This window comes from Lemur catta, chromosome 14 (genome assembly GCF_020740605.2).
Source record: "Lemur catta isolate mLemCat1 chromosome 14, mLemCat1.pri, whole genome shotgun sequence".
Classification (NCBI taxonomy): Eukaryota; Metazoa; Chordata; class Mammalia; order Primates; family Lemuridae; genus Lemur; species Lemur catta.
Genome location: NC_059141.1, coordinates 29,409,133 through 29,470,080, shown reverse-complemented (window position 1 = coordinate 29,470,080; position 60,948 = coordinate 29,409,133). Strand labels below are relative to the sequence as shown.

The 60,948-nt window shown below is 37.3% G+C and overlaps 1 protein-coding gene across 2 annotated transcripts; it reads left to right on the top strand.

Annotated features, from left to right (window-relative positions):
* Positions 1-1,593: 1,593 nt before the first annotated feature.
* On the top strand, positions 1,594-42,047 carry KIF11 (kinesin family member 11). 2 transcript variants are annotated; one of them, XM_045567806.1, is made up of 22 exons: positions 1,594-1,976; positions 8,647-8,779; positions 8,999-9,096; positions 9,185-9,263; positions 10,558-10,743; positions 10,861-10,985; positions 12,627-12,717; positions 13,307-13,549; positions 14,970-15,065; positions 17,477-17,565; positions 22,072-22,159; positions 22,794-22,982; positions 23,648-23,855; positions 24,786-24,958; positions 26,574-26,699; positions 26,780-26,938; positions 29,077-29,183; positions 34,190-34,469; positions 36,646-36,868; positions 38,146-38,297; positions 38,714-38,830; positions 40,996-42,047. In XM_045567806.1, the coding sequence occupies exons 1-22, from the start codon at positions 1,900-1,902 to the stop codon at positions 41,125-41,127; spliced, it is 3,171 nt and encodes a 1,056-aa protein (XP_045423762.1). In that variant the 5' UTR covers positions 1,594-1,899; the 3' UTR covers positions 41,128-42,047. The 2 variants fall into 2 exon arrangements, with proteins under 2 accessions (XP_045423762.1, XP_045423763.1); XM_045567807.1 differs by having other exon boundaries at positions 1,890-1,965.
* Positions 42,048-60,948: the final 18,901 nt, after the last annotated feature.

Sequence of the window (60,948 nt, the reverse complement as noted above, 5' to 3'; positions counted from 1 at the left end):
GTCTGGCTCGGTGGCTCACGCCTGTAACCCCAGCACTTTGGTGCGTATGGGGTGAGGGGGACAGGGGATAGCTTGAGGCCAGTCTGGGCAACATAGACAGTTTTTACACACACATAAAAGATAACTTTCCCTGCTGAGTAAATGCAGTGGGGGGAGTGGGCGGCGGTGGCGGAGAAAAGAGAAGTAGGGAAACTTGTTGAGGTAGAGGACAAGTTGTTCAAGGAAGACAGAAAAGCCTTGGCCTAGGATGGTCGCAGATGAGATAAAACCAACAGGACTGCACTAGACGTGGAGGAATCAAAGGTTCTAGTTAGCACCGAGTGTCCAGATGGGAAAGGTTAGCGGGGAGGTAAGGGGATAAAGAGTTCCGTTTTGGATAGGTCCATTTGAGATGCCAATGAGCCATCTAAGAAGATATGTCAATAGACAGCTGACTACACAGAATAGAAATGACCAGCGATGTGGGCTGTAGATGTCGATATTTCCCTCCACCGCCTGTTACTTAAGAGTCTAAAACGACATTTAGGTTCCCATGGATTAATCGTGGCCCAGAAGCGCAGTTTCAGGAACCGACCAGAGCACAGGAACCTGATTCAGTATTTCCTGGGCCAACGACCCACACCTTAAGGGGCCGAGTCCCCCCAAGCACTGCCAGGACGCCCACGGCACCTACGGAAAGCCGGAGGTCACGGAGGGCCGGCAGGACCCAGCCAGCGCTGCACGCTGGGATTTGTAGGCCGGGGCAGCGGTGCTCGCCAGACCTCCCGGAGGCGCCGCTGGCTGCTGGGCCGCGTAGGTACTGCCAGCACCCCCGAGCCTGCGTGGGTCATTGCAGCGCGGTCGTTCTAAAACGCAGGCCTGACCTTGCTTTCTTTCTTTAAAAAAAAAAAAAAAACTATTTATTTTTATTTGAGACGCAGTCTCACTCTCTTGCCCAGGCTGGTCTGGAACTCCTGGCCTCAAGTGATCCTCTGCCTCCGCCTCCGGCGTAGCTAGGGCTACAGGTGTGAGCCACAGCGCCGGGCTCTGGCCTTGCTCTCTTGCTTGGAGTCATTTAGTGATCGTGACTTCTCATCAGTTAAAGGATAAATTCAGAGTCCTTCAAGTGGCATTCAATGCACATTTCATCACGATTTGGAGCCCGTGGTAGCCTTATCTCCTTACACTTCCTAATTATTTTTCAAGACTATTCTGGACTCTGCCTCCGGGAAGGCGGCTCGTTTTGGACCTTTCGCTTCAGTGCTTCCATAGCACTTTCTTATAATTCTCTAATAATTATAATCATGGCCAGCCTTTCCTGAGCTTACTGTACGTTCTAATCTACTTACCCGCACAAGCTCATTAACTTTCACCACAACCCTCTGAGACGGTTACAATTATTCCCATTGTGCAGATGAGGGAATTTTGGTCCAGAAACGTTATGTAACTTGAGCCAAGCCAAGCTGAAGTGTCACACTCCATTTCCGCGTCTCTGCCGCGGGACTCCGAGTTTCTAGCGGACGCGGACCGACCAGCTGTTTACTTTCCCGCGGGCCACGCCCCGAGGGCGGGGCTCCGGTGACGACACCGAGTCCCATGCTGCCTTGCGCGCCCGCGCTGCCATTGGTCCGGACACTCGGCTCCTTTTTTTCAAATTGAGGCGCCGAGTCGTTGCTCGGTTTCTAGTTTGGGCGGAAACGAGAGCGATTTGGCGGCCCGGACTGTTGCACCACGGCGCCTACCGCCATAGTCCCGGGTGGAGACCGGCCGCGACGCCGACCTGCGGGCGTGGGTGCTCCTGACCGCGCCAGCACCCAGAAGGGGACGTGGGCACCCACGCCATTGTCGGCAGCCGAGTCACTGCGCGCTCCCCAGTGCCCGTGTCAGCGTCCAGGCTTTGGTTTTTTGGTGGGGACAGTCATGGCGTCCCAGCCAAATTCCTCTGCGAAGAAGAAAGACGAGAAGGGGAAGAACATCCAGGTGGTGGTAAGATGCAGGTAGGGACCGGCTGGCAGGATTCTGAACGCCGGGGCTTTGCGACTGGGCTCCCTCCTGCGCGCTCCAGAGAGAGGGATTTTGTTTGCGTTTCCTATTTCTTGATTTCCCGTGTTCTGTTCGATAAAAAAATGACACCAGGTTGCTGTGAGGAGTAAATTAGCGTCTGTTTTTCAGGAGAAAAAGACGTTTGCATTAGAGGTTATAGTTAAACTGCTGTTCAGAAGAATTTGATCGTTGTTCTTACTGAGAAATGCGTTCTTATTTTTTAACCACTGTCGATAAAGATTTAGGTGTCATGTTTATATGCCACTTCATGTAGTTTGTCAGTCTGGAAATAAGGCTGAATACCTACTTTGCAGGTGGTTTAGTAGTAACTTGGGACCATCATCGTCTCCATTACTTCTAAAAAAGTAATCAATCACCTGGCCTCTTTATTCTAGATACAATATTTTCTTCATCCATACTAAAAAGTAAACATCTCTGTATTTAAAGACTAAAAATTAAGTTATAAAGTGAGTTTATGTTTTTAAAAGATCAAGACAACTTAAGCTAGTGTAGGTATCTGGTGGTGCCGCAACTTGGTTTTCCGTTTCATCTGCCTATTTGTTCATAGAACAAAAGAGAACTATTTGGGGGGATGAGGCGGGTGGAGGAGTGTTCAGTTCTCCCTATTTTCCAGATAACTTCTCAATTTTAAAATGAGCTAGTGGAGGAAGATCATACTTGTAGAAATTGTTGCTTAATTAAGAGATTGATTTGTTTGACTTTTTAGAGGCTCTTCACAGTTGACTGATGTATGTGTATTTTGTGTTTGTTTATGTTGGTGCTGTTAAAAATTGCTGTTGCAACTTTTCTGTAAATCCGAAAGTATTTTAATATTAAAAGGTTATTTTTAAAAGACCTGTACCAACAAACTTTTTTAGGTTATAGTTTACTCAGCTTTGGTCACTTTGAATTATAGATATCAAAGAGGATGACTAGGTTTCTAAACTAGGTGGCAGAGAGGAAATTTGGTGGTAACCTTGAGTCTAGCCAATGACACTTACCAGTTGCACTCTGGGGCTTTTGTTAATAGTTATTTGTTTTGAAGATTTAAAAAACAATCTGTGCATATAACAAATACAAAAATTTTAAATTACTTTGGTTGTTTAATAAAGCCAGACAACATTACCTTTTCTGTGTGCTTTTACTTCCTTTTTTTATAGTTAGTTATAAGATATTCAGACTTACAAAAAGTTATAAAGAACAATGTAACAAACAGTTGTGTATCCAGCACCCAGATTAAGAAACAAAACAATCATTATAGATGGAGCCTCCTATGTACCCCTTTTTTAAAATTTCAGGATATTTTGGGAGTACAAACATTTTGGTTACATGTTATGACTTTGCCACACCCAAACCATGATTTGAGGTGTGCCCTTTCCCCCCTACAATGCTTACCGCATCCATTAGTTGTGAGTTTACCCATCCCCATCCGCCCAACCCCCAGAGAATATTACTACTGTGTGAGCACCTTAGTGTTGATCAGTTAGTGCCAATTTGATGGTGAGTACATGTGGTGCCTATTCTTCCATTCAGAGGATGGGCTTAAGCTCTATCCAGGAAAATATAAGAGGTCCTAGCCCTATATACCTCTTCCAATCCCTTTTCCTCCATCCACAGTTAACCATTATCTTGAACCTGGTGTTTATTATTCTCATAGGTTTCAAGCCTTGCCTTAAAAGATATATATTTTTTTTTACTTTATCTCCAATGAAAAGTGCTTGGGTTATGTCTAATATTTCCAAATAACTTTAGTATAAAGAGATATTTTTTTTCTTTTCAGGTTAGCCTTTTCTCTTTCAAGTAGCCTTCCTGGTACAAGTCTGTCATTAAGCTTTATTAAATAAGCAACTTATGAGTCCCTCAGGTTGGCAAACCTTTTCTTCTATAAAGGGCCCAAATAAATAAATATTTATTTTATTTAAAAACTTTAGGCTTTGCAGGCCACATGTGGTTTCTGTCACTTTTTTTTTTTTATTAACAGCTCTTTAAAATTATAAAAATCATTCTTAAATCTTTGTCCTGGCAAGGGCCAGATTTGACCCACAGGTTGAAGTTTACAGACCCCTACATGATCTAGCTACTGATCATCTTTCTGATCCCCTTCCGTAGTCCCCCATTATTTCCCCCCAATTTAATTCTATTTAGTTTTTGAGACTGAGTCTTGCTCTGTCACCCAGGGTAGAGTGCAGTGGCATCATCATAGGTCACTTCAACCTCAAGCTCCTGGGCTCAAGTGATCCTCTTGCCTCAGCCTTCCCAGTAGCTGGGTCTATAGGCATGCGCCATCAGGCCAGGCTAATTTTTTCTATTTTTTGTAAAGACAGGTTGTCACTCTTGCTCAGGCTGCTTCTCAGACTCCTGGCTTCAAGTGATTCTCCCACCTTGGCCTCCCAAAGTGCTAGGCTTAAGGTGTGAGCCACCATGCCTGACCTATTTTTCCCTGATTTTAAAAATTGTGTTCAAATAGATATAAAATGTACCATCTTAGCCATTTTTAAGTGTGTAGTTCAGTGGTATTAAATACATTAGTAATATTCTGTAGCCATCATCACCATCCATCTCCATAACTTTTCATCATGAAAAACTAAAACTCTATACCCATGAAATAATAACTTCCCATTTCCCTCACCCCCCCAACGCCTGACAAGTGCCATTCTACCATCTATGATTGTGACTACTTTAAATACCTCATATTAAGTGGAATTGATAATACAGTTATTTATCATCTTGTGACTAGCTTAAGATCCTCACAGTTCATTCATGTTGTAGCATATGTCAGGATTTCCTTCCTTTTTAATGTTTCCACTACAACATTTTCCACAGTAGCTCTACCACCAACAGTGCACAAGGGTTCCAATTTATCCACATCCTCACCAATATTTGTTATTTTATATTTTGATAGTAGCCATCCTAATGGATGTGCATTTCCCTAATAATAATGTTGAGCATTTTTTCATGTGATTGTTGACCATTTGTATCTCTTCTTTGGAGATATATCTATTTAGGTTCTTTGCCTGTTTTTCTCCCTTTTTATTATTTATTTAATTATTTTTCATTATGCCCTTTTTATAGATGAGGATACTGAAACAAATCATAGGTCTTGCACCAAGTCCCTTCCCAGTTTATTCTGTCAGCCATTCGCTCTCATTCTCCTTTGTCAGTGGTTCACAAACTTTATTGTGCATCAGAATCACCTGGGGAAAGAGGGGTCTTCTTAAAACACAGACTGCTGGACTCCACCCCCAGAGTTCCATTCAGCAGGTCTGGGACAGAGCATTAAAATCTGCATTTCTAATGCTCAAATGATGCTGATGCTGCTGGTCCTTGAACCATACTTACGAAAACCACTGCCCTATACCTACAGCAGCAGTTTAGTGGCAAAAAGGCACCACCTGGGTTCTTTCTTAGCCCTGCCACTAAACAGCTCTGTGACCTTGAGCAGCATATTATCCCAAAGGAAGACCAGAGCTTCAAGGGTCAATGATCTCATTGTTGACTTTCCATGCATTGCCATTTTCTTCTCTTGATTATCCCTCTTAGCTTATCATCACTCCAAACATAGTATCTGGAGGAAAAAAAAGCACAGGGTAGGGTATGCACCCAGATTTTGCAAACAGCAAAAGTCCTCCTATTAGGCTTAATACTCTCCTGGGTGACAATGCACATTTGAATGTGACTTCACAAAAGGCTCCAGAAATCCCTCAGAGTAAAATTAATGTATGGCATTTTCCTTCCTGATGTCCAGTTATAAATATAGCACACTTTCCTCTAAGGATAGAAATTAAAGATAGGGACAGTTAAAAAGACATTTAAATATATTTATTCCATAGGGGAAGATTATTAACCTTAAAACCCAAAACTTTCTCCAACATGTAATAGAAACCAGAGTCACTATCACCCATTTATGAACTTACTGAAGTAACCATTAGCACCGTGAATGGGGCTTTTTAGAGGGTTAGACTTGGTGTGAGGCCATGAGGAAGAACTTTTAACTCCCTACCAGGGATCAGAAAATTGCGCCATCAATGTTCTACCTTCAGGACTGCTACTTGCTCTGAAAACTATCCTGTTTCCCCTAACACATTTCCCTAAAGTTGAATTTATGCTTGCTGCTTGGCTTTTCTCTCACCTTATCATCTTTCTCTGTCCCTAACCTTCAAAGTCACTTATGATCTCATTGCCATTCTCCGATCTCCTCCTCAGTGGCAGTACAAGGATTTGTAGACTTGCCCCCGTTTTTTTCTGGAGACAGAGTCTCGCTCTGTTGCCCGGGCTAGAGTGCCATGGCATCAGCCTAGCTCACAACAACCTCAAACTCCTGGGCTTAAGCAATCCTACTGCCTCAGCCTCCCAAGTAGCTGGGACTACAGGCATGTGCCACCATGCCCGGCTAATGTTTTTTTCTAAATATTTTTAGTTGTCCAGCTAATTTCTTTCTATTTTTAGTAGAGATGAGGTCTCGCACTTGCTCAGGCTGGTCTTGAACTCCTGAACTCAAGCGATCCTCCCACCTCGGCTTCCCAGAGTGTTAGGATTACAGGCGTGAGCCACCACGTCCGGCCTTGTTTTGTTTTTTAAAGACAGGGTCTCACACTGTCACTCAGGCTGGGGTGCAGTGGCATGATCATGGCTCATTGCATCCTCAAACCCCTGGGCTCAAGTGATCCTCCTGCCTTGGCCTCCCAAAGTGCTGGGATTACAGGTGTGTGCCACTGCACTTGGCTTGAACTTTTTTTTTTTGAGACAATGTCTCTGTTGCCCAGGCTAGAGTGCCATGGCGTCAGCCTAGCTCTAACTCCTGGGCTCAAGCAATCCTTCTGCCTCGGCGTCCCAAGTAGCTGGGACTACAGGCATGTGCCACCATGCCCAGCTAATTTTTTCTATATATTTTTAGTTGTCAAGCTAATTTCTTTCTATTTTTTTAGTAGAGGCGAGGTCTTGCTCTTGCTAAGGCTGGTCTCAAACTCCTGAGCTCAAAAGATCCGCCTGCCTCCCAGAGTGATAGGATTACAGGCGTGAAGCCACCGCGCCCGGCCTGGCTTGAACTTTTAATAATACTGCATATTCATGTGAGTTGCGTGCATTGTGTAGGTTTTAGTCCCGCTGGCAAATGACAGCATTACCAGATATTACCTGGGAGTTGTTAAGTTTCCCAGGATCATAGATTTGGTCTTCAGACCACTCAAAAGTATTCTAGGAGGCCAGGCGTGGTGGCTCACACCTATAATCCTAGCACTCGTGGGAGGCTGAGGTGGGAGGATCGCTTGAGTTCAGGAGTTCGAGACCAGCCTGACCAAGAATGAGACCCCGTCTCTAGTAAAAATAGAAAAAATTAGCCATCTCTACTAAAAATAGAAAAAAATTAGCCAGGCATGGTGGTGTGCATCTGTATTTCCAGCTACTCAGAAGGCTGAGACAAGAGGATCACCTGAACTCAGGAGTTGGAAGTTGCTGTGAGCTAGGCTGACACCATGGCACCCTAGCCTGGCCAACACAGTGAGACTCTGGTTTAAAAAAAAATGTATGCTAGGGCATGAGGTATGCCAGGGGAAGTTGAGGTATCCTTCTTAAATAAATTGCAACTTGATTTGCCTAGTGATGAGGGGAAGAAAATTTCTTATTTGGCAGTTCCTTTCAAAGTATGTGATACTCAAAGGGAAAAATGAACCCAGGTCAAGAGTATATCTTCCCTTTGGCACAGATATGTATTAAGTATGTAAATATCTTACTGATGCTACTCTGTGGATTGTAGTTCTTTTTAGTTTCCCATCATTCCCCTTAGGATGACATTTATCAGGTAATGTAGTAACAAATGTTTGAATGCCTGCTGTGTGCTAAGCATGGTAGTGGGCACTGGGGAAACAAACTAAACAAGATTTTTTTCCCTAGTAATCTGAAGTCTAATGGGAAACAGTGACATAAAACAAATGGTTATAAGAGAAGTGATATTTAGAAAGGTGTGTAGGGGTGCTTTAGGAACATATAACAAGATTTTGGTAAAATGAGGTCTCTTGATCCAGTCTGCTTGATGTAGCCTTTTTGTGCCTGTTTCCTCTTTGAAAAATGGGGCTAATAATATTACTAACCCCAGGCTTGTGAGGTCAAAGTGAGTTAGCACATAAGCACTTGTAGCAATGAGTACCTGGCACATAGTAAGTGCTTAATATATTAGTCATTATTTTTATCTACTTTTTATTTTGTGCTAGGTATTCACTAGCAGGTTAGTGTTTTTAATATAAATTTGACATGTTCTTTCCACTATATCATAACCTAACTTGATCAGATTTTAAAAATAGTGGAAATAGAATTCTGAGAAATAAATTTGGTGTTTTTTGCAAGTTATTATAAATTCTGTTAGAATCTACTCTAAGAAGCTGTCAGAATTGTAATGTTTTACATATCTTTGAAGACTTAAAAAAGCCAAATTTTATTTCTGGGAATTGAGACCCTTATAATTCTACTATCTGCTTTAGCAGTATCATTTAGTCCCCATATAATCCCCATCACTGTGTAGTCAGAACTTCACACTTCACATTTTTCTTGACTAATATAGTTAATGAAAATATTATTGATAACCTGATTAATTAAGAGTTTTTGAACAACTTTGTATATTTCTTTTTACAGACCATTTAATTTGACAGAACGGAAAGCTAACGCCCATTCAGTAGTAGAATGTGATCATGTACGAAAAGAAGTTAGTGTACGAACTGGAGGATTGGCTGACAAGAGCTCACGGAAAACATACACTTTTGATATGGTAACATGGGGTGCAACGTCTTAATTATCCACTAATGTAAAGTAATACTAATATCCACATTTCATCTGGAAAATGGTGTACACTTACAAATTTCAATTGTCTCTTCAATTTGTCAGATGATTTCTAGTAGGCTAAATGAGTTAATATTCTAAAAACAAAATCATTAAAATGAGTAGTTTTGAGTTTTCTTTCTGTAAGAAAAAACCCTTTTTTTGATAGGTTTTTGGAGCATCTACTAAACAAATTGATGTTTACCGAAGTGTTGTCTGTCCAATTCTGGATGAAGTTATTATGGGCTATAATTGCACTATCTTCGCGTAAGTGAAACACTTATTTTTCAAGTTGATGAAAAAGTTTAGATGGATGTATTTATTTTTGATTTAATACTTTTGTTAACCTTGGCAGATATGGCCAAACTGGCACTGGAAAAACCTTTACAATGGAAGGTGAAAGGTCACCTAATGAAGAGTATACATGGGAAGAGGTATTTATTGTTGATAACATACTTGGTTGAAATTTATCTCAGTAAAGTTTGGTTGAGGGCCAATGTCTTGAAATAGAGAAGATCAGAGTACCCATGTCAACCATGAGTTTAGGATAAACTACTGCTATAGTAAAATTAAAATGTATGGTATGACACTTGCTTAAGAAACACCATCTCACTGGGAGAGAGAGGACCAATACATATTCCACAGTTAAGTGATAAAATAGGGGTCTGTTTGGGATAGGACAGTTGGAGCAGAATTTTTTTTTTTTTTTTTTTTTTTTTTTGAGACAGAGTCTCGCTTTGCTGTCTGGGCTAGAGTGAGTGCCGTGGTGTCAGCCTAGCTCACAGCAACCTCAAACTTCTGGGCTTAAACGATCCTACTGCCTCAGCCTCCCGAGTAGCTGGGACTACAGGCATGCGCCACCATGCCCGGCTAATTTTTTCTATATATATATTTTAGTTGGCCAGATAATTTCTTTCTATTTTTAGTAGACATGGGGTCTCACTCTTCCTCAGGCTGGTCTCGAACTCCTGAGCTCAGACAATCCACCCGCCTCAGCCTCCCAGAGTGCTAGGATTACAGGCATGAGCCACCGTGCCCGGCCTGGACAGAATATTGTGAAAAAGTTGGAGTATGAGTAGGGCTTGAAGGGGAGGTCTTTGTAATGATAGAATGAGTCTCAAAAAGTTAGCATAGCAAGGGGCAATATGGAACTTTATTAATGATGACCGTGAGTGTTTAAAAAGTTAAGATTACTGTATTGTTTAATATTATAGAAAGCATATATTAATAGTACATTGCACAAAGATTATCATCAAATGAGTTTAAATTTAAATGAATTTAATAACTAAGTTAATTTTCCAAATTATTGATATTTAGGTAGCTCCTATTTTCTAGTGGTTACATAGTTGAGTGATTAACTTACTTTACATATGGATAATAAAATTATGGAATTATAACCATAGGAGATATGGAATAGGCTTTAAAGCATAGTTTGGTTGGGCAGGATCATTGAACTTGTCTTTTTAAGTAGCTTGCTTCAGTTGCTTTCTATGTAATGCTCAGGCATGAAGATGACTAGCAGGTATGTCAGGTTTGTGGAAGATACGAAGAATACTGTTGAACAGACTGTTGTAAGTGACTTCTCTAACATTAGGTTAGTGGTTTTTTTTGTTGTTAACTTGTTTGGGCATACTTACACTTAAACATAAAGGAGGCTCTTGTGTTTTAACTGCTACAGTAAATGGCATTCTTCCTTTACATTAACCCTCATTAATATTATAATTTCAGGATCCCTTGGCTGGTATAATTCCACGTACCCTTCATCAAATTTTTGAGAAACTTACTGATAATGGTACTGAATTTTCAGTCAAAGTGTCTCTGTTGGAAATCTATAATGAAGAACTTTTTGATCTGCTTAATCCTTCTTCTGATGTTTCTGAGAGGTTGCAGATGTTTGATGATCCTAGAAACAAGGTAACTCAGTTTTTGAGAATGAAATGTTTCCAAATTTTAATGTGTGAGGTTTTGAAAAGTCACTACATATATATTCTTTTACCAGTCTAATGGGTGTTCTTTTGATATTTTGGCCAGAGAGGAGTGATAATCAAAGGTTTAGAAGAAATTACAGTACACAACAAAGATGAAGTCTATCAAATTTTGGAAAAGGGGGCAGCAAAAAGGACAACTGCAGCCACCTTGATGAATGCATACTCTAGGTAAGAAAGCCATAGTCTCCTCCCTGGTTCCATTTTCTAAGAAGAATTAGGGACTTGGGGGAAGTCAAATTGGGGTGGGTCAGGATATATGCATTGTCACATACTTAGATTTTGTGTTATAAGGAGGAGGCCTTAGTAATTGACTTAAGATTTATAGAGAGGGCACCAAAATTGAAAGAATGTTAAAAGGAGAAGAAGACAAGTTGAACTAGAGCAGAAATATTAAACTTTTTTAAGCTGAATCCTTTCTTTCAAATGAAATTGTGTATTGAAGCCCAGATTAAAATGTAGCTGCTGTAGTTCATTTTGGGATGGGATACTCAGAGGCTTACCTCCTCAGCCTTACAAAGGTGGCCCTTGAGAGGCACTTTTGTGGAGCCCCTACTGATATTAGAGCATAATTTGAAAACCTCTGGTTTGAATAAGGATTAGAAGAAAGTCAAATCTTTATTTTAAAATAGTTTTTTTTTGAGACAGTCTCCCTCTGTCGCCCAGGCTAGAGTGCCGTGGCGTCAGGCTAGCTCACAGCAATCTCAAATTCCTGGGCTCAAGCAATCCTCCTGCCTTAGCCTCCCGAATAGCTGGGACTACAGGTGCTTGCCACTACACCCGGCTAATTTTTTGTTTCTATTTTTAGTTGCCTGGCTAAGTTTTTCTATTCTTTTTTTTTTTTAGTAGAGACGGGGTCTTGCTCTTGCTCAGGCTGGTCTCAAACTCCTGACCTCAAGCTATCCTCCTGCCTCAGCCTCCCAGAGTGCTGGGATTATAGGCACGATTCACCACGCCTGGCCCATGAATATCAGCTTCTTTAAGCTATAAAATAATTGTTAGGACTAGATGTCTTATTTCTTTGCTTTTTAGTTGAAAATTTCTACAAAATGCCATAACAATTATAGTCGCAACTAGAAAAAGGTATGCATTTGAAAAAAGAAAAATAACATAACATGAAAGTGATTATATGAGTGATTTTAAAATTTTAATTAAATTTTCCCTGTAATGGCTTTCCAATAAAATGGAAATTTTACTTGATAATTTTGTATAGAATTTGGAGAAATGAACTGCAGACTAGGTAACATTTCTTTTCTCTAAATACCTTTCACTGAAATATAAAATTTCTATTCTGTAAATTTGTATAATGTAGGAATTCCTTTTTTCACATATTTAGACTTGAGTAATGATCACTTTTTATGAATACATATGATAAAGAGAAGAAGTTAATTTAGTTTTCCCAAATCAGAATTGACTTCTATGCTTACTTGCATTCATTCTTACTTGTTCTTATGAATAGGAAGATTGATTGCAAGCAGCCTTCTCCTCTTGACACACCAGGCAACTGTCCCAACCCCACTCCACATCCAGCTTTCAGAGGTGCCTGAGGATTCTAGTTCCTAAATCTTTTGAGGTGTTTTGAGGTAGCTTTTTATTGAAGACTCCCCTGCAGGCATCAGATAGTGGAAAGCAAAAGCCTAATCATTGTTCTATCCACCTTCTATCTTCTAAAGTCTTACTGATATCTCCTCTCTGATATTATCTTTCTACACCCCTGTGGATTTAGATCTTCCTTTACTGTTTTCAGTATTTTAGAGGAAATAAATAATGTTTTATATTATAATGATTGAGCAATTTGATCTTGTTTTCTAGTCGTTCCCACTCAGTTTTCTCTGTTACAATACATATGAAAGAAACTACAAATGATGGAGAAGAGCTTGTTAAAATTGGAAAGTTGAACTTGGTAAGCATCAACCTTAATACTACTGTTTCATTCTTTTTTTTTTTTTTGAGACAGAGTCTCACTCGGTTGCCCAGGCTAGAGTGCCATGGCATCAGCCTAGCTCACAGCAACCTAACCTCAAACTCCTGGGCTCAAGCCATCCTTCTGCCTCAGCCTTCCGAGTAGCTGGGACTACAGGCATGCGCCACCATGCCTGGCTAATTTTTTCTATATATTTTTAGTTGTCCAGCCAATTTCCCTCTATTTTTAGTAGAGACGGGGTCTTGCTCTTGCTCAGGCGGTCTCGAACTCCTGAGCTCAAACGATCCTTCCGCCTCGGCCTCCCAGAGTGCTAGGATTACAGATGTTAGCCACCGCGCCCGGCCTACTGTTTCATTCTTGACCGCCTCATAGAGTAGCTTGAAATTTTGTACTTCTAGACAATATTTTTGTAAGTCACTGTTATTAGCTTTGTAGTGGGAGAATAAATTTCTTAATTATAGAAAAATTATTTTGCTGGCTATTTTGTATGTTATATGTATACTATGAGAATAAAAGTCTTTAAATCCAAAGATAGATTAATTTTTTATTTTTATTTTTAAAATGAAAGGTTGATCTTGCTGGAAGTGAAAACATTGGCCGTTCTGGAGCTGTTGACAAGAGAGCTCGGGAAGCTGGAAATATCAATCAATCTCTGTTGACTTTGGGAAGGGTTATTACTGCTCTTGTAGAAAGAACACCTCACGTTCCTTACCGAGAATCTAAACTAACTAGAATCCTCCAGGATTCTCTTGGGGGGCGTACAAAAACATCTATAATTGCAACAATCTCTCCTGCATCTCTCAATCTTGAGGTAAGCCCTTTGAAAGGAAGCTGCAAGTGTAGTCGCTATAATTCTTATTTAGGTATCACATATTTTAAAAGTTCATTTATTGGCTCCACTTACTCTATGCTATAGTGCAAAAGAATCTGGACATTGCACATGGATGTATACCAGAGGATACTACTGAAAAAGTTATCTTTTTCCTTCCTGGCAGAGGTTTTAATCTTAAAAAGTCAGTTACTTTCCACTCAGTCTTCAAAGAAAATTCCTATGGTCATTAGCAGTGAATGATGTATAGAGATCTAATTCAGGACTTAGAAGTGGGTGAAGTGAATGCTAGTTTATAGAGGCTGCTTAGAGAGCACTGAGAACGGTGTTGGATGTGTGGGAACAGAGGGGAAAAGCAAGAGAAGCAAGAGAAGCAACAGGGATGGTAAAATCTTTTTATTTCTATCATCTGCTGTAAATGGAGTTTAGAAAGTTTTTATAAGGTCTCTGACTTACTCTTCATTTAAAAACATATCTTTATTAAGATACAATTCACATACCATAAAATTTACCCATTTAAAGTATATCAATTCAATGATTTTAGTAATTCACAGATTTGTGTGCAACCGTCACCAAAATCTAAGTTTCATCACCCCAGCAAGAAACCTATCCCCATTGGCAATCATTTTCTATCCACCCCACTCCCAGCCCTAGGTTGCTGCTATTATTTGTATCTGCAGATTTGTCTATTCTGGACATTTCATATAAGTGGGATTCTATAACATGCAGTCTTCTGTGACTGGCTTCTTTTACTTGGTATAATGTTTTCTTTTTATTTTTTTAGAGACAGTCTTGCTCTTGTTGCCCATGCTGCACTATAGTGGGATGTAGAACTCACTGCAACCTGGAATGCCTAGGCTTGAGTAATCCTCCTGCATCAGCCTCCCAAGTAGCTGGGACTACAGGCACTTCCCACCATGCCTGGCTGTTTGGATTTTTTTATATATTTTGTAGAGATGCAGGTCTTGCTATGTTGCCAGGCTGGTCTTGAATTCCTGGCCTCAAGTGGTGGCTTAGCATAATGTGGTCAAGGTTCAGCCATGTTGTAGTATGCATCCTTTTTTAATGGGTGAATAATATTCTGTTGTATAGATATACGACGTTTTGTTTATTCATCAGTTGGTGGAATTTATTGAGTTTAAGACTAGTCTAAAGGAAAAAATTAGTGGGTCAAATTATAAGGCTAAAGACCCAGAAAATTGAAGAGAAAGAGAAAAAAAGATAAGGCTCTTTTGAACAACTTCCTTTTTAAAGGGTTGAGTACAGTAGTCTTACTGAGGAAATTTTTAGATTAGATAACCATAAATTATTACATGTCAATTATTATGTAGCACATTTTAGATAACAGAATTACATTATTCTTATAATATCTTCAGTAATTAACCTCTCCTTTCAATGACAGGAAACTCTGAGTACCCTGGAATATGCGCATAGAGCAAAGAACATAATGAATAAGCCTGAAGTTAATCAGAAACTCACCAAAAAAGCTCTTATTAAGGTAATTGTGAATTTTTGTGAAGTAATGTAATCTTGTTTGAGAAATGTGAAAATAAGGAACTGAAACATAAAATTGTAAAGCAAGATTTGTTAAATTGCCTGTGGAAAGCTTTTTATCTAGTGATTTAAACTAAATACCTTCTATGTTAAAATGTTTTTCCTACTGACAATTTGTTAACTTTACCAACTTTATCAAGTGAGTTGGTACCCTTAGCAAAATTTGCATTTATTTATATTTACAAAATGTATTTATTTATTTGCATCTCTAATTTACATACCGTAACATCTACCTATTGTAAGTATACGATTCAATGATTTTTAGTACATTTGCAGAGTTGTGCAACATCACCGCTATCTAGTTTTAGAAAATTTTTATCACTATTAAGTTTCCCTTTGCTTCTTTGCAATCAGGTGGTTACTGATCTGCTTTTTGTCTATAGATTTGCCGTTTCTGGATATTTCTTATAAATGAAATCATACAATATTTGGTCTTTTGCATCTGGCTTCTTTCACTTGGCATAACATTTGAGGTTCCATTTATGTTGTAACATGTATCAGTAGTTCATTTCTTTTTATCGTTGAATAGTATTCCATTATATGGATAATACAGTGGTTTGTACATTCACCAATTGACATTTGGGTCATATCCAGTAATGCCACTATGAACATCCCTGTACATGTCTTTGTATTGATGTATTTTCATTTCTCTTGGATAGATATTTAAGGATTTAATTTCTGGGTTGTATAATAAGTTTATGTTTAACTCTTTAAGAAACTTTTTCAAGTGCCTGTACCATGTTATTTCTACCAGCAATGTATGAGGGCTGTAGTTTCTCCATATCCTCTCTAACACTTCTTGTGGCCTGTCTCTTTAATTTTTGCCATTCTAAGTGTTAAGTAGTACCTCACTGTGGTTTTGGTTTTTGTTTTTGTTTTGTTTTTCTTTTCTTTGACAGAGTCTCACTCTGTCACCTGGGCTAAAGTACAGTGGCATCATCATAGCTCACTGCAACCTAAAACTCCTGAGCTCAAGTGATCCGCCTGCTTCAGCCTCCCCAACAAGTAGCTGGGACTACAGGTGCATGCTACCATGCCCAGCTGTTGTTTCTATTTTTTGTAGAGACGGGGTCTTACTCTTGTTCAGACTGATCTTGAACTCCCTGGCCTCAAGTGATCCTCCCACCTTGGCCTCTGAAAGTGCTGGGATTACAGGCTTGAGCCACTGCACTCAGCCTTCAGTGTGGTTTTAATGAGCATTTCCCTGTGATGTTGAGCATCTTTTCACATGGTCATTATCCGTGTGGTTTTTTTTTTTTTTTTTTGGTGAAATGTCTATTCAAATACTTTGCCCAATTTTTAATTGGCTTGTTTGTTTTCTTATTATTAAGTTGTAAGGTATTGTTTATATATTCTAGATACAAGCCCTTATGAGATATAATTTGCAAATATTAATAGTTCTCCTAATCTGGCTTATCTTTTGCTTTTCTTGGTGGTGATTTATTTATTTATTTATTTTTTGAGACAGAGTCCCGCCCTGTTGCCTGGGCTAGAGTGCCGTGATGTCAGCCTAGTTCACAGGAATCTCAAACTCCTGGGTTCAAGCAATCCTTCTGCCTCAGCCTCCCAAGTAGCTGGGACTACAGGCATGCGCCACCATGCCTGGATAATTTTTTTCTATATATTTTTAGTTGTCCAGCTAATTTCTTTCTATTTTTTTAGTAGAGACAGGGTCTCACTCTTGCTCAGGCTGGTCTCAAACTCCTGAGCTCAAACGATCCACCCGCCTCAGCCTCCCAGAGTATTAGGATTACAGGCATAAGCTACCGAGCCCGGCCTGCCAATTTTGAGAGTAATGAGTTGGTTTCCTAGCTTTTTAATTGTCATTATAACTTCATGGATTTAAAATATTTGTTTACTCCATTGTAGTTATTATCCACACTGATGTTCAAATTGTCTTATCTTTGACCAGTGGGTACCTCTTCAAGTGCGTTCTTGAGTCCCTTTCACTAGCCTGGTAGGGTTTGTTAGCTTCTTTCCTATTTTGTTTGATAAAATGTCCCAGGTTCATCTTGAATACTTCCTGCCCTAGTCATTAAATCAGACCCTTCTCTATGGAATCCTGGTTCCTTTTAGTGTAAAATGCTACCAACCTTGGTATGGTGGTTGTGATTTTTCTTGAGAAGCCCATATTTTCATAATGAGTGCATTTAAAGGAGTTTGAAAGCCACTGAAAGACTTTATTTCTAAATAAATTAATATTGATTTAAAAAGTATGGTTATAACTTTTTATTATACTTTTCTGAGTTTTAGAAAACATAAAAAGCTAACTTTATGTTTTATTTGTTGCATATCCTCCCCAAACTGAATGAAAAAAAGTACTAAATTGACACCTACAACATTCCTCTTGTGTAGGAGTATACGGAAGAGATAGAGCGCCTGAAACGAGATCTTGCTGCAGCCCGTGAGAAAAATGGAGTATATATTTCTGAAGAAAATTTTAGGTAAGTCCTTGCTATGGAGTTAATTTCCAAGAATAAGCTTTTTCTGATAATAAGCAGTTTGATGTAAAATTTACTTATGTAGCAGTTAAATAAGATTTTTTCTTTTTTTTTAATCTACCCAAGATAGTACTTCAAGTAAAATCTTTATATCTAGTGCCTATATTTGTTTTTGTTTTGTTTTGACATTAAGTCATTATCAAACACTTTTCAGAAAATCTTTTATTAACTTATAGTTACCTCTTATGTAACTATAGTACAGTATCAAAGCTGGAGAATTGACATTGGTACAATGTGAGTGTATAATTCTATGCTGTTTTATCACATGTGTAGATTTGTGTAAGCACCACTGCAATCAAGATGCAGAACTATCCTTTCATCACAAGGAGCTCTCTCAATAATCCTCAGTAGTCACACTCACCCCTCCTCCCCCAATGATTCCTACCCCCAGCAACCACTACTCGGTTCACTTTTTAAAGCCCTGGAGTAGTTTGTTAAAAGGAAAGCTTCTGTTGAAGCCCATTATGTAAAAACAACAACAACCGAGAAAACAAGGGGAAAAAGGCAAGTGGGATGCTAAGGATTATAACTTGAAAATTCCTGTTTGTATTTATCCTTGAAGATATCAGGGACGATGACTTTCACAGAACATTTTTTAAAAATTAATGATAAAAGATATTTAGATCTAATTAATAATCAGAAGGATTTTAGTGTAATCTTTCACTGAACTTTTTGATAGATGTTAACATTACATGATCACTCTAATAGTACATAAACCATTTAATAAACTCAGTTTTTTTCCATGTAATTTCCAGTTGTCATAGTGTACTATATTCTGTTTCATATGCTCACTTCCATATGCTCAAATCTATATTGTATGAGTATTACAGGTTATTAAATACTTATTCTTTCTATGTGACTTCAGTTTTGTTTGGTTCTTTCTTTGCCATATCTAGTTGGGCAAAAACTTTTTTACAAAAAATTATTTTGCAAATTTGCACTTAATTCTTAAACTTGATGTTTTTATTTTCTTTTTTTCTATTTGTGGTTCTCAGATATACTTCTTCATAGTATATCTACAGTGTTTCATTATATTTTTCAATTGTTTCATTTTACCAATGTCCTTATTTCTACCACTTTTATATTTTTTATACTTTTATTTTTATTTGATAAACACTTTTTGTATTTTAAATTTGAAAATTACAGCTAGATAGGAGGGATGAGTTTGGCAGTTCTGCAGCACGTTAAGGTGAATATGGTTAGCTATAACTTATTGTATATTTTTAAAAAGCTAGATGAGAGGATTTTGAATGTTCACAAACAAATGATAAATGTTTGAGGTGATGGATATGCTAATTACCCTGATTTGATTATTATACATTGTATACACATATGGAAATATTAACTCTTTATCCCCTAAATATGTACAACTATTACATGTCAACTAAAAATAAAAGGAAAAACCTTTTTCGGTTTGGTATCAGAATACTCTTGGTTTCTAGAAAACCCAACTTAAACCCAACTTATTGGTTCATAATTGTGGAAAGTCCAAAGACTAGTAATTCAAGTGTCCAGTTTCTGTCTCTTCCCACTGCTGTCCTGATTGGTGGCTTTTTCCTAGGGTTGCTTTTCATCAGGGATTGCAGCCAGCAGCATAGCAGCTACATGCTATCTTATTCATGTCCAGTGTGGATGAGAAGGTCAACATCACTAATTGATGAGGTTAGGTCTGAATTGTCCACATATGAACCAATAACTGCCAAGGGAGTTAAGATTTACTTGATTGTCTTTTTATTTTTTTTTTATTTTTTATTTATTTATTTATTTATTTTAAGACAGAGTCTTGCTCTGTTGCCTGGGAAAGAGTGAGTGCCGTGGTGTCAGCCTGGCTCACAGCAACTTCAAACTCCTGGGCTTAAGCAATCCTACTGCCTCAGCCTCCCGAGTAGCTGGGACTACAGGCATGTGCCACCATGCCCGGCTAATTTTTTCTATGTGTATTTTTAGTTGGCCAGATAATTTGTTTCTATTTTTTAGTAGAGACGGGGTCTCGCTCTTGCTCAGGCTGGTCTCGAACTCCTGACCTCAAGCGATCCACCCGCCTCGGCCTCCCAGAGTCCTAGGATTACAGGCGTGAGCCACCGCGCCCGGCCTAGATTTACCTGATTGTCTTGAGCCAGTCAGGCTTTGTCCCTGGATATGGGAATGGGATCAGGCCCACCTGAACAGCCTGGTCAGCACAGTCAAGGGGGAGACGGTCATTTCCCAAGGGAAATCTGGATGCTGGAAATGGGTGCTTAGTAGACAACCAATGAATGTCTTCTACAAGTAGTTCTGCTCCTTGATTTCCTGTTAGCAGTCAAATATTGACTTTGTGAACTGTCTGATTTTCTTATCTTGGCTGTCTATCTCTTTGAGGTGTTGTTTTGCTTTTTGGAAACAATTTTATGGGCTTTACAAAATACTCAAGGTTTATCTATGAATGCTTAAGATGCCCTAGAATAAGAAACAATATGAAATTGTAAGTTAGGTAACAGTTTACCATGACTGAAGGAGGTTTTGTTGGTGCTTTAAGAGTAAAAAATAGTTGACAAGGCACTCAGTCCTGGCTGTAATCTTTAGAAATGATAAAGTTTATTGGCTTTCATCTTTTTGATGTTTTTTAGCTTAACAAACAACTTTAGCTTTGTTTGTTAATCTCGTGATTGAAAAGACTGTGTGCTCTAATAGACATGAGGCATTATCTGAAACAAAGTTCTTTCTGAAAAACCTCTTGGAATTATCATACTCTTTAAGTTAGAGAAGGGCCACAAAGGCTACAGCCAACATTTAAAACAGGGTAATGCTTTATTTACCCCATGCTTAGTAGGTATTTTTAAACTATTAATAAATGAAAACCATCTCATCATCTCATCCAAACGTAGCATTCAATATAAGAAAAACATTTCAAATATCCCATTTTGCATAAAAGACTAGTTCTGATAAAAAGCTAAAATATTTAATTAAAAGACTGTTAAAGTGGGTCTAGAAGGCTTGTGAGCTTTGTGCTCGACAAAAGCATTGCTCTGACTTGATCCTACTTTTTACAACTTCTTTGTCTTTGACTTTATCTTCTAATATTCATGTTGTATTTTATTTCTGCTGTCAAATTTTTAGTTTTTAAAAATTCTTGCTCTCCATCCTACTTGCCCGTCCTTTTTTTAAACAATCTAGTATTCTATTCTTTTATAAATACAGTGTATTCCTTATCTCGGAAAAATTATTAATGTTATTTAAGTGGTTTTTTTTTCCTGTCTTTCCTTTGGGATCCCTTTTCTCCCCTTGTTCATTGTGATATCTGTTATTTGTGTTTATTTTCTTCAAATGTCTAGTGATTTTTGGCTGGCAATGAAAATAGGTGAGAAACTTTGTACGTGGGTAAGGCGTGGACCTGTGAGTTCACTATAGGGTGAAAAAATGGTGACCTCGGTGTTAAGTATGGACTTCCATCAAATGTCATTCTTTGTTGGATTTTTTCTTTTGGATAAGACCTTTCAGTCTTTCCAGAGAAAATTTGCCCAGTTTTCCACTCAGAGATTATTCTGGCTGCTGATGTTCTTGGATGAGAGTGGGCATGGGGGACTGAGTATCCCACCATTCAGTTATGTAGATTTATACTTAAAATGCCTGTTTGTAGCCCCTAAACCTTATTCCCACTCTCCACTGTGTCTAGTGAAAGTGAAGCTGGAAGTTCCACTGCAGTTCCTGTAGACTAGTGGCTCTCAATGGTGTTGGGAGGATTGGGGGTGGTGGTGGTGGTGGGTAGTTTTGTCCCTGAGAGGACATTTGGCAGTGTCAGAGACAATTTTTGATTGTCATGACTGGGATGCTACTAAACGTCCTGAAATGCACAGGACATCCCCACAACAAAGAAATTCTGGTTTAAAATGTCATTAGTGTTGAGGCTGAGAAACTCTGCTCTAGAGAATAATCCCTTGATCTTATGTGGTGCTATGATAGTGGTATATGTGTTTGTGTGTGTGTAGGGGTCGGGGGTATAATTACTCTGTATACATAGTTTAATTTAGCCCATTATCTTACCCCTTTCTCCTATGATACTTGATGCCTTCAAATCCCAAGTTTTTCCAGCATTCTTTGGGGCATACTTATATTCCATATCCCTGATTACAGACCCTTAGGTTGTATTCCCTCCATCTCTACTTTGAGTTATAGTCCTCTGTTAGCTAGCTTTCTAGCTTCTCAAATTTGATACACATATGCTTTTCCCCTCATATATAGGATTTCTTAATTTCAGAATGGAAGTCAAAAGAAAAATATAACACAAAGACAAGGAATACATTTGTTCTTTGCAATTTGTATTTATTGCTTATCAACACTTAGGCATCATTATTATGATGGTGATGAATGGTGGGAGATGAGTTTGGGTAACTGCTATAATTGTATTATTAATAGAATAGATTTTATGAGTTAGGAAAAAACTTAAACTTATATTGAACTTTATTTTTTTAGAGTCATGAGTGGAAAATTAACTGTTCAAGAAGAACAGATTGTAGAATTTACTGAAAAAATTGGTGCCCTTGAGGAGGAGCTAAGTAGGGTAAGTACTCAAGACAACATTCAATGTTATGCAAAAAGCAAACATTAAAAGAAACTTTTAGAATGTGAAGGACCTGGTATATTTTCCTTCTTTAAGATTTTTTTTGCTGATCCTTATACTGAAAGTAAGTTGTATCATAATTTTACTATCATCAATGATAATGAGAATGCCAATATCAATGCAACATTACAAGAAATTAACTGAATTATGTGATTTTGTTGTAAAGCTACAAAATGGCAAATGCTAAGGCATTTTTGTCGACATGGTTATCAGATGAAGGGATATAGATATTGGGAGAGACTGGATATTAAATAAAAGTAATAACTAAGTTAGACAAGAGACCTGGCCCTTTGATGCTTCCCTCACATTAACACCTTTATATTCAAATCCATTGACAGTGTTGGAGGGAACCTGAAGAATTGATATCACTACACCAGACCAGTTATTTATTCTCAAAATTTTGAAGGAAGAAGCCAGGTGCCATATAAAATGTGCTAACCTAGCTGGTAACTTGTTATAACTTTTATATGGAAGTAATTTGTTTTATTCTTCTAATATTATATTATGGGCTAGCCAGGTATCTCAACAACCAGATAGCATTTTTTAATTCTTAAGAAATGTTTAATATATTTAGGTTACAGAGTTGTTTATGGATAATAAAAGTGAACTTGACCATTGTAAATCTGACCTGCAAAATAAGACACAGGAACTTGAAACCACTCAAAAACATTTGCAAGAAACTAAATTACAACTTGTTAAAGAAGAATATTTCACATCAGCTTTGGAAACTACCGAAGAGAAACTTCATGATGCTGCTAGCAAGGTTTGTCCTTTGTTTTGATTTGTACTGGCATTAAAGAAACTAGAAAATGGGTAGAAATAACTTTCTGTGCTTAAGCATTAATTGTGAGATTCTATTTATTCACCCCAAATGATATTTCTGTCAATTTAAAAAACATTATTTTACTATTTCATCCATATTTTTCTTCCTGGAGATTCTGACTTAAGAAAAAACTACTCCTGGAGTTTTGAAAATAGAACATGACTTCATAATATATCTTGTGGATTTTTAAAATAATGATGTTAGGATGATTTTTCTTCGTGGTGATGATCGAACCTAATTAGTCATTAAAAATTCAGTATCTTCTAACGATGGGAGATGTTGAAAATCTTTGATTTCTTATTAGGTGTACTTTTGAGAAAGTAATAGAACACAATAGGAAACAAATTTTTGAGGAAGCATAAATATTGCAATAAATTGGCAAAATCACTTTTCCTTGCTTTCATAGATGGCTAGTGGAGGGGAAATAAACATTCATGGCATCTGGATAAATTAGCATGAGATTAAGCATGTCTTCTGATACAATGTCTAAAACTTACTAGTTCCTGTCAGGAGAAATCCTTAAGTATTATTAATAGCACAGATATTTTCATTAGATTGCTTTTGTCATATCTATCTTAACATTTATTTTTAAAAATGTCATATAGCTGCTTAGCACAGTTGAAGAAACTACAAAAGATGTATCTGGTCTCCATTCCAAACTGGATCGTAAGAAGGCAATTGACCAACACAATGCAGAAGCTCAGGATGTTTTTGGCAAAAACCTAAATAGTCTGTTTAGTAATATGGAAGAATTAATTAAGGATGGCACCTCAAAACAAAAGGCCATGCTAGAAGTTCACAAGACCTTGTTTGGTAAGTTAAAGCATTTATATTCTAGTGTTTATGTATTTAGTGTGAGGCTGATTTCAAAACTGATAATTTAATTTTGTAAACTCAGGTGATAGTGCCACTAATGCCCTCCCCAATGTACATGCTATATGTTTAGACTAGAAATTAATCTTACTCTCTTTGAATTACAACAAATCTTAGGGCTTTTCCCCCGTTTTCTATAAAATGTTATGTTTATTAAATAAGAATATATTTATGAAAGTCCTCTTTATCCCTGATCCTGGTTTATTCCCCATTGGTATTACTGTCAAATTTCCTGGGTCTCTTTTTAGATGTTTTCTGTGCATAAACATTCTATAACTTTTCTTTCTTTTGGGAATATATATCTTGAAGGTTTGTTATATTGTCAGAATATGTGTGTATATCATTATTTTTAACCATTCCATTTTTATCTCTGTATAGAAGAAAACTCTTCAGTATTAGTTTATTTATTATGAAATACTATCCTCACAAAATACTATCTTCCTTATAGAAAATTAGAGATCCTGAAATGTAAAATAAAAAAATTACCTAGGCTATAGTCATTAAGCCAACCACTATAAATTTTGGTATTGATTTCTAGTTATTCTTTTCTTCTGTGAACTTTTTTCCTACCATAATACTGTATATTATTTTTAGTTAGAGATTAATTTTAGAATATTCTAATTCTTGGTTTACTAGGAGTTATAGTTATGGGTCTGATACACTTACAGGTCAAGGTCTTACAGAACACTATAGAACATATATAATGTATATTTAAAATATTTCCTTTCTTATGTAGTGAACCAATTCTTTTAAGCTTATTTGTTATTACAAATTCCACAAGGATATAATTTTGCCAACCTCTTCAAAATGGTTCGAATTGTATTTAAATATATTTATGTCAAAGCTTACCTCTTTTTTTTGTTGTTATAGGTAATCTGCTGTCTTCCAGCGTCTCTGCATTAGACACCATTACTACAACAGCACTTGGCTCTCTCACATCTATTCCAGAAAATGTGTCTACTCTTGTTTCTCAGATTTTGAATATGATATTAAAAGAACAATCATTAGCAGCAGAAAGTAAAACTGTACTGCAGGAATTGATTGTTAGTACATCTCTTAAAATATTTTCAAAGAATTACATTTGATAAGTCTTCAAAAACAATGTTAACTGCAATTCTTTCATCTTAAGCTTTGCTAGACAATGATAGACATATCGCTATGAGAGAATATGTTTATATTTTTAAAGACAAATTTCTGTTTTTTTCCTCCCAGAAAGATTGATTTCCAAATGTATATAATTAACATTTGAAACTTTTTTCACTCATATCTTATAACATTAGAAGTAGGCGTTATTAGTGAGCCTTCTAATGACTAAAGGGCAGGTTTAGCACCACGTGATTTCAGGGGACCCATGACTTGTTAGGTGGGCTAGAAATTGATAAGTCATCCTTTTTCCAAGGGTCCTGGGCCCAACCAAAAGGGGATATTGGGTACTTAATTTTAAAACAACAGTAATGTATGATAGTAATATATAATGGTGATGCAAGAAAAATAACTTTTAGAATTCTAGGAACATAACAATCCTTGGGGTTAGACCTGTGTGGCCATGCCCTTCTGGGCCTTAACTGTAAAGCTTTTTTCCACAGTTGTATGGAATTCACTCATCTAATTACACTTAATATCACCTCCTTCATACCTGTTTTATATATATTCTTTATTTTGTAATTGTATGGTTTGTCTAGGCATACCACTTATTTTTATTTGTGCCGGCTTTCTGTCTCCTTTTTTGGGTTTAACAATATTTATTAAACATTTTCCAAGTAAATACTACAAATGTTAGCTGATCCCCTGCCTTGATTCAGTGCTTATATGACATTATTTGATAAGTTTTCTTAATCACCTAAATTTGACAAAGTTAAAAGATATTCTGTCAGTACTAACTTTTCAAAAATTGATTTCATCCACTAAACAGTGGTCTGTATAGACGGACTTTACCTTAAAGACGTTGCGGGTTCAGTTTCAGACCACCACAGTAAAGTAAAAATTGCAATAAAGTGAGCCACAAATTTTTTGGTTTCTCACTGCATATAAAAGTTTATACTATACTGTAATCTATTTAAGTGTATAATAGCATTATGTCTTAAACAATATATATACCTTAATTAAAAAATACATTATTAGTAAAAAATGCAAATGCGCATCTAAGCCGTTAGCAAGTCATAATCTTTTCGCTGGTGGAAGGTCTTGCCTCAGTGTTGATGGCTGCTGACTGATCAGGGTGGCTGTGGCAATTTCTTAAAAGGAGACAATGGACTTTGCTGCATTGACTGCTCTTTCTTTCATGAAAGAAAGTCTGTGATGCTGTTTGATAGCATTTTACCCAGAGTTTGGAATACTGAAATCTTATCAATTAACCATCATTTTTCACTCTTCTGAATTCTTCTGACTTCCATTTCATTAGACAGTTAAGAAATTATTGTACACTAAGTGACCATTTTCTTAATTCCTAGAGGCAGGACTAAGTGACTTATTCTGAATATAAACTCTAGATATACAGATTTATCTCTGTGGGCTATAAAGAATAGAGAATGGAAACTTAGAATTTTAATGTGCATGTGTAGTTACCAAAGTATTTAAGATATTACTATTATGTAACCAGCTAGGTTTATGGAAGTGAAAATATTCTTTTAATGATCTATTTTTTTTTTTTTAAACCAGAATGTACTTAAGACTGACCTTGTAAATTCACTGGAAATGATATTATCCCCCACTGTGGTGTCTATATTGAAAATCAATAGTCAACTAAAGCATATTTTCAAGACCTCATTGACTGTGGCTGATAAGGTAAAAAATGTGATGTTCTTAATATCTCAAAATTGATGTGTTGTTTAAGAAGGAAACTAATTCTCTTGTTTTCTTCCAAGATAGAAGATCAGAAAAAGGAATTAGATGGCTTTCTCAGTATACTTTGTAACAATCTACATGAACTACAAGAATATACAATTTCTTCCTTGGTGGAATCACAGAAACAATGCGGAAACTTAACTGAAGACCTGAAGACAATAAAGCAAACCCATTCACAGGTATCTTGTTTAGCTGACTTGGGGAGTATAAAAGAAAGTTTTATGATGACTTGATGACTTTAATAATCTATGTTACAATCTGAATGTTGTAAAACTAATTTAGAAACCTGAAAATACCATAACCACTATTGCTTATAACAGTTATTAATGTAAAATAATTGAGAATACTTCTTTTGATCAGTTAATATTTAAGGATTTGCTGAAGCACTGTATGATAAAACAGTCCTTTCCTCACATCAAGTGAAAGGTGAATCTGGAGAAAGATACCCTTAGAGGAAAATGGTTATAACATTTAAAGTGAACATGTAGCTACATTGTAACTTGATAAGTTGTTTCTTTCTAGGATGACATAGGTAGTTATTACCTTTCATAAACCAAGACCTGCTTTCTCTTATTATGTCTGTCTCATTGATGACATTTAAAGAGTAGTAAATTAACACAGTTTTAATTTTTATTGATTGGTTATAAATGTAATTCATGATTTATCTTCCTTAGTATATGAAGCTTTAAACCAAACTAAACCTCCAAACCATAATCTATAAATGTTAGGTATATGGAAAACAACTTATGGTATTCCTAAAATTTTAGTAATGAATATCTGAAGTTTTATTAAATGAGCCTATTATGATATGGCAGAACGTTTTGGTAAATAAAACTGTTGACATGACTTAGGAGTAGAGTTCTTTTTCTTTGGAAAATGATAGGGAAGGAATTCATATCCATGTCACTCAAAAGGAGAGAAGAAAACATATCCAAGACTTTTAGGTAAGAGTTAAAGCAACTTTAAGAGAAGATTGTTAATTTTCTAGTTGATAAGCATGAAACAGAGAGAATTAACATCAAAAAATAGTAAAAATAATAGTTAATATTTATTGAGCAACTTACTATGTGTTTATTCCTCCTGCCTATATATATATATATATATTCTATTACTAGCTCAGTTTTCTAGAGAGGAAACAGACCTTATGAGCATCTAATAGTATTTACATCATCCTGTAGATGGTGATGGTGATTATATTGCCTGAAAGGCATCCATTTTGAGTTGTTCTGTATGTTTCTTGGCAATTTGAAATTGCAGCAGTTTCTCATACCTATGCTTGGGGTATTTGCCTTAAACCTGTCAAGAACTTTTTAGGTATATATTCTAAGGCTGATCTGCTTTTTATAAATTAGCTGTTTTGAAATGCTTAAAATTGGTAGACAACTGATTAAGAAATCAAAACAAAAAACCTGATCTGAAAAGTATCTAATGACTTCCTGGCGATAAGGAAGCAAGTTCATTAAGTGAACTATTTCTTAGGTTTTCTAAAACTTGAAATGAACAGTAATAAAACAATTAATGTAAAACTTGAACGCATATTGACATGTAGATAAATCTGATAATACGTACATAACCCCCTACTTTGAGACTAGTAAAAATACTGACAGCCTTTATTCACAATCAGAATGTCAGACATTTATTGTCAGCTGATGTGTTATTCAACCAACAGACTGATGAGTGAACAAGAATGCTAGATACATTTTCAGCTCTTCCCTGGTCTTTAGTGCAGCTTCTTCATTTTGCAATGTAGCATGTTGTGTGCCTATAAGAGCTTGTTTTTAAAGATGTCATATATGAGCAAAGATAAGACTCTATTTACATTTTATTAATGTGATCCAACTAGGTTCTGTAAAATCATTCAGCTCCAGTAATCAATAATTCTTTTGGACTACTTGACCCATTAGGTTATCAGCATTAATTTTCCCTTCTAGTAGTGTTATTAGTCAAAAAATCAGCGTATCTGTTAAAGTTCTTAAACATAATATGAAATATGGGTTTGTTAAATTACTTTTGAGGTACACTGAAAATAATTTGTTACTAATAGTTAAAATAGAAATGTTGGCTAATTATTTACTTTTTAAAAAAATCCCTACATCCCTGCATCATGTATTGTTGTAAAAAAAAAATCCCTATATTATCCTTTTAATATCACTTCCACTACTTTTGTCTGTGGAAGAGAGATGGAATTAAAGATCTCTTGTCAAGAATTTGTATAATTTCACCTATAGAGAATACTTCTTATCATCAGTCATATATAGAAAAAATGTTCAAGTGTCATAATTTTAAGTCTCTTCTCCTTCCCACACCTTTCTTATAGGAACTTTGCCAGTTAATCAGTCTCTGGACAGAGAGATTCTGTGCTTTGGAGGAAAAGTGTGAAAACATCCAGAAACCACTTAGTGGTATCCAAGAAAATATACAGCAGTAAGCTATTTTTAAATTCTTTTAAACTTTTCTGTAAGTCTACAGTTATTTCAGAAGAAAAAGTTTTAAGTACTACAATTAACTCCTTTGTATACTTTCAACTGAATTTGTCATTTGTTGCTATTTTATTATGTATGTGTGTGTATATGTGTATGTATACATGCACATAAATTTCTTTTCGTTCCATTTGTGCTCCCTTTTCAGACAGATTCTGGCTCTCATCCCAAATCTATTTTCTTACTTCCTCAATCTCAGAGTACACATTAAGTAATTTCATAATTTCTAACCTGTATCACTGATAAAAAATATATTTACTAACCAGAGCAGGGTTTGGTAAACTATGGCTGGCAGGCTGGATGCCTGTTATTGTAAATAACTTTATTGGACACAGCATGGCCATTTATTTACACGTTCCCTTTGGTTGTCTTTGGCTGCCTTTACACCTCAATGGCAGAGTTAAGTCATTGCATCAAAGTCATTGTACCATAAACCTAAAATATCTGCTATCTGGCTTTTTAAAGAAAAAGTATGCTGATTCCCATACTAGAGTTTAATGTTGCTTTAGAGCCTCATTGCTTGCCAGTCCCATATACTTACCATACCTCCAGTCAAACCTATGTTTTCTTTTAGGAGTTTTATAATTTTATGTTTTACATTTAAATCCATGATCCATTTAAAATTTTTATGTAACATGATATTTGTCAAAGTTCAATTTTTTGCCTGTGGATATTCTAAACCCATGAGGAGAAAGCTATTCTATTATATTTACCTCTATTTTTGCCCATGTAATTGTTCCTTCCTGAAGTTCCAACCTTCCTTGGCTGTGGAGAACTTCTTTAAGTCTGTAAGTGTAGGTCTGCTAGCCACAGATTCTGTTTTCCTTTGTTTGAGAATGTCCTGGTTTCCCCTTCATTCCTTTTTTTTTTTTTTTGAGACAGAGTGTCACTCTGTTGACCGGGCTAGAGTGACTGCCATGGCGTCAGCCTGGCTCACAGCAACCTCAAACTCCTGGGCTTAAGCGATCCTACTGCCTCAGCCTCCCGAGTAGCTGGGACTACAGGCATGTGCCACCATGCCCGGCTAATTTTTTTTCTATATATATATTTTTAGCTGTCCATATAGTTTCTTTCTATTTTTTAGTAGAGACGGGGTCTCGCTCTTGCTCAGGCTGGTCTCGAACTCCTGAGCTCACACAATCCGCCCGCCTCGGCCTCCCAAGTGCTAGGATTACAGGCTTGAGCCACCGCGCCCGGCCTCCCCTTCATTCCTGAAAGGTATTTTCACTGGTTATAGAATTCAGGGTTGACATTTCTTGTTTTTGTTTTTTTTTCCAGTATTTGAAATATGTTTTTCCAGCTCCTTCTGGTCTCTACAAGATGAGAAATCCATTGTCACTGGAGTAATTTTTCCCCTATGGGCAATTTCTCTGCAGTTGCTTTCAGTATTTTTTTTCTGTCTTTAGTGTTTAGAAATATGATTATATTGTGTCTACTTATGTATTTCTTTGAGTTTATCTTGTTTGGGGTTTGTCCCACTTCTTAAATCTATAGGCTTATGCCTTTCACCAAACTTGGGAAATTTTCATCTATTAGTTTTTGAATATTTTTCAGCCCCATACTCTTTCCCCTCTACACCTATGACTTTGATGACACAACTGTGAGATCTTTTATTATGGTCCCTGAAGGGGCAGATACACACACACACATATATTTCTGAGATAAATATATATGTGTGTGTGTGTGTGTGTGTGTGTGTGTGTGTGTGTGTGTGTATATATATATATATAATTTTTTCCCTCTTTGTTGTTCAGATTGGGTAAATTCTATTGATCTGTCTTCATGTTCACTGAGTCTTCCTCTGTCATCTTTAACCTACTGTTGAGCCCATTCAATGAGGTCTTTTATTTTTCAGGAGTGTTTTCATTGCTTATTGAAACATTTTTATGATGGCTGCTTTAAAATCCTTGGCAAATAATTCCAACATCTGAGTTTTCTCATTGTTGGCATCTGTTGATTGTCTTTTTTCATTCAACATGTAATTTTCCTGGTTCTTGATATATGATGAGTGATTTTTGATTGTATCGTGAACATTTTGGGTATTATGTTTGGAGAGATTCAGGATCCCATTTAAGTCTTCTTTTTTAGCAGGCATTCTCCTTGCTTAGGTTTAGTGTACAGGTCCTGGCTCACTTTTGTGGGCTGCGGTTCCATTGACAATTTAATTTTCAGAGCCCTTGTGTGTTAACCTGGTATGCTTTGTGTGCTACCCGCATGAGAAAAATTTGTATTCTGTTTTGTTGGATGAAGTGTTCCAACTTGTCAGTTAAGTCAAGTTGATAGTGCTATTCCTCAATGTCCTTACTGAGTTTCTGCCTACTTGTTCTATCAATTACTAAGATAGAGGTGTTGAAATCTCCAACTATAATTGTAGATGTTTTTTATTTCTCTTGTTAGTTCTATTAGTTTTTGCCTCAGGTATTTTTGATACTCTGTTGTTGGGTACATATACAGTTAGGATTGTTGTGTCTCCTTGGAGAATTGACCCCTGTATTATTATGTAATATCCCTTTTTGTTCCTGACAATGTTTCTTGTTCTGAAGTCTACTTTGTCTGAAATTAATATAGGGCAGGTACTCCAGCTTTCCTTTGATTGCTATTTGCATGATACATCCTCCATCTCTACTTTTGGCCTAAGTCTTTATATTTAAAGTGGATTTTTTGTAGACAACATATAGTTGGGTCTTGCTTTTTCATCAAATTTAACAATCTGTACTTTCAACTGATTTGTTTAGACCATTCACATTTAAAGTGAGTGCTGATACAGTTGTATTAAAATCTGCCATTTTGCTATTTTCTATTTGTTAATTATTTGTTGTTTCTTTTTTCCTCTTTTTACCTTTCCTAGTTTAAATTGAGCATTTTTATGTTTTCATTTTATCTCTTCCATTAACTTGTTTATACTTTATTACCTTTTTTTGTGGTTTTTCTAGGATTTACAATATACTTTTTTTTTCTTTTTTTTTTGAGACAGGGGCTCACTCTGTTGCCTGGGCTAGAGTGCAGTGGCATCATCATAGCTCACTGTAAACTCCAACTCCTGGGCTTAAGCAATCCTCTTCCCTCAGCCTCCCGAATGGCTCGGACTACAGGCACATGCCACCACGCCTGGCTAATTTTTCTATTTTTTGTAGAGACAGGTCTTGCTCTTGCTCAGTCTGGTCTTGAACCTCTGAGCTTAAGCAAACCTCCTGCTTTGGCTTCCCAGAGTGCTAGGATTACAGGCATGAGCCACCATGCCCAGCCTATGTATGTGGCTCACGTTATATGTCTATTGAGCAGTGTTGCTCTAGAATTCTAGCCATCACTTATATATCACTACCTAATGTCTGTCAACTGTTTTTCAGCCCTGTTGTTGATCCTATTCAGTATAGCATATTCTATTGTGAACTCTTTTCTAGATTCTGAATCTAGAAAGTATTTCCTACTTTTTTTCCTAGTGTCCAGGCTGATGGATTTCTGGCCCATTCCATAGCTTTAGAGGGAATACTAGAGTAGGATTAAAGTGGGAAGGGAGCTATGTTATACTTTCTTAAGGCCTATGCAAGTCATTTTTCCTGTCTTCCTGACACTGATTGTCTACACCAGTGTTTATCAGTGTGGTAGTCTAGGAGCTCTGTTTAAAATCACCCATGAATCTGGGTGAAGTTTATGTATACTGAACCTAACTGCCTTTAGCATTGATTGTTATGGCTTGGGGCCACTGTTTTTTTTTTGAGACAGAGTCTCACTCTCTTGCCCGGGCTAGAGTGCCGTGGCGTCAGCCTAGCTCACAGCAACCTCAAACTCCTGTGCTTAAGCAATCCTACTGCCTCAGCCTCTCAAGTAGCTGGGACCACAGGCATGCTCCACCACCATGCCTGGATAATTTTTTCTATATATTTTTAGTTGTCCATATAATTTCTTTCTATTTTTTTAGTAGAGACGGAGTCTTGCTCTTGCTCAGGCTGGTCTCGAACTCTTGAGCTCAAACGATCCGCCCGCCTTGGCCTCCCAGAGTGCTAGGATTACAGGCGTGAGCCACTGTACCCGGCCTGTGGCCACTTTTGACTAAATCTCTTCTTCTCACTAGGTTGTAAGTTCTGTGTGGCGAGTGATTTATGTTGATAGTCTCCAAATTACCACTTAAATTTCTTTTCCTTTTTCAGTCACTTCCACTTAATTTGTAGGTTTGGTTTTGAACATCTTTGCTTACTTACTTAGTTGACCCACATGGTGTACCATCTAGTGGTAATAGAGGGTAACTTTCATTCTCTAAGGTTTAACTCTGTGGTCCTGTGAGGTGGCTTTGAACGCTACAGAGAAACATACTGAGAGGAGGAAATCATTAATGAATTTTAAGTGCATATTTTAACTGACATTAGTTTTATATCAAGTTCATGCCACATTGTTCTATATATGTAAAATTTGTCATACCCAGATATAATTTTCTTTTAATTATTAGAAAACTTTATAGTTAACTTTGTAAAATAACTTTTATAATGTTTATGATTTATTTTATGTACTAGGCAAAGGCAACTGCTTCATAACAGAATAACAGACTGATTGCCCAGTTTAGGGACTAGACCAGAGACTGTAGGAGATGCCCTGAAGTAACATAGTTTAGTAGGAGAAATAAAACAAGTACACAAATTTCATTTTAATAACTGTATAGTTAAATACTGTAAAAGGTACAAAGGAAAGCATCAAATCTGAAGGGCTGGGAAAGGTTTCATGAGGAAAGATGATCTTTTCAAAGTCATTTCATGGCAGATGTGATGTCAATCTGCTGTGAAAAGACACAGGCCAAAGCCTCCATCAGCAATGTAGAAGATTCCTTAAAAGCTTGGGCCCTCGAGCCAGACAGCCTGCATTCACATCTGCTACCTTAGGGCTGTATGATCTTTAGAAATTATATATCCTTTGAGTCTTAGTTTTCTGTTTCAACAATGTCATTGTCTTTTCTTGTAGGAAATCTAAGGATATAATCAACAAAACAACTTTTCACAGTAAAAAATTTTGTGCTGATTCTGATGGCTTGTCACAGGAACTCAGACATTTTAACCAAGAAGGTACAACATTGGTTGAAGAGTCTGTGAAGCACTGTGATAAACTCAGTAGCAACCTGGAAAAAATATCTCAAGAGACTGATCAGAGATGGGAGTCTCTGAATACAAGCACGGTTCATTTTTCTGAACAGTGGGTATCTTGCTTAAATAAAAGGGAACAGGAACTTCAGAATTTACTGGAGGTAATAACTTTGTAAGTGGAAGCTATTTTGGGGAGAATAGTACTAACTAGAAAATTAAATATTCCTAGCTAAGAACTGGCTTCAAAACAAATGATATTTTAAGACATAATGATTTAAAACTTCTAAGTATAATACTTTATGTGCTTATTACTTGATCTTGTTTCATGCTTGGTATAATGTCTTCTAAATCTTGATGTTAATTTAAGATTTGTCCAGTTTCTGTCCTGTATCTATCCTTGATTTTTGACTTGTTAGTTTCTTCAGGGAAGGGGGTACCCTGTCTTTTGATACATAATACCTTCCACTTATATATGATTTTTACTCTTCTCCAGGTACATTCAGACCTATTATTGCTTTAAGTATTTAGGATATTGTTCTGGTGGCTCAAGGGATACTTGATAGGTTTGTGGTTTTGCTTGAACCTTAACACTTGCATGAGCTCTTTGTGACTTAGTTTTTTCTTTCTGAGCAATAGAAGGATTTTACTAACATTCTCAGGAACTAGTATAAAGAATAAGTAAGTATTTTAAGCTGTATAAGCTATTTTCCCTAAAAGGAACCAGAGTTCGTGGAGAAATAACTGACTTCAAGTTTAAGGCAGAAAATGTATAAGAAATGAGCCTAGAGATCTTATCATACAAGAAAGTAAGGAAGCTATTAAAGATTACTGGGGTTGTCTCAAAAGGACTTAGTAGCCAACCTCCCTTTGTTCAAAGGTGGTATAATTTGAGCATCAAAAAGAATAATGGCTATAGTGGATTAAAACACATCAAATATATTAAAGCTCATGAATTCATATACATTTCATAGGCCTCTTTGGATCATGCTAGGGAAGCAATGCATTACTCTGAAAACTTGTGAATAAAGAAACAATATAGTTTCCATCTGTCTTTCCTGAAAGAACCATATCTTGGTTCTACAGGGTAATTAATGAAGAACAGTATTTTGTAGATTCTCAAATAATGAAGTGGAGAAGAAATGATAGAATTAATATATCACCATTTTGTAACCCCTAATGAAATAACCTCTATGGACATTAATGGCTGCTTAAACCATTTGATCTAAAGCTGAGGGCAAACTTTATAATTAATAGGGTAACCATACCTGAACCTACTGATTAATCTTAACATGAGAGACACAACTAGACATGTGCTTTCAGTACCACCTATGAAATATTCTTGCCAAAAAATTAAACCTGAATTAGATCAAGCCTTTAGATTTAATAACCAGTTTATAGAAAATACCAGGCTAGGTGCAGTGGCATGTACCTATAGTCCAAGCTACTCAGGAGGCTGAGGCAGGAGGACCACTTGAGCCCAGGAATTTGAGGCTGCAGTAAGCTATGATGGTGCCTTTGTATTCCAGCCTAAGCAACAGATTGAGACCCTGTCTCAGAAAGCACAAGAATAAGAAAATAAAGCATAGATCAACTGGCCAAATCCAGAATTTGAGATATTCAATAGAGATCTGGTTTCTTCAACAATAAAAATTTTTTTCAAGAGAAAAAAAATAAAAGGAAGGGTAACTGTAGATCAAAAGAGACTTAAGACTGTAGAGGGCCTTAAGTCCTAGTTTGCCTGAGACAGTCCTTGTGGTGTTGGGGTAACTAATCAGAATGGCCCCTTTCACTCTAAAAAGTGCCCCAGTTTGGACAATAAATTAAATTGTCAACTATTTAAGACCTAATAACCAAATCTAGTGATGAATTCTGGTTCAAACGAACCAATTTTGACACATATTTGAGACAATAGGTAAAATTTGAACACTGACTACACATTTTGATATGAAGGAATTAATTAATGTTAAACTTTTTATATGTGATAGTGGTCTTAAAATGCTTTTAACTCGAAGAGATATATGCTGAAGTAAGTGGATAAAATGATACAGGATTTGCTTCCAAATAATCCTGGGTCTGAGGAGGAAGTGGCCAATCTTGTTTCATTTGTATCCTATGTGTTGGTAAATGTGCTGAGTAACAGTTGCTCCACCGTCAAAAAAAAAAAAAATGTGCTGGGTAATCAATACAAGGAGTTAATTATACTGTTTTCTTTATTTTTGTATGTGTTTTTAGAACTTTTATTAAGGAAAATTTCAAGGTAAGGAAAAATGACATAGTGAATAAAGCACTGACAACTTTAATTTTAGTAATGAGAAAACTTATTTGTATCATTTACAGGTTGTAAACCAATGTTGTGAGGCTTCAAATTCAGAGATCACTGAAAAATTACGTGGATATAAAGCAACTAATGAGAACCAGCATAACATTTTTCTTGATCAGATAACTATTGATGAAGGAAAATTGGTAGCACAAAATGTAGAACTTAATGAAACTATAAAAGTTGGTTTGACTAAGCTTAATTGCTTTCTGCAACAGGATCTGAAACTGGATACCCCAACAGGTATTTTAAAAGGGAAATAGAATTGTTAAATTTTTTGAAGGTGAATTTAACCCTGTACAGTGTCAGATGTTCAGAAAAACTAGGTCCTGGCATTGCCTGATGGGAATTTGCTATCTCATGATAATCAACTCAAATATGAAAAAATTGGAACCCCAAAATTGTTTTAATCAAGCATTAGGTGTCATGATATTGGTGATAATGTACTCCTGGAAATTTGAACATTACAATTCAGTAAAATTTCAAAAACATTCAGAGAACTGACTTTGTTAAGAGAGAACATTTTCAAAACAAAAACCAACCATCTACCTAGCACTGTCTGTAAGAGGACGTTTTAGTGCCCAAAATATTGGAAGGATATAATCGACTAAATCTAAAGTTTAATGCAAAGTTCACCACATTGTGTATTTTGTTGTATCCCTTTCATTTTGTCATGGCATTTAGAAATCACCATTTTGAGAGATCAGACAGGGCAAAGATCAGTGTAGGCCATGATTCAGGGAGGCCTTCATGGAAGAGGTGTAACAAGCTGTTTTACACAGAATGAATAACTGGGTTCTTCACTGGATTGTGGTGATAGTTGCATACCCTACAAATTCACTAAAAATCATTGAATTGTACACTTAAAATAAGTGAATTTTATGGCATGTAAATTATACCTCAAATCTGGGTTTTTTTGTGTTTTTTTTGTTTTTTTTTTTAAAGCAATTATAAAAGGAGATTGTGCTACAGAATGTTGGTTTATTTTTTCCCCAAAAGAACTATAAGATTTAATTGTCCACTTTTCAATGAAATTGGGAATGTAAATATTGAGTGACAAGGCAAATGCCTTTGTAAGTTATGAAAGCATGAGCTCATTTTAAAGAAATGTAACTGGTTAATATTTAACCACCAAACCACATTTATAGTGAAATGATTACTCCTATCAAAGTAATCATGTTGGGAAATCTATACTCTTATTCCAATTATGCTGCCATTTCTCAGAACACCCTATAACTCCTTTTAGAGTCTACAACACATCTTTTGTACATCCTCAGAGATGGAAAGCTTCATATTTTGAGAGTAGGATGGATCTTGAAAATAGTCACTTGCCAAATTAGAAAATATTATTAGTTGCAAGCAATATGTGTCTGACAGGTAACAAGACTGATTCTCATATATGGCAATTGTTATATAATATTTTTGGAAGACAAGCCTCATTTAGAAGTTTTAGCATTTAAAAAAAAACCCTTATTTATATCCCAGAATAATTTTTCCTACTTACCTAATGTCCACTAAAGGTACAACACCACAGAGAAAAAATTACTTATACCCATCAACACTGGTGAGAACTGAACCACGTGAACATCTTCTTGATCAGTTGAAGAGGAAACAGCCTGAGCTGTTCATGATGCTCAACTGTTCAGGAAATAACAAAGAAGAAACCAGTCAGGTAAAATTTAAAGCAGCATAATTTTAGAATTCTCCTGTAAACTCTTGATGTGGTCAACGTCATGGGAAGAATTTTACTGTGTGCCCTTCAGTTTTACCCTGCCTTCTCATTAATAATAGTTGCTTGTCACTTAGGCTTGTTTCTTCCAATCTTACCAGTTTTTCCATTATTAGACTAGTAGATAATTGTAGTCATATTTATATTGTGTTTATTAACATTTTAGTATAGGAACCTCTACTTTATATAAGAGCATATAGAGTAGAGGGATGAATATTTGTAGACTTTCTGGTAATTTTGTTGAGGTTTAACTTTTATACAATGGGCACTGTGTTACATTTAAAGAAGAAAACTGCCTTTGCTTTCACGATGATTTTTAAGCCCTTGGACTTTGTCACTCATCCAGCTTCTTATTTTAGGACATGGATGTAGAAAAGGCAGTTCTGAGGCAATACGTTGCAGAAGCTCTAAGTCAAGAGCCATCTGTAGATGCTAGTGTGGATTGTTCGTCAATTGGCGGAGTTCCATTTTTCCAGGTACCTGATTATATCATATCAGATAACCCACATCTGATGTAAATTCACTTACTATTCAATATAAAGGCAATACTCTTCGTGAGTAGAACAACAAAACTTTACATTCATGCTTTTGGGATGGGTTGTTAACTTTTCCAATTTAAATTACTCACACAAATCTAGTATTAATAAGGGGTTTTCTATAGAATAAACAAAGGCAAAATTTTACTTAATCTATATCCTCAGCTAGTTATCTTCAGCTATTATAATTATCCCCCTTCTGCTGCCTATATACTCAGAATGGATACTGAGAGCAGTCATTTCTATCTTCCAGCTACATTTGACACAGAAGTCCTGGAGCCCATCTCTGCCCACAATCAGACTTTGAAGGCTACAAGGTTTAAAAGATTGAGAGACTGGAGGCCTCTTAGATTCTGTTAGTGATTTCTCCTGCCTGAGGCTCTTGTCTTGTTAACTATTCCCCCAAAGTTCCTGAGCTCCTTGCCTGCTCTGATCCTATGCAATTAAACCCTGTGAACTCTCCCACCCCCCTTTTAACACTGTTGGGAGCAGGGCACTATAAAAGGCACTATAAATTGCCTAGAGTGTTTGCCTCTAATTTGAAGATATAAGCCAAGGCAAAGTGTGTGAAGTAAGAATTTCCTTATGAAGGACACTGATATCTACATTTTACAGTTGAAGTGCCACTTCTGATATGCGTATGCTTGTACCTGTTTTTAATAGATTTACAGGTCTTTCCCCGAAAATCCTGAAGATTCTTTATCCCTGATTTCAACTCTTAAAAGTTCACTTTAGATTCTCTTATATTCCTCTATGTCTATCTCTGGGCAATTTTATCCCCAAATTCTTCCTACCTTTTGCTTTATTCTTTACTATTATAGAACAGTAAATATTTTTTTCAGTTTTTCATCCCTCTCTTCAATCTTATAAAGTTAGGAAAAGAGGGAAAGATAAAAGAACCTTAGTGACAACTTAATACCTGGTCAGAAATCCTTTCATTATAATCATTTGTGGCATTTTGAAGGTTGGCCTTAGTGATTCAGCTATAGCAAGGAAATCCCTACAGTGCCAGAAAAGATTTGGTATTGAGTTTTAGACCTTCAGCTGAAGTCCACAAATGATCTTTTCTCTGATAAGGGAATTTCTCTGGGTCTAAACCTTTAAAAGTTGGTTTATGGTTTGTCTCAGCATTGATAATTGAGTGTACAGTGAATGTCACCAGTATCAATGTTTTCTATAGGTAAGGAGGAGGATTCCAGCAAAATATAACTCCCAAATAAGGAATATGAATTAAGTTTTTAAAAAGATAAAATACTATTAAAAAATAAGATAAGCAAAAGTGACTTAAGGTAGCCCATATACCAGCATCTCTGCTTAAAGTAGAATTTGCTTTTTTGCATGATAGCAAATCTTTGTTTCCCTAGAGCAGGGTTCCTCAAGGACAACACTACTGATATTTTAAACTAGATAATTCTTTGTTGTTGTGGACTTTCACGTGGATCATACTATGTATAGCAGCATCCTTGGCTTCTACTTAGTAGCACTGCCTAGTTGTAACAACTAAAAATGTCTCTAAACATTACCAAATGTTCCCTGAGAGGCAAAATCACTCCCTGATAAGAACCACTAGATCTGTAATTATGTCTTAACAAATAAAGCAAAAAATTAATATTTCTTTCACCTTACTTCTTCCATTAGTGGTAGAATAAAGAAGGCATCTGGCTGGGTGTGGTGGCTTGTTCCTGTAACCCCAGCACTTTGGGAAGCTTAAAGTGGGAGGATCACTTGAGGCCAGGAATTCAGGACCAGCCTGGGCAACATAGTGAGACCCCATCTCTGTAAAAAAAATTAGCTGGTGTGGTGGCGTGCACCTGAGTAACTCAGGAGGCTAGGTCGGGGGATTATTTGAGCCCAGGAGTTTGAGGCTGCAGTGAGCTGTGATCACACCATTGCACTCTAGCCTGGGTGACAAAGAGTGAGACCCTGTCTCTAAACCAAAAAATAAATAAATAAATAAATAAAATAAAAGGGGGGGGCATGCACCTCTACTTGCCAAACAAATTGGTGGCTCAAACTTGTGCTAAAATTTTTCTGAAGTTAGAGTATAGCTAATGTGTATCAAATGTTACTTTATATTGACTTAATTTCTCCCCTTGTATCCACAGCATAAAAAATCACATGGAAAAGACAAAGAAAACAGAGGCATTAATCCACTGGAGAGGTCTAAAGTGGAAGAAACTACAGAGCACTCTGCTACAAAGAGCAGATTACCTCTACGAGCCCAGATAAATCTTTAGCTAACTTGAGGGTCAGAGATTTTATTTTAAAGAAACATTAAAAATAAAACCTGAAACCCCAGAACTTGAGCTTTGTACATAGATTTTAAAAGAATCGATTAAATCAAGATAGTACTGTAAACTTTATTGAATTAATATCTACCCAGTTTTCTGTCATCCTAAAGTTCACTGTGTATTAAGTTGGGTTTCATCTGGAATTTGCATTTAGTAAATATATATTTCTAGTTTTTCATATAATGTAGCTCTTTTATAAAAAATGAAAAAAATTTTGTACATTATTAAATGGGGAATATATAGGAATTATATTGGTCTTCTAGACTTGAACTTACATAGGTAAATATCATCAGCACCTGGCCTTAGAAAGGACCATCTCATTTCTTTTCTTGCTATGCCTTAATTAAGTCTATATTTGCTTGCGTACTCTCTAGACTTCCCTCTGCTCAATTTCTCCCTTTTTATTTTTCACCAAACCATTTGTACAGCTACAAAAGGTATCCTTATTATGAGAGATAGCCAGAATTTTACAAAGAAATCTTTAACACTTTTTAGTGGTTATCTCTAAAATCACTGTCAACAATAAACACAACCCTAGAAGTAAATATCCCTTCCTTCAATATTTTTAATTTGTTTCCCATAGATAAGAAAGCATTTCATTTTTTGTTATGAGGCCTAACAAATAAGCCCCGCAGAGTTCACAAAAATCCCACTTCTCCAGAATATATATTGCTGTTATAGGAGCACTACCTAGAGCTCTGATTAATGGTTATGCTGCCCCACTCTAAGGCCTGTGTCTTTTGGAGAAGGTCACAGTGATTTAAGGACTTTTTGAAACTATTATTTGTGTCCATAATTTATATTCTTTTGTTTACCTGATGAAACTTTCTGTTCCTTTTTCGTATATAATAAAATATGTATATGTATATTTCTCTCTTGAGATCTTAACTCTTAGAAGGGCCCTGGTAACCGTATTTCTGGAGCTTGAGGTGTTTCAGCATGAAGAACTAGAGCACTTGGAGGGAATATGTCCAAAGAATAAATTCAGTGCCCATACCAAGTTCAGTGTATAAATTTTAGAAACATTTGACTTTGATAACTAAGTAAAACCAAACCTTAGTGGAGAATTAAAAAATATGTACTTACAGGAACTAAATTTACCTTATAGAAGTATTAATTATCTTAGTAAACATAATGGACATAATTTCTCTGCAAAATCAGATGTCAATATAAGCTATGGATAATATCTAATAAACTGCCTCCCTTGGTAAATCCATTAATACATTTAGTTTCAGCAATTCTACCTTTTTGCGCCATAATTTTGTATCTGGCAGTGAGTTATGCAAGCTGCACTAACTTTCCTCAAATAAACTTCTACACAGGTACCACCAAGGAAGAAGGGCCCTGGTAAACACTGCAAGGTTTTAGTCACACTCCAAGGGGCTACACCTTGGGTGGAAGATTAATCAGAAATACATTGGTCCTCACATGGCCTGAAGTCCAACTTTAAGTCATCTCATTCCATGACTGTTTTAAAGAGAATGCTAATGCAACTAATTGAACTGCCTGACAAAGCAAAAGAATTTTAACATCCCAAGCCATAAATTAGCTCTACAAATTTTCATATACAACATCAGGCCCTCAATAAATGAGTGGCATCAGCAAAAATGGCAAAGTAGATAGTTTCAAGGACCTGTTCCTCCACAGAAACATTGAAAAATCAAGCAAAAACATTCAGAAACAACTTTGACAGAACTCTGAAATACAGTCAAAGGTTTATAGCCACGAAGCATATGCAGAATCAAGAAAAAGACAATCTAAAAACAGAAGACAAGCTTCTCTGTGATTTACTCTCCCTCTCCCCATTCTCTTCTTCAGTTCTGCAGCAGTCTTGAAGACAGCAGCCCACATTTTCAGCATGGGATCTAGTTCCTGGTTCCTAGGAAGAAGAGAGAGCTTATTCTTGGAAGATTATATTTGTTTTAAACTGGCTGGGGCAACTTGAAGGACTGACACAAGACACTTGCTTTTGTTTCATCTAACTTATAACTCAATTGGGGTGGAAAGTGGATGGCATTTCTCATCAGGCAAATGAACAACTGCTGACACCTGGGGCAAAAAAATTACAGTCGAGGTAAACAAAGGAGTGCCGAAAGCCTGAGAGGAAAAGCAGTGGAGAGAATTTCTTAGGGAAATTAGGTCATTCAAAAGCACTGTGTATTCTGGGGAATTTAGAAAGCCATGAACATGCCCAGGTCGAGTTGCACGTTCAGAGAAGACCTGAGAAGGCCCTAAGCTTTATCGTCTGGCTGATCTCTAGACTCAGTACAAGCTGGAAATAAAGACAGATTTTAAATGGGCTGGCTAAGCATTGAAGGTATGTCCCAACACAGCGAATCAGCAAAAACAGAGGGTTTTTTCTTTCCTCCTTGTTTTATTTTTTTGGCAACTGGTATTCAAGGGAACCTCTCCATCACACTAGCTGAACACAAGCAAAAGGAAGAGACATTAGAGACCACATAAGTCAAAGAACAGAGATATTACAAAAATAGTTTAGAGAAGTCACTAAAAAATCCATTACTAGGCCATGACGAGCAACAAAAACAAACCCTGAGGGAGTGAAGAATTTGGTTTCCAGAGTTACCATGTTATAATATTCAAAATAATGTTTAGTTTTAACAAAAACTATGAAGCATGCATACAAAGTATAACCCATACATAGAAAAAATTAGCATACACTGCAGAAGCACAGATGTTGGACTTAAAAAAATTTTTTTTCTTTTTTTGTTGCTCTAAGCTAGAGTACAGTAGCACCATCAGTTCACTGCAGCCCCAACTCAGGCTCAAGTGATCCTCCTGCCTCAGCTTCCCAAGTAGCTAGGACTACAGGTACATGCCACCACACCTGACTAATTTTTTTTTATTATTATTATTTTTTAGGGACAGGATCTTTCTACGTTGCCCAGGCTGGTTTCAAACTCCTAGTCTCAAGTGATCCTCCTGTCTCCGCCTCCCAGAGTGCTGGGATTATAGGCATGAGCCACTCACTGTACCTGGCCCCAGACAAAGTTTTTAAATCAACTGTCTCAAATATGCTTAAAGAGAAAGGAAATCAGGAAAACAATTGAGAATTATCAATAAAGGAATTATACAAATCAGGGGCCGAAAAGTACAATAACAAAGGGGGAAAAACACTGAAAGGTTCTAACAGCAGATAAGAGCAGGCAGTAGAAAGAATCAGTGAAGCTGAAGGTAAGTCAATTGAAATTATTCAATCTGGGGAGCAGCAAGAAAAGAATGAAGGAAAATAAACAAACAGCTTAAGAGACCCATGGAGTACCACCAAGCATATCAACATTTGCAAAATGGGAATTTCAGAAGAGAGAAAGGGGCAGAAAGAATATTTAAAGAAATAATGGCTAAAAACATCTCAAATTTGTTAAAATACTTGAATCTACCACCCAAGAAGTTTATGGAACTCCAAATAGGATAAACTCAGAAGAGCTCCATTATGAGACACATAATCAAATTGTCCAAAGCTGAAGACGAAAGCATCAAGAGAGTAACCATGATGACATACCACTTTATATCCATAAAAATGGATATACAAGAAGTACAGAAAATGCTAAGTGTTGGTGGGGAAGTTGGGAAATGGGAACCTTTGTGCATTGCTGGTGGGAATGTAAGATGGTTCAGCTGCTGTGGAAAAAGGGTTTGGTGGTTCCTAAAATGGTTAAACAGGCTGGACATGGTGGCTCATGCCTGTAATCCCAGCATTTTGGGAGGCCAAGGCAGAAGGATTGCTTGAGGCTAGGAGTTTGAAACCAGGCTGGGCAACAAAGTGAGACTCTGTCTCTACCAAAAGAAAAAAGGCCTGGCATGGTGGTGTGTGCCTGTAAGCTCAGGTACTCAGGAGGCTGAGGTGGGAGGATAGCTTTGAGCCCAAGAGTTTGAGGCTATAGTGAACTATGATCGCCCCACACCACTGCGCTCCAGCCTGGGTGACAGTGAGACCCTGTCTCAAAAATAAAAATAAAAAAATAAAGATAAAAAGGTTAAACATAGAATTACCATGTGGCCCAGCAATTATACTCCTAGGTGTCTACCCAACAGAAAACATACATCCACACAAAAATGTGTACACAAATGTTTATACAGCACTATTCACAAAGGCAATTATGTTGTAAACAACCCAAATGTTCATCAATGTAAGAACAGATAAACCAAATATGGTATATATTTTTTTCAAAATGGTATATACATATGATGGATCACTCAGCCATAAAAATGAACTACTGATACATGCTAGTATGTAAATGAACCTCAAAAATATTCTAAGTGAAAGAAGTCAAACACAAAAGTTCATATGTTGTATGATTCCACTTTTATGAAGTATCCAGAATAAGTAATTTCATAGAAACAGCAGATTGGTGGTTGCCAAGTCTGGGCTGAATGAAGGAATGGGGAATGGTTGCTTAATGGGTATGGAGTTTTCTTTTGGGGTGTTGGAAATGTGTTGGAACTAGATAAGAGGCAGTGGTTGCACAACATTGTGAATATACTAAATGGATTTTATATTTTAAAATGGTTGACTTTATATTATGTGAATTTCACTTTAAAGCCATTCAAAATATAAAGGGTGTCCTATTAAAAAAAAGGCATCAATATTGTTGGTAGAATTAATTAGCAGATAAAAAAAATTTCTTAAATGCTACAATTTAAAAAAAATGTATACATTGTGTGTCCATAAAACAAGTGTTTTCTCTCCTTAAAACAAAACAAAAAAACCATGATATACAAGGAACTAGACCTTGATAAAAAAAACTGAGAGAAGAGATAGACAATAGAAAAACAAATCACAGAAAATACAGCTAATGGAATTGCCAAACAAGATTTAAAAAAATTAAATATTCAAAAATTTTAAAGACAAGATGGAATATTTGGACTGAAAACTGGAAACTATAAAAAGGAATCAGATGGAAATTCTAGAATTGAAAAATACAATAAATTGTCAACATGGATGAGTTTAGTTGCTGAGTAGTCACAGTTTAAAAAGAGGGGAAAAAATGGATGACAGGTTAGAAAATAGTTATAGCTGACCCTCAAGAAACATGAGCTCAAACAGCACAGGTCGACTTGCACATAGAATTTCTTCCACCTCTGCCAGCCATAAGACAACAAGACCAATCTGTCCTCTGCCTCAGCCTTCTCAGCGTGTAGATGTCAAAGAGGAAGGCCTTTATGATGATCCACTTCCACTTAATGAATAGAAAATATATTTTCTCTTCCTTATGATTTTCTTAATAACATTTTCTTTTCTCTAGCTTTATTATAAGAATGCAGTATACAACACATATACAAAATATGTGTTGACTGTTTACCTTATCGGTAAGGCTTCTGGTCAACAGCAGACTATTAGTTAAGTTTTTGGGAGTCAAGTTATATACGGATTTTTGACTGTGTAGGGGGGTTGGCACCCCTAACCCCTGTGTTGTTCAAGGGTCAACTGTATACTAATGCATGGGTGCACAAGAAGATGGGAAACATAACAGGTTATGTGAAGAGGTCTAACATACATGTAATTGGAGTCTTGAGGGAAAAAGAATGAGATTAAATCCCTATGTATTAGCTTGTGCTGCCATAACAAAATGCCATAGGATGGTTGCTTAAACCATTGAAATTTATTTTCTCACAGTTGTGGACTCTGGAAGTCAGATCAGGGTGCCAGCATGATTGGGTTCTGGTGAGAGCTCACCTCCTGGCTTATAGATGGTGCCTTCTCACTGTTTTCACATGCCAGGGTGGGAAGGGGGGGCACACTTATAGTGTCTTTCTTGTAAGGACACTAATCTTACCATATTAGAGCCCCATCCTTACGACCTCATTAACTTTGATTACCTCCTTATAGTCCCTATCTCCAAATACAGTCACATTGGGGGTTAGGGCTTCAACATGTGAATTTTTGGGGGACACAATTCAGTCTATAGCACTATACAAACCCCAAGCAGGACAAATACAAACTGACACCGAGGTATTTCATAGACAAACTGCTAAAAACCAAAAATAAATATCTTAAAAGTAACCAGAGAGAAAAAGATAATTTTCAGAGGGGCAACAATTAAGCTGACTTTGCAGTAGAAAGATGGAAGCAGACAATGCAATGATAGCTTCACATTACTGAATGAGGTTATGTCAGTGGCAATGGTGGAGTATGGTCCTCTGAAAACCTATTCCTCCACAAACGCAGTGCGACCATTGAGATAACCTGTCAAAATCAAATTTTTCAGAATTCTGGAAATTAACAAAGGCTTTGCAACAATCTAAGGAGCATTTATTTAAAAAACAAAAGGCTGTATCTTAGTAAGAATGATCAGCTTTGCAGTGTTTTAACTTGCCCTATGCTCTTCACTCTCCTCAACTCATTAGCCTTGAAAACCAACAGTTCCACAGTCAACGAAAACTTGTAGCCTAGCAGCCACTTGCTAAAACACAATGGGTTTGGAGAGCCCCCCAAAACAGCATTTTTTGAGAACTGTCATTATTTGGTCTGACAATTCCCTGGAAGCCTCCGCTGACAAGACTTGCCTTTATTTGACCTGATTCAGACTTGCTCAATGAGAACAGCCTTTTACCTGGAGATATTTGTTGAAAATAATCAGTAGTGGCCAGGTGTGGTGGCTCATGCCTGTAATCTCACCTCTCTGGGAGGCCAGGAGCTCGAGACCAGTCTAGGCAGAATAGCAAGACCCCCATCTCTACCAAAATAATAACAATAATAATAACAATAATCAGCTGAATGGTGTCTTGTGCCTGTAGTCCTAGCTACTTGGAAGGCTGAGGTGGGAGGATTTCTTGAGCCCAGAAGTTGAAGACTGCAGTGAGCTATGATCATGCCACTGCACTCCAGCCTGGGTGACAGAGTGAGACCATGTCTCTTAAAAAAATAAAAAATTAAAAATTAAAAAAATAATAATTGTAGCAATGGTTAGCATTACAGCTTCCCTAGGCAATGATAAAAGTTGAGGCAAAGAATAAGGTGACCAAAAACACATCAAAAGAAGAGCTGAGGAATGAGATGTCCACAGGAGGCTTCCCAGATTGATGCCATATTCATGGGCATCTAGAAGGCCATGCACACACATGGGCCTCTATGTGCATGCCCAAATTTCATGCACATGCCCAGGAAAGACCTAAGAAGGTCCTAAATTCTCACATCTGGCTGACTTTGAGGCACTGAAAAAACATAGGGAAGATTAAGCTACCATTTTTAATTGCCTGCCTGAGTGTGAAGGTGTGTGCCAACACACACACGCACACACACAGCCTTTTGGCAGTAGCTGGGATACTTATTAGATTCAGCCATTTAAATAAATACCTAATCATATAGCTGACCACTAAGCTAACCAAACAGAGACTTCAGTGGTCACATATGAAAAAGAATACAGACTTTACAAAGTAGTTCAGAAAAGTCACTAAACAAACAACATCAATAAGTCCTGGGGAGAGAGAAGAATGTGATTTCCAGAGTTGCCATATTGTATCACTACAAATGCCAAATTTTGTATAAAAAATTATGACAAAAGCAAAGAAAGAAAGTATGGTCCTTGTACAGGAAAATAGCAATTTCCAGAAACTATCCTTGAGGAAATCTAGATCTTAGACTTACTAGACAGAGAATTTAAATCAATTATTTTAAATGTGTTCAAAGAGCTAAAGAAAACCATGTTTGAACAAGAAAAGCATGAGAGCAATGTCTCACCAAATAGAGAATAACAATAAAGAAGTGGAAATGATAAAGAACCAGATAGAAATTTCAGAGTTGAAAAATATACTAACTGAAATAAAAAATTCACTAGAGGGACTCAAGAGCATATTTGATCAAGCAAAACAGTAGTAACTTGAATATAGATCAATTGAGATTATCTATTCTGAAGAACAGAAAGAAAGAACAAAGAAAAATGAATAGAGAGTATCAGGAACTTGTGGGACATTGTTAAGTATACCAACATACATATAATGAGAGTCCTAGGAGAAGAGGAGAGAAAGTGACAGCAAGAATATTTGAAGAACAATTGATAAAAACTTCCTAAATTAGCTGAAAAAATTAATCTATTAATACATATCTAAGATGTCCAAAGAACTGCAAGTACGAGCCCTTTCAGTCCTTTGAGTTTCTAGCACCTCTGTTGTTAGGTGCATCCATATTTAGAATTGCTATACTTCTTAGTGAATTGATATCTTTATCATTACGTAATGTTCCTTCCTCTTTATCCTTGGTAATATTCCTTATTCTAAAGTCAACTTTGATATTAATATAGACACACCAGCTTTCTTTATTTCTTTTTCTTTTTGTTTTTTAAGAGATGGGTCTTGCTATGTTGCCTAGGCTGGAGTGCAGTGGCTATTCACAGATGCAATCATAGTGCACTGCAGCCTCCAACTCCTGGGCTTAAGCAATCCTGCTGCCTCAGCCTCCTAAGTAACTGGGACTACAGCAGCACTGCACCCAGCTCCCAGCTTTCTTTTGATCAGTGTTTAAGAGTGGGGGTTTCTCAGTGATTTTTTCCTCCTTCTGTTAGCCAAACTCTGCTTGTTTCTTTAGTAGTTGCTAGACTCTCCCACCTAGAAGTTTTTTGGTTTTTATCTTTATCACAGTCACAATGGTCTTCACCTGTTCCCTGGGAGTCACAAGGTATGCTGCCCTTCCCCCTATGGCTTTTGTCTATAAGAAAAAAGGTTCTGGGCAGAGCTTCAGACCTTTCCAGTAGTAGTGGCTGCTCCCTTCTCCCCAGCCTGCACCATGGATGAAGGTTTCTCTAGCCTCCCACCCTGCCTCCAATCTTTCTTAAGCACCTGATAAAGTCCATGGAGAAGAGCCTGCTAGTGGGTACAACCTCCAGTTGAGTCTGCAGCTCCCAGGGAGTCTATACTTTCATGCTAGTTCACATGGAGCCTTTGGCAACTGGTTAAAAACCTCAGCAGAATTCTTACCCGTTTGCATGGTAGCCGGTCTCCTCTCAAGCTCTGACAGGTCAGCCACTGCTCATTCTGTCCCTCTTTGGAAGGGCTTATCTTTCCCTAGAGTACATGGCTGTTCTGATGCCTTAGCTCTCAATGGGTTCAAGAAAAGTTATGACTCTAATTTATCTAGTTTTTTCTTGTTGGGTGGAAACAATGCTCTTTTCGGCTTTCTGTATCCCAGGTGGGAGTGAAATCAACATGGCCTATCATTAACATTTTCTAACTTGTTAGACATATAGTGGAACTACTTTGAAGAGAGATTCTTTTCCAGTGTGTATCTGTTTTGTTCCTATTTTACTTTTCTTAAACAAAAATTGTTATTTGTCTATTTACCATATCTTCTAGCTCTCTGCCAGCTAAAAGCCTTTCCCAGTCTTTATGGTCACTTTCCATTTCTTCAAAGTATACTTGCCCAGTGTGTACTTGAAAGGACCTACGAAAATAAGTATTTGATTTGATATCCTGGTAGGTCTAACCTAACCTTACTCAAAAGCTTTTGTTTTGAAGGAAATGTAAAACCATTCTGTTACGCCTTGGTTTGGCAGATTAACTAAGGAAGCAAGTGGCTTTTGTTCAGCAGGAGCATCAGCAGCAGGTCTCACTTGGAACTTTCTTCCCCTAAAGAGAAAGAGAGAGACGAGAAACTGGTAGAACAATTTTATAAATGTTCTGTTAAAAATATTATTTTAAAGGGCTGTTGTCATTCTTTCACTGAATTAAAGATCACTTAGCTGGTTGTATAACTTACAATGAGGACAGTAAAAATAAAATCAAGCTATCCTTTTAGAATGACTCTGATTTTTCTTTTTATCAATGGGACTAGAACATGAATTGAAAAAGCTAATAATTTTTTCTTGACTTTTCTATAAAGACAAATAATGGGCCTATTTCATACCCTTTGTAAGGAAATGTTATCAATCACTTATTTAACATAAAGTATTAGATAATGGAAATATTTTAGGAAATGGAGTTGGAAATAACTTGTAGTGTAATTTTTATGCCTTTTCAAATAAAAGGGGGTAGAAATCAAATTTAACATGGTACTAAATGATTAATAATTTTGCATATGCTATATTTATATACTATGTATATACTTATGTGCTTGATTATAATAGGCAACATATACTTGCATATATAGATTTAGATTTAATAAAGCAACTTTTAGCCGGGCATGGTGGCTCATGCCTGTAGTCCCAGCTACTCGGGAGGCTGAGGCAGTAGGATCGCTTAAGCCCAGGAGTTTGAGGTTGCTGTGAGCTAGGCTGATGCCACGGCACTCACTCTAGCCCGGGCAACAAAGTGAGACTCTGTCTCAAAAAAAAAAAAATAAAATAAAAATAAAGCAACTTTACTCTTTTGTTTTTTCTTTTTCTATTGTGAAGACTTCCTGTTTTTCACCTTAATATCCTAGACCAGCAAGGTGCACACCCAAGGAACAAAGTGATAGGTATGAACTTCTGGTTTACAAATAGGCTCTTGCACATGTTACCATTGCTGACTCAATAGCAAAGACTTGTGGAACCACAAAAAGCCCTTACTTGTTTAAGAATCATATCTGAGATTAAATCCTTGCTTTGCTATTTATTAGCTCTGGGCCTTTGGACAAGTTGTTTAACCTTTCTGGGCCTATTTCCTCACCTGTAAAATGGAGTTCTTATCTATCAGCTAAGCCTCTCAAAATGCAGCCAAAGGTTCTTAGGCTTCCAGCCTTGAGGGTATAACAAGGTTGAAAATAATGAGCCTATAGTCATTTTGTGGCTGGTCTTCCATCAGCTCCAAGGCTGGAACTCTTTATGTGACATCCTTCCTCTCTACCTCCACAATCATTGCTCCTGAAGACCCTGAAAGAGAAGAGTCACACAAACAAACTCTGGCTCAGTGCCATGAGCCATTAAAGTTTAGGAGATGCTACTTTTCATCCTGACACTTGTCACCATCACTACTGCTGTTGCTGTCACCATAGCAACGCCACAGTAAACACGGTGATTATTCTTGCTCTTGTCCATATTCTTTGCCCTCATTCCCTCTGGGGAATTCTTACATATTTCACTCCACCCAGATGTTTGCCTTATCATTCAGAGAAACAGAACTGACTCTTTCTCCCTAGAAACCCAGAGAGCCCCTTAATACTCAGAGTTGAGCTTTCAGCCTATAACTCCCACCTTCTCTCTTAGCAGGGACCTTTCTTTGATACTTCCTAACTCTATGATCTTGGGCAAGGGATTTACTCTTTCTTAGCCTTTGTTTTTTATTGCTGTTTTGTTTTGAAAAAAAAAAAAAAACCCACAAAAAAAGCCAGGCTAATAATCATACCTATTAATATAACATATGGTTGTGAAGATTAAATGTACTACTGCCTTTATAATTTTTAGTACCACGCCTGGTCCAGTAAGTTCTCAACTTCTTTCTATTTGAGGGGAGTAGAATAAATTTTGCCTAGTCCAGAAATATAGCTGTAAAAATCTTTCCTTCTGCCAAGTTGAAAGGCAAACAACCTTTGGTTGATTTATTTTTTTAACTTCATAAATTATGCAAATGCCATGGATTCAATGTGTCCTACAAAGTTCATGGGTTGGAACCTTAACGCCCAGTGCACAGTATTGAGAGGTGGGACCTGAAGAGGTGATTAGATCATAAGGGCTCTGCCCTCACGAATGGATTAATGTTATTTCAGGAGTGGGTTCATTATTGTGAGAGTGGGCTTGTTATAAAAAGGAGTTCAGCCCTCTCTTGCTCTTTCGCACCCTCTCCCTTCTCCCATGGGATGATGCAGCAAGAAAGTCCTTGATAGATGCTGGCAACTTGGTATGGGATTTCCCAGGCTCCAGAGCCGTGAGCTAAATAAATTTCTTTTTATAAATTGCCAGTCTGTGATATTCTGTTTTAGCAACACAAACAAAAACAGCAAAATACTATTGTGCATGACTTATGTGGAGGAAAAACAAAAATGGACAGCAGGGGCAGAGCTATACATTTCCTAAATCTTTGCTAGTTCCTTCTGGGTTTCCTGTCTTGATTACTGGTATCTCCAACCACTCAGTCACTCAAGCTAAAAAGGGAAGAGCCACATTGGAGACAGGCAAGGGGGAAGGCAAAGGGAAGAAGGGGAATGCTTGAAGTGGGAGTAGCTTAAAGGAGGAAAGGAGAAGAGGGTGAGTGCCTAGGTCGATTTGGAGGGCTGAACTTAATGAAACAGGGTATTGAGTCATACATTATGTGGTCTTTTGTGTCTAGCTTCTTTTGAAAACAATTGTTTTCAAAGTTCACTCCTGTTGTAGCATGTATAAGAACTGCACTCCTTTTTATTACCAAATAATATTCCATTGTATGAAAGGATATACCACATTTTACCTATCCATTCATCACCTGATGAACATTTGGGTTGTTCCACTTCAGCTATTATGAATAATTCTGCTGTGAACATTTGTGAGCAAGTTTTGTGTGGACCTATATTTTCATTTCTTGGGTATATCCTAGAAGTGAAATTACTGGGTGAGATGGTACTCTATATTTAACCTTTTTAGGAACTGCCAGACTGTTTTTCAAAGCAGCTGCTTCATTTTAGATTGCCACCAGCGAAGTAGGAGTGTTCCAAATCTTCACATCCTCATCAACACTTTAAAAACAATTTATCATAGCTATCCTAGTGGGTGTGAAGTGGTATCTCATTATGGTTTTGATTTGCATTTCCCTGATGGCTAATGATGTTGAGCATCTTTTCATGTGCTTATTAGCCATTTTAATGTCTTCTTTGGAGAAATGTCTATTCAGATCTTTTGCCAGTTTAAAGCATTGTGTGCTCTTTTTTTTTTTTTTTTTTTTTTTTTTTTGAGACAGAATCTCACTCTTTTGTCCTGGCTACAGTGCCATGGCGTCAGCCTAGCTCACAGCAACCTCAAACTCCTGGGCTCAAGCAATCCTACTGCTTCAGCCTCCTGAGTAGCTGGGACTATAGGCATGTGCCACCATGCCTGGCTAATTTTTATATATATATATTTTTAGCTGTCCAGCTAATTTCTTTCTATTTTTAGTAGAGACGGGGTCTCACTTTTGCCCAGGCTGGTCTCAAACTCCTGACCTCGAGCGATCCTCCCACCTCGGCCTCCCAGAGTGCTAGGATTACAAGCGTGAGCCACCGTGCCTGGCCTGTGTGCTCTTTTTATTATTGAGTTCTTCATCACTTTTTAAATTGAGCAAATAAATATCATAAGCTTTACTTAAAGCTCCATGGTCAGTAAAATTCACTCATATTACAATGTAACGTTATGCACATTGTAGTATGTAAAATGTGGAAAGAAAACATCACTAAAGTCAAGTTATGGTGCCTATTGCCATATATCTCAGGGCTCTGATCCCAGGCATAACATGGACAAAGAATGTCTATTTGATCAGATTAGTATTTTGTAAGTTAGTAAAGCACTAAAACATTAATTAATTAGATTTTGTCAAAGATTAAATAAAATATAATAAAATGACTTGGTATATAATTCAATAAATGATTCAGTCATCCCAACAGTTGAAAGTAATAAAACTTTTAGTGTAAGTATAAATAGAACCAAGTTGTTATAATAAAATCCATTGATGCTTTCAAGCTATAGCTAATTTCAAATTTTACCTCTAAATATATCTAAATATTAAAAAGAAGTTTCAAAAATTTACCTAAATTCCTACCAGATAAATTAGAGGTGAAAACTGCCTTCTCTTCCCACAAAATCTGGTCTTTTACACAATAGTGATGACTAAAATAAATGGTGCCAAATTTTTGGAGAAAGTCTTGTTTAATTCAGAATATAATTAAAATCTCATGTAGCTTTATTGGTTTTAGTATCCAGCAGAGAAAAAATATTGAAACTCCAAGAGATTTTGAATTAAATAGCTACAACAGTTTTGTTTTATTAGTTCTGACTGTGTGAAAAAAAATCATAAGGACAACTTTGGAAAAATCTAGTTCTTTTCGGGCCCCAAATGACTTTTAAAACAATAAAACAAACTATAAAACCTACACAAGTGATATTAAAAATTATGTAGTTCAATAAATGTGACATTCACAAATGTGGTTGTAATTTTTCTTTAACTGTAGCGAAGTGAACATGGATCTGAGGATTGGATTTAGAAAAGGTAGTGTTACATAGCTTAACAGAATTAAGTGCTTCAATTTGCTGGTGAGGATTATGTAGCTGAGTTGGAATGTTGTATCAATGGTTTTTAAGATCTCCATCCGCTTCCTAGAGTCTGTGGTTAACTCAAAGAAAGGGATGCTGCTTCCTTTATTAGTGATCATTTAATAATTCTATACTAGTGATTATTTCCCTAGCATTTTAATATTTATTTTTGGAAGGTTTATAGATTTAGATCTTTTTGGCTGGTGGCTGAGTCATGCACAGAGTAAACCAGTACCATAAACTCATACTATTTCTGAAGATGGGGAATGAAGGCTGGCTAGTGATTTATTGTGAGGGTGTTAAATGAATTGGAGTAATTATCTCCCTTACTCGCTAGGTGGAAGGGGCAGGAAAAAGGAGAAAAACAAAAATGAGAGGGAAACATTTTATGAGAAAAATAATAAGCGAAGTTATCTGCTTAGTTCACCGAGGTCCCAGTCTTTCAAGACCCAAACATAACTTTTGAAGTCACATTTGAATTTCAGATAATAACCGTCCTATCCTTGTCTCCAGAGCCTGTCCTTGGAACACAGAAGAGCACACTGAATTCATCAGACCAGTGACGAGAATAATGACCAGTGGAGTCGGGACAATGTCAGAACTGACCCACGAAGGGACCAATGATTCCCAAACAACTCTCCACTGATGGTTTCCAGGGGCAAGGCACTACCTGGAATTGTATGCAGACTTAAGAAATCATTCAAAAATTTTGCTTTTTATAAAAAATAAAAGTGTTTTCATTTTTTTTTTTTTTGAGACAGAGTCTCGCTCTGTTCCTCCGGCTAGAGTGAGTGCCGTGGCGTCAGCCTAGCTCACAGCAACCTCAAACTCCTGGGCTTAAGTGATCCTCCTGCCTCAGCCTCCCGAGTAGCTGGGACTACAGGCATGCACCACCATGCCCGGCTAATTTTTTCTATGTATATTTTTATTTGGCCAGATCATTTCTTTCTATTTTTAGTAGAGACGGGGTCTCGCTCTTGCTCAGGCTGGCGGCCTCATTTTTTAACATGTAAAATCATATTTTTCCAGTTTTTATATTGACAAATTCTAAACCTATAGAAAAGCTGGAACTACAGTACAATGAACACCTGTATGTATACTTTTCACCTAAACTCAATTTTCTGTATAAGCCCATCTTGTTTTATTGCACTTCCCTTTATTGTGCTTCAGAGATGCAGTGTTTTTTATAAATTGAAGGTGTGTGGTGACCTGGCGTTGAATAAGTCTATCAGCACCATTTTTTTTTTTTAACAGCATGTGCTCACTTCATGTCTCTGTGTCTCATTTTGGTAATTCTCAAGTCATTTCAAACTTTTTCATTATATCTGTTATGGTGATCGGTGACCAGTGATTTTTGATGGTACTACTGTAATTGTTCTGGGGCACCACAAGCTGCCCACACAAGATGGCAACCTTCATCAATAACGTGTGTGTTCTGACTGCTCCACTGACCGACTGCTATTCTCCGTCTTTCTCCCTCTCCTTGGGACTTCCTATTCCCTGAGACATGACAATATTGAAATCAGGCCAATCAGCAACCATACAATGGCCTCTAAGTGTTCAAGTGAAAGGAAGAGTCGCAGTTATCTCACTTTCAGTAAAAAGTTAGAAATCATTAAGCTTAGCGAGCATGTCGAAAGCTGAGATAGGGTGAAATCTAGGCATCTTGGACCAACAGTTAGCCAAGTTGTAAACGCAAAGGAAAAGTTCTTGAAGGAAATTAAAAGTGCTACTCCAGTGAACACAGGAATAAGAAAGTGAAACAACCTTATTGCTCTTATGGAGAAAGCAGGTTGGACAGAAGTTCAAACCAGCCACAACAGTCCCTTAAGCCAAAGCGTAATCCTGAGCAAGGATGGCCTCAACTCCCTTCGGTTCTGTGAAGGCTGAGAGAGGTGAGGAAGCTGCAGGAGAAGTGATGGAAGCTAGCAGAGGTTGGTTCATGAGGTTTAAGGAAAGAAGCCATCTCCATAACATAACAGTGCAAGGTGAAGCAGCAAGTGCTGATGGAGAAGCTGCAGCAAGTTACGCAGAAGATCTAAGATCTCTGATGAAGGTGGCAATGCTAAACAACAGATTTTCAACGTAGATGAAACAGCCTTCTATTGAAAGAAAATGCTATCTAGTACTTTCATAGCTAGAGCCTGGCTTCAAAGCCTCGAAGGACAGGCTGACTCTCTTGTTAGATGCCAATCCAGATGGTGACTTTAAGTTGAAGCCAATGCTCACTGACGACTCCCAAAATCCTAGGGTCCTTAAGAATTATGCTAAATCTACTCTGCCTGTGCTCTATAAATGGAACAACAAAGCCTGGATGAAAGCACATCTGTTTACAGCAGGGTTCACTGAATTATTTAAGCCCACTGTTGAGACCTACTGCTTAGAAAAAAATATTCCCTTTAAAATATTACTGCTCATTGACAATGCACCTGATCACCCAAGAGCTCTGATGGAGATGTACAAGGAAATGAATGTTGTTTTCACTCCTGATAATACAGTATCCATTCTGTAGCCCATGGATCAAGGAGTAATTTTGACTTGTGAGTCTTAGAAATACATTTTGTAAGGCTGTAGCTACTATAGATAGTGATTCCTCTGACAGATGTGGGCAAAGTCAATTGAAAACCTTCTGGAAAAAATTCACCATCCTAGATGCCATTAAGAACATTCACAATTCATGGAAGGAGGTCACAACATCATCATTAACAGGAGTTGCGAAGAAGTTGATTCTAACCCTCATGGATGGTTCTAAGGGGTTCAAGCCTTCATTGGAAGAAGTAACTGCAGATGTGGTGGAAATAGCAAGAGAACTAGGAGTAGGACCTGAAGATGTGACTAAATTGCTGTACTCTCATGATAAAACTTGAATGGATAAAGAACTGCTTCTTTTTTTTTTTTTTTTTTTTTTGAGACAAGGTCTCATTCTGTTGCCCAGGCTAGACTGCAGTGGCATCATCATAGCTCACTGCAACCTCTAACTCCTGAACTCTAGGGGATCCTCCTGCCTCAGCCTCCCAAGTAGCTGAGACTACAGGTATGTGCTACCACACCTGGCTAATTTTTTAGTTTTTGTCAAGACAGGGTCTTGCTAGTGCCCAGGCTGGTCTCAAACTCCTGACCTCAAGCAATCCTCCTTCCTTGCCCTCTCTAAGTGCTAGGATTATAGGTGTGAGCCATTGTGCCTGGCCAGGGGAATTGCCTCTTATAGATGAACAAAGAAAGTGGTTTCTTGAGATGGAATCTGCTTCTGGTGAAGATGCTGTGAACATTGTAGAAATGACAACAAAGTATTTGGGATATTACATAACTTAGTTGATAAAGCAGCAGGGTTTGAGAGGACTGATCCAATTTGGAAATATGTTCTACTGTGGGTAAAATAGCATCACATGCTACGGAGAAATCTTCTGTGAAAGGATAACAACTTCGTTGTTGTCTTCTTTAAGAAATTGCCACAGCCACCTCAACCTTCAGCAATCACTACCCTGATCAGTCAGCAGCCATCAACATTGAGGCAAGACTCTCTACCAGCAAAATGATTATGAATTGCTGAAGGCTCAGATGATAGTTAGCTGGCATAACGTGGTGGTCTGGAACGGAACCTGCACTGTCTCCCTCTTTATATATACATATATGTAAATATACATAGATGTGTGTATATGTGTATATGTATGTACCTGTGTGTGCACATGTGTGTATATTGAACTATTTGAAAGTTGCAGATATGATGACCTATGACCCCTAAATACTTCACCTTGCATCTCCCAAGAACAAGGACATTTTCCAATATAACTTAAAATACCAATGTCACATCTAACATTTTTTTTTATTGAGACAGTGTCTTGCTCTGTTTCCCAGGCTAGAGTGTAGTGGCGTCATCATAGCTCACTGCAACCTCAAACTCCTGGGCTCAAGCGACCTTCCTGCCTCAGCTTCCAGAGCAGCTGGGACTACAGGTATGCACCACCAAGGTTGGCTAATTTTTCTGTTTTTTATAGAGACAGGGTCTTGCTCTTGCTCAGGCTGGTATCAAACTCCTGGCCTCAAGCAATCCTCCCACCCCGGCCTCCCAAAATGATAGGATTACAGGCGTGAGCCATCACACCCAGCATTTAAAAAATTTTTTATTAAGAGACAGGGTTTTGCTCTGTTGCCCAGGCTGGAGAGCAGTGGCTGGATCATAGCTCATTGCAGCCTGGAACTCCTGGGCTCAAATGATCCTCCCACCTCAGCCTCCCAAGTAGCTGGGACTACCGGCAGGTGCTACCACACCCAGCTAAGGAGATTAATTTAACAATGCCACCTAACATATACTTTCTATTTAGTTTTCCCCCAATACTCCCTAAAATATCTTTTATAGTATTTTTAAAATCCAGAACCCAATTAATTGGGATGATACTATGAGACCTTGTGAAAATCCCCATTCTCAACATTTCATCCATTAGTTGTGGTGTCCAATGATGATTCTTTCTTTCTTGAATTATTATTTTTTTATTTTATCAATTTGTCTACATCTGTTAGCTGGCATTCTTCCAGTTTTCCCATCCCCCACATCTTTCTCTCTTTGAGTAACACTATACACTTACGAATTGTTATATTCAAAGTGGTATGACCCCTAATGTATTTTTTTTTTTTTGGAGACAGAGTCTCACTCTGTTGCCCGGGCTAGACTGCCATGGCATCAGCCTAGCTCACAGCAACCTCAAACTCCTGGGCTCACGCAATCCTTCTGCCTCAGCCTCCCAAGTAGCTGGGACTACAGGCATGCACCACCATGTCCAGCTAATTTTTTCTACATATATTTTTAGTTGTCCATATAATTTTTTTCTATTTTTTTAGTAGAGACGGGATCTCACTCTTGCTCAGGCCGGTCTAATGTATTTTTTAAGCTTAAATCACCCTGAATTTGGCCAATGGAAGCCCTTTCAAGGTCGTTCCTGTTTTCTCTTCAGGGTTTCTGGCATAAGATGTCTTTGACCTCTCACCTCGTATTTTTCTTGCCCCAGACCAAAAAATCAACCACTTCTTCAAGGACATACTTACACTATGAAAGGTCATATGTCCATATGGTTCAATTATCCAAATAGTAAAAAGGTATACTATTTCCCTCCAACCTCACCCCGTCTGCATAGACAGGCAAAGTTATTACTTTTTTTGTTATCCTTCCAAAGATAGTTTATGTAACAGAGCAAACACACAGATATATTCTTACCCACTCCTAATGCTTTAACTCAAATGATAGCACATTACAATTCTGAGTCTGTCTGTACTAGTAGCTCTTGTCTGTCATTAGATTCTGAAAGATGCCTATGACCCTACTCCCAAAAGATCAGGAAACTTTAGGCCAAGTCCCAAATCTTTCAGATGAGAAAGGCTCAGGGAAGGTAACTTGACCAAAGTTGTACTAGTTAACAACACTCACATGCTATTCTCTGGACTTGGATTGTTCCTTCCTTTCATCCTAGACTTCTTGACACCTACTCATCTGCAAAACATCACTCCCTTGGGGAAGATTTTCCCTTCCTTAATGTCGCCAAACTAGGTGATGTCCTCTTGTTATAAGGTTTCAGATCATTATGTATATCTCCTCCCTAGCACATACATGTCACTGTGTTGAAATGTGTTTCTTGCCTCCGTGAGAAGAGGG

Bases quoted from the DNA above. Each gene is read 5' to 3' on its own strand.
- KIF11 (XM_045567806.1), top strand. From the start codon at position 1,900: ATGGCGTCCCAGCCAAATTCCTCTGCGAAGAAGAAAGACGAGAAGGGG. The intron at 38,298-38,713 runs GTAAAATTTAAA...TTCTTATTTTAG, and splicing joins ACAAAGAAGAAACCAGTCAG to GACATGGATGTAGAAAAGGC. The intron at 38,831-40,995 runs GTACCTGATTAT...TTGTATCCACAG, and splicing joins GCGGAGTTCCATTTTTCCAG to CATAAAAAATCACATGGAAA.